We start from the raw sequence: 69,678 nt of genomic DNA, 5'->3' as shown, positions 1-69,678 counted from the left end.
GCACGTGGGGACCAGGGATATAAATGGCAGCGGGAGGCAGCCAGGGCACCCAGCCTGGGGGGGGGCTGCACCCCCCACCCGCCACATCACCCCCAGGACCCCCAGAGCCCAACCCCCCTCTCTGGCCCACCACCAGCCACTCCCTCCGCAGGGAAGGGAGGTGCCAGGCGCAGCTTTGGGGCTCCCCACGTGGATGTGGTTACCAGAAGCCTCTTTGTCTCCTCCCTGGGCAAGCCCCCCGCCCCCACCCCATCCCCATCCCTTCCTTTCTCTTCTTCCTTCCTGCCTTCCTTTCCAGTCCCCACCCGGTTCTGGGGGTACCCCAGCCCCTCTGGGGTCTCTGGAGCATCAGCCTTGACCACTTTCCTTGATGGACAGCTCTCCCCTTTACCCCCCTCCTCTTCTTGGCTGTCCCTCTGGCCTTTCCTTCCTGCCCCCCACACTCTCTTCTGCCCCCACCCCCCTTGCTGGGGGTCCCCGGCCTTTGTCTTCGCCTCTGCGCTCTTTCCCGGCTTCCTCCCAGCTCGCCTGGGTCCCCTGCTCCCTTGGTCGGTTCCCCGTCCCAGCCCGTCGCCTCCCCGACCTCCTGGAAGCCCCGTCACTTGCTCCATCTGAGACCTGTCCCTTCCTGGACCCCCACACTCCTGCCTCCCCACCCCCCCAGTCACGCCGCCCGCGGACCCGTCCCCTTTCGGGCGCCCTCCATCTGCCCTCCCGGCTCCCCGTGCGGGCCGGCCGTGCCCTGCCCACTCGGCCCGCCGTCCCGGGAAAGCAAAGTGCTGAGGCACCGGGCGCCGGGCACGCGGAGTTGCTGAGTCGGCGCTTCCCCAGCCGGCCCGAGTCCGCCGCGTCCCCCGAGCAGGTGGAGCCGGGACGGCGGAACCTGAGCCCCGCGCGCCCCGCTCCGCGCGCGGCCCCCCGCGGTCACGAGTTCCCGGCACCTCTGAGCGGGGCGCCCTGGGGGGCGGGGGCTGGGCCCCTGGCGAGCCGGTGCGCTCCCCCCCCACCCCCCCCCCCCGCACCCCTCCGCGGCCGCACCCTCGCGCCCCCCGGGGGAGGGGTCCCTACCTTGCAGCAGGCGTCGGAGCCAGGGCAGCATCTTGTCTCCACGCTCGGGGGGGTGTGGGGGGTCGTGGTGGGGGAGGGGGCAAGGGCGCTCCCCCGCGCCCCCCGGAGCCCGCGCGACGAGACGGCGGGGACCCCCCGCGGGGCTCCGGGAGAACCCGGGAGTCCCGGGGGCGGCGGCGGGCGGGTCTCGGGGCTCTACCCTGCGCCCCCCGGGCTGCGGGGCTCGGGAGGAGCCATGGGGCCCCCGACGCGACGGGGCGGGACGCGACGGGGCGGGGAGGGCTGGAGCCGGCGGGCGACGCCCCGGGGCCCGCGCCCCCCAACAGCGCGGGCTGCGCGCGGGTCCGTCAGTGCGTTGGTCCGTGCGCCCCGGCTGAGCGCCGAGGGAGAGTGGGGACAGCGAGGAGGCTCTGCCCAGCCACCCCCTCCTTCCCGCACGCGCTGGCTCCTCCCTCGCTTCCTAGCTGGGCGACTTAACCCCTTCCAGGCCACTCGGAGGCGGGATCGGCTCTCTCCCCCCCTCCCCTCACCCCTGCTCCACCCCGGCCCCTCGCGCTCCTCTTGGGGGAGGGTGCGGGGGCTCCCCGAGGACTGGCTTCGATCGCCTTCGCCGCGCACACGCTACTACCGACATCCCTCGCCGCGGGGGTGCGGCCGGGGGAAAGGGAACCCCGCGGACTCGGCCAGCCCCACCCCCCTCCGAACTTTCCGGGCGCCGAGGGGCTCCCCCTCCCGGCTGCGTGCGGGCGCAAAAGTCCTGACCTGCGGTCCCCCCGGAGAGCTCGGAGACTCCGCTTCCCCTTCGGTTCCCAGACCCGAGCCAGGGGCGGCGGCCGCGCGACGCGATCAGTAGATGCGAGAGTTTGTGTGTGCAGGACCCAACTTAGGAGCGTGCACGTGCGCTGGGACGCAGGTGCCAGCGTGAGCGCGCGAGCGCCCCTTTTCTCTCTCTCTTTTTTTGGGGGGAGGGGCATGCTCGACTGTGCTCAGGGTTTATTCCGAGCTCTGCGCTCCGGGGCTCACTCCTAGCGTGTTTTTTTTTTTTGGGGGGGGGAGGAGGGAGGGCGGTGCCCTATGGAGTGCCACGGCTGGAACCCGGGTCGGCCACTCGTGCAAGGCCGGCGCCCTCCCCGCTGTGCGGTGGCTCCAAGGGCCCTGAGCAGTGCGGCGGAGCTGGTGCGGGGCGCCCGCCAGTTGGTGCGTCGGCGCTGGTGCCAAACGCGAAGCTCTGAGAGGCTGGAGGGAGGTGGCGAGGACATCGGTGTCCTGGCGTTGTGTGTGTGTGTGTGTGTGTGTGTGTGTGTGTGTGTGTCCGTTACCCGCGTTTGCAAGTTTGGGTGTGCGCGTGCCGGCGTGTCCTCTACACGTTCCTACGAGTATGTGGTACATTAAAGGCAGTTGATAGCTCGTCTCCAGCAAAAAACGCTGGCGGTGGGAAGGGGAGGTACTCGAAAGTGGGGGGTCGGGGGGGTGCTTACTGCGACCAGGAACTCCTTCCTAAGAGAGGTGCACCCTGCGCCCCTCGCGCCAGGGCTGCTCCTAAGCGTCTCCTTCGTGTGGCCACACTGGTGGGGACAGTCACCGGGGCTACGACCCGGCCCCGTGGCGCTCCGAATCCAGCTCTGGGGAGCGGCCCGGGCGCGGGGTAGGTGCGGGGCTCTCGGTGGGGAGCCCCTACAGGACGGCGGCGGGCTGCGCGGGTGCTCGGGGGCCAGCGGTGCGGGGTGCCCGAGCCCCGCCGGCCGCGCGCGCGCGGGACCAGAGAATCCGCGCCTCCGGCTCCCGCGCCCCAGCCCGGCACACACCGTCGCCTCGTGCCCCCATTCATCCCGGCTGGCTCTTCCCCCGTCGGATTCTCGGATTTTCACCCCCCCCACCCTCTTATTCATATTTTATGCTCTCCTGCTCTCGCTTCCCTCCCTCCCTCTTGTGCTCCCTTTCTTTCTCCTTGTCGGCTCCGTTCTTGCTGCATCTGCCTCGTTTTCTGCCACTATTTTCTGCCGCTCGCGCGGACCCTCCACCGTGTCTTGCGATGCTTGCGGTCCCCCGCCCCCGCCCCTCCCTTGGTCTCCATCTCCCTCTCTCCATCCGCTGTACCCGCCCGCGCCCTTCCCAAGGCCGGCTCAGGCCCCCCGTGCGCCCCCGGCGCTCGGGCGCCCCCTGCTGGTTCCATCTGCTGCCCCAGAGACTCCCAGGCCCGCTCAGCCCTTAACATAATTGGGGGGTGGGGATGGGGTGTAGGGGGTGGGGAGAGCGCACCCTCAGGCGGTGCTCAGGGGACCGTGTGGGATGCTGAGGATGGAACCCGGGTCCACCTGGTGCAAGGCCAGCGCCCGCCCCCGCTGTGCTATCGCTCTGGCCCTCCAGCCCCTACATCCTTACAATTGCAACCACTCGCACCCCACGCTGCTTTACAGATAAGATAGAGAGAGGCTTGGGGGGGTGCGTGTGGGGGGGAGGTGGTCGCTCCGGCCCCCCCCATCCCACATCCCAACTCCTCCCCAGGCAGAAATAAGGCTCTTGAGTGTTTCCCAGACCCACCCCGCGGGGGGTCCCGCGCCCGGATTGGGGGGGGGCTGGGGTGGGGTGGGGCGGGGCGGGGCGGGGCGGGGAGGGCCTGGAGGGGGCGGCGGCGACGAGGGAGTGTTGGGGGTGGCAGGGTGGGATTTGGCGTCCTTCCCCGGAATGAGCCGCGGCACAATCTGTCGCGGAGTTTGTTTGCCGAGCTGCCTCCGGAGCGAGCGCAGTGGGGCTGGCTCCCGGGGAGCGAAATATCACAAGATGCAGAGACAGACGCTCAGGGGCGGGTGGGCGGCCGGCTGACTCAGGTGAAGTCATCGGTCGGCGTTGGAAGAGGGCTGGGAGAGGGGGGACCCCCGGCCCCCAAGGCAGCCGGCCTCGCCTACGAGAAGGGAGCCCCACGTGGGGGAGGGAAGAAGTTGCAGGGAATGGAGTGGTGTCCCTGTTCCCCACCCCCAAATCCTTTTAGACTTGGGCGGTGCAAGGGATACCCCAACTTGGGTGGGTCTCCGTGTGTCCCCACTGGCTCGGTTCCTACCCCATGACACAGGTGTCCCCGTTTCCTAGCTGCTGACTCACCCCCTCTTCCCCCACTCAACAGGAAACTCCTCTCATTCATTCTTGGGTACCCAGCAGGCAATCAATGAAGGCTGGGAGGGATGGCGGGTGGGTGGGGGACGGCTGGTCTCAGTTTACAGGAAATCCCACCGTGCCTTGGTCTTCCCCAAGGTTTCCTCCCCGTGCAGAAAACACCATCCTGGTTTCTTCCCCCTTTCCACCCCCCCCTTTCCATCCCTAGATCCAGACGGGTGTGTGTGTGTGGGGGGGATTGGAACCAGTTTGAAGACCAAGTGGTCTTTTCATCCCCGTGGTCCTCACCAGGTCTCATCTCTGGAGGGAGAAGATGCCATCCTAAGGCTCTAGTCCGCCTGCAGCCTCTGGGTTCCGGGAAAGGGCTTGATAGAATGAGGCATCTCGAGGCCAGGGTGGCTGTCCTTGCGGCCTGGGGACAGGATGGCCGCCTGTAGCCCAATGGACGCAGGGCTAAAGGAGGGTCTGACAGGAGGACAGCTTATGAAGTTAAGAGGTTTGGGGACCCAAGGGAGCAAGCTGATGGCAACGCGCTCAGAGTGGGCTGGATCATAAGGCAGTTTCGGTCCATGCCAGGCCTGACCCCACCCCCCTGGGTCAGGCTCTGGGGTTACCGGTGCTCAGGACCTGGCTGTAGAGCAGACCCGCCCTCTGGTGGCCGTAGGTGGGTCTGCAGTCCCATGGGAATGCGCCCTTTTCCTCGGGTGAGGAGCACTGTGGACTTGGGAAAGGAGGTCATGTAGAAGCAGTTGAGAATCTGAAAAATCAGGGGAAAAAGTCAACTTACTATCACCCCGCCACCTCTCGGTGTGCCATGGCAGGCTACACCTCCCACTGGCAGGTCCCATGGAGTGTGTCTATAGAAGAGCGTCCAGTTCTCTTTGAGACCTGCCCCAGGACCCTTGGCAGGGCACAGGCTTGGCTCTGCTGCTGCGAGTGCTAGGGGAGCTTGGTCAAGGGGCTCACTTAAAAATGAAAAAAATCATTAGGGGCCAGAGCAATAGTACGGTGTGGAGGGTGCTTGCCTTGCATGGGTTTGGTTCCCGGCATCCCATATGGTCCTTAGAGCAGCATCAGGGTGTGATTCCTGAGTGCAGGGCCAGGAGGAACCCCTGGACATCGCCGGGTTGTGACCCAAAAAGCAAAAAAAAAAAGATCAGAGTTTGGCTTAAAGTGGCTACAACCATGCTAAAACATATCGCAGCGTTCGCTTTGCATGCGGTCGACCTGGGTTCGATTCCTCTGCCCCTCTCGGAGAGCCTGGCCAGCTACCGAGAGAATCTTGCCTGCACGGCAGAGCCTGGCAAGCTCCCCGTGGCGTGTTCAATATGCCAAAAACAGTAACAAGCCTCACAATGGAGATGTTACTGGTGCCTGCTCGAGCAAATCGATGAGCAACAGGATGACAGTGACATGACAGTACAAAGTTACTGCAGTCCGCCACTGCCGAAATGCCCGTGACCCTCCCCCACAGTCCCTATGTCCAGATGCTGACCATTTCAGTCCTAATTTTCCTGTTCAGAAAGTTCGGGGGGGGCGGAAATATTAATTTCCAGCTCCCAGGGTGCTTTCAGGATTCAGTGACATAAAACATGAGTGGAGCAGAAGCCTGACTCGGGGACCAAGCAGGAGAGGTTCAAAGGTGTTTGATGAATGGTGCAGCCTTGGGGGGAACAGAATATGACTCAGGGCTCTGAAGAATGTTCATTTGTGTGTTTGTGTGTGCGTGTGCGGGTGTGTGCACATGACATACATGTCTATGTACATGGTTGTGTATGAGTATAGGTATAGCTGCGCACATATGTGTGTACACGTTTGTGTGTATATTATAGATGTGTGTATATTTGTGTATGTATGTGTGTGTGCACAAGTTTATGCATGTTTGTATGTGCATGTCTGTATACATGCTTGTGTATGTGTGCACATGTGTGCATTCTTGTATGGTGTATACATGTCTCCGTGGGTGGGTGTGCATGTGTGTACATGTTTGTATACAGGGATAGTATAGATTTGTGTAGGTGTGCCTATGTGTGTATGTATGCGTATGTGTACATATTTGTGGATGTGAGTGGATATGTGTGTACATGTGTGTAGATGTGTGTGCTTATGCACACCACAGGGGAGAAAAACTTAAGATAGAGTTCCAAGGGCAGGCTGTATAGAATGTATTTTCTCTGGCCTCACGTGGTTTCTAGGGTATCTGTTGTTTCTCCTCCTCCTCCTCCTTTTTCCTCCTCCTCCTCCTCCTCCTCCTCCTCCTCCTCCTCCTCCACCTCCTCCTCCTCCTCTTCCTCCTCCTCCTCTTCCTCCTCCTCCTCCTCCTCCTCCTCCTTCACCTCCTCCTCCTCCTCCTCCTCCTCCTCCTCCTCCTCCTCCTCCTCCTCCTCCTCCTCCCTCCTCCTCCTTCCTTCTTCTTCTTCTTCTTCTTCTTCTTCTTCTTCTTCTTCTTCTTCTTCTTCTTCTTCTTCTTCTTCTTCTTCTTCTTCTTCTTCTTCTTCTTCTTCTCCTTCTCCTTCTTCTTCTCCTTCACCTTCTCCTCCACCTTCTCCTCCTCCTCCTTTTGCTTCTCCTTCTTCTCCTTCTCCTCTTCTTCTCTCCTTTTTTCCTCCTCCTCCTCCTCCTCCTCTATTTTCTTCCTCCTCCTCCTCCTCCTCTACCACCATCACCACCTCCTCCTCCTCTTCCATCACCTCCTCCTCCACCTCCTCTTCCTCATCTTCCTCTCCCCTTCTCCTCATCTGCGTCCTCCTCCTCCTCCTTCTCCTCTTCCTCATCTTCATCCTCCTCTGCCTCTATTTTTGGACTACACCTGATGGTGCTCAGACCTCACTCCCAATTCTGTGCTCAGGGATCACTCCTGGTGGTGCCCAGGGGGCTGTCTGTAGTACTGGGCGATCTATCCTGGGTTGTCCGCATGCCAGGCAGGCACCTTCCTCTTGGTATTCTCACTCCGGCCCCACCCACGGGTCTCTTTCCTTCCAGGCTGTGCCCTCCTAGAGCACCGTGGACCCCGTCGTTGGCAAGGCTGTGGCTGGCGCTCGGCCCTGTTCTCCCTGAGCGTTGTTCTCCTCCTTCCCGGAATGGACAGAGCTGATCCCTTCCCTTCTCCTCAAATTCTGCAGTTCAGGAACCCCCATGATGGGCCACGCCCAGGAGATCGCTGACAGAAATCTCTGTCTCTTGGCCCATTTCCCAAGATGAATCTCAAAACGAATCTTCCCGGTGTAGTTTTGATCTCATGCCGTCATTCTGTTCAGAAATCTCCAAAATCTGGCTGGTAAAGGATGCACATCTATGGGTCCCGGTGTTCCCACTCCTAATTCTTTTCTTTCCTTTCTTTCCCCCCTTTTGGTTTTTTGGGCTACACCCAGTGCTCAGAGCTGACTCCTGGCTCTGTGCTCAGGAACCCCTTCTGGCGAGCTCAGGGGGACCATATGGGGTGCCAGGGATCCACCCCATCTTAGCCGCATGCAAGGCAAGGACCTATCAATTAAACTATCTCTCCGCCCATATTTCTAAGAAAATGCTCAGGACTTTCACGGATAAATAGGAGAAGGAAATGGGAGACTTCTTCACCCAGGAGGACGAGCTGAGAGTGAGCAGACCCTGGGGAAGTAGCCCAACCTGCTAGAGATCAGGAAGATGGAAATGAAGAAGCAGTTTCAGGAAAGCTTTTCATAATCTGCTCACGATTTACACATGCCACTCGGTGTGGACCAGGAGGACCAGAGCCAGTGTGCAAAGCTCTGGAAAACCATCTAGTAAACTAACAAGAGTCTCAGAAATATCATTTCTTTCTGACCTATCCATCTCACTCCTGGGCATTGACCCTTAGAACATCATTCAATAGCACTGTAGCACTGTCGTCCTGTTGCTCATCGATTTGCTCGAGCGGGCACCAGTAACATCTTCATTTCGAAACTTGTTGTTACTGTTTTTGGCATATCGAATACGCCACAGGGAGCTTGCCAGGCTCTCCCGTGCGGGGGGGGGGGGGATACTCTCGGTAACTTGCTGGGCTCTCCAAGAGGGAGAATTGAATAGATGGGAAAAAAAACAAAACAAAGCAAACTCCAAGCATACTTCTGGCATTAACTTTGCAGGTTCCTCCTGGCAGCGAGCTGGTTAAGGAAGCCATGTCTCTGCCAGTATTATGCAGCCAGCAAATGATAATCATCAAGAATATGCAGAAGCATGTTGGCTGTTTATAACATCATGCTCGTTGAGGAAGTGCAGGATGCAAAATCCGTGTGGACACCACGATGGCCAGTAAGGACAGGGAGACTACATGTTGACAGTCTAGAGAAGAGGATGCCCTGGGTAGGTAAGATAGAGAAGAGACCAGTATGACAGTAATAGTTGGAAATGTTCATGCTGGACAAGAACTGAGTGTTAAAAGTAGGTAAAGGGATATACACGACAATCTTTCAGTATCTGTACTGCAAATTACAATGCCCAGAGGGAGGGAAGAGGAGACACACACACACACAGACAGAGAGAGACAGAGAGACAGAGAAACCTATACAGTACGGTTATAGGATGAGCATTTGACACAGAAAGAGAGACAGAGAGAGAGAAGTGTCTGCCATAGATACAGGCTGGGGGGTGGGGGAGGGGTGATGGGGGGGAAACTAGGGACACTGGTGCTGGGAAATGTACATTGGTAGAAGGATGGGTGCTGGAACACCGTATGACTGAAGCCTACTCATGAACAGCTTTGTAAGGTCTATCTCACGGTGAGTCAATTAAAAAAAAAAAGGATGCCCCGGATAAAGGTTGGGAGGACGGTGAGTGCTTTTCCTCTTTGTCTCAGTATCTTCTCTTCTTTTGTTTTGTTTTGTCTTTGAGTCTTACCCAGAGGGGCTCAGGATTTACTCTGCACTCAGGGATAACTCTTGACAGTGCTGAGGGGATCATCTGGGGTGTTGGGGAATTGAACCTGGGCTGGCCGTGTGCAAGGCAAGGGGGATGACTAAGAGGGTTCTTGAGTATTAATGGTGGAGGAAAGCCAACAGCCTGGTGGTGGGTGTGGTGTTGGCACCATGTACGCATGAAAGTGTCATTAACCGTGTGGTAAATCCTAGCACTTCACCAAGAAAGGGGGGAAATCACCCTAAGGCCATCTGGTATACCCTGTTGCATGAAGAGATCCATCAGTCGGTTGGAGGCGCAGAGACAAGACACGCGAGAGGAAGATAGAGAGCACTGAGGGCCAAGGATCAATCTGGCTCGAGGCAAAGAACGACTGCCAGAGTCCTCCTGTTATTCTATTTTTTTTTATCAGTGACATCCTAATGACTTCATCCCAGAGAAAGACTCACTGACGAGAGTATAGTACGGTTATAGGATGAGCATTTGTCAAAAGAACATCAGGGTGTATATGTTGTCATGATTAAAATGTCAGAGGCAGATATAGAGCTGGACACGGAGGCTTTACAGATTCCGTCTCCCACATTCTTGTGGTTGGTTACCCAGAAGGCAAAGAGAAGGCGCAGACGGATACTTGAAGGTCAATCCAGATGAAGGATGTGTAAGAGAGGGGGAATCTGCTGCCGTGTACTGCCAAGATAAGGCATGACCAGGTGGGCATATGAGAGCATGCTGTACTTCTCCAGAGCATCGGGCTCACAAGTTTTAGCTTGCCCACTTAACGTGAAAGCGGGGCCTCTGTTCTGCTTCCTGCTTGCAGGGCAGTGTCCAGAGGCTCGTCCTCGTGTCCTGGCTTAGCACCAACAACCCCTCTTTGGGAAAACCTGAATGACTGATTGGCCCCACATGTTGGGCCTCCCCATTCCAAACTGATTTCCTCTACGCCTACCACACTTTCAAGGCCCATCCTTCCCAGGGCCTGAGCCAGTTCCAGCCAGATTCCCTCTGTAGACACCCCCCGACCCTCTGAGCGGGGGTGCAATCCCCCTGCCCCCACTTACACCTCTCCCTTCCCTATTGAATCCCCCTGCCCCCACTTACACCCCTACCTTCCCTATTGCTTAGCTATTCACCTGGTCTTACCTGAGCCAGATCCAGAACACCACTAATAGAAAAAGAGAACAGACAATTCAGAAACTGCCTCTCTAAAAATTAATTCCTGTGAACTAAGCTCCTACTGTGTGCTGGGTGCTGTGATACCAGAAACCACGTATTAGGTTGAATGGCTATTTTTTTTTTCACACTTGGTGATGCTCAGGGGCTTCTCCTGGCTCTGCACTCAGGAATTACTACTAGTGGTGCTCAGGGGACCTTATGGGATGCCAGGGATCGACTCCAGGTTGGCCGTGTGCAAGGTAACGACTCTACCTACTGTGCCATTGCTCTGGTCCCTTGCATGGCTCTTTTTCAATCTTTTTCCATTTTTTATTTCTTTTTGGGTCACACCTAGCAATGCCCAGGGGTTACTCCTGGCTCTGCACTCAGGAATTACTCCTGGTGGTGCTTGGGGTACCATATGGGATGTGGGAATTGGACCCAGGTTGGCCGCATGCAAGGCAAACACCCTACTTATTGTACTATTGCTCCTGCCCCCCTCCCCCATTTTGTTTTTGGGGCCACAGTTGGCGGTTCTCAGGGCTTACTCCTGGTTTTGTTGCTCAGGGATCCCTCCTGGCAAGGGTTACAGAAGCATTTTGAATGCTGGAGATTGAACCCACATGAAAGGCGAGTGCCTTACCTGCTGTGCTGTACCTCTGGTCCCCTCTTCCTCCTTTTCCATCTCTGGGCCAAATTCTATAAAGCATGTGGGTCATTGTATAGAAAAACAAACTTCTTAAAATGATGGTAAGGACAATTAACTATGGAGCCAGGGTCAACAGATTAGGAAACCTGGGACTAGAACGAGAGTACAGCAGGGAAGGTGTTTGCCTTGCAGGCAACCATCCTGGGTTTGATCCCTGGCATCCCATACAATCCCCAAGTACCACCAGGAGTAATTCCTGAATACTGCTAGGAATAACCCCGGAGCATCACTGGGTATGACTACCACCCAAATCCCTCCCTGCCCCCCCCCCCAAGAAAATAAAGCTATGTTCCAGCAACATCTACTTTCTTTTTTCTTTTTTGGCTTTTTGGGCCACACCTGGTGGTGCTCAGGGGTTTCTCTTGGCTCTGCATTCAGGAATCACTCCTGGCAGGCTTGGGGGGTCTCTGTGAGATGCTGGGAATTGAACTCAGGTGGACCACATGCAAAGCAAGCGCCTTACCTGCTGTACTATCACTCTGGACCCTATGTTTATTTCCTTAACAGGTTTTGTGTGTGTGTGTGTGTGTGAGAGAGAGAGAGAGAGAGAGAGAGAGAGAGAGATAGAGAGAGAGAGAGGCACACCCAGGGGGCTCAAACAAGGCTTACTCCTAGATCTGTGCTTGGGGGTCACTCCTGGAGGGGCTCCGGGGACCATATGGGGTGCCAGGGATCAGACATGACATGGGCCTGCTGCGTACAAGGCAAATACCCTACCTGCTGTACAGGTTTTGGAGAGTCCGATGTAGCGGCTCAGGCTGAAGATCTCTCTAATGCATCCATCTGGTAGAGCTGAAGCTTTAGTATGGGCTTCTTCTAAGGTGACGTGGACGTGATTTAATTTAAGCTAATCTGGAAAGGGTTAAACCAGAACACAGTGGGCTTGGAAGAAAGACCTCTCATCAGATAGAAACCCCCATCCAAGGTGTCCTGCTGGTGCCTGCTTGTCCACCATCAGGAGGAGGAAACGGACCCTTTCTGGCAGGCCGTGGTCATTCTAAGTCTTTTCCTTCTCTCTGGGCTAGTTGAGGTCAAACACAACTTGAGACAAATCACAATCATCTGGCAGATAATATACCCCAAAGATTACCAAACTAAAAGCGACTCAAAATAAATAAATAAATAAATAAATAAATAAATAAAAAAGCCACTCAGTGGCCCTTTGGAAACCAACCTTCTTGTGCCCAGAAGAAGGTTACTACTGGCTCAGTGATTAGGGACCATCAAGTGCTGGGGTTAAAAGCCAAGCCTCGTGCCTGGAAGGCCTGTGCTCCAGCCTATGGACCTATCACTCTGGCCCCTTAGTTTCCTGAAAATTAAAAAGAAAATTTAAAGGAAGATACCATGATTTACAAAGTTGTTCACAGAAGTGTTCTGGGTATGCAATGTCCCAACACCTGCCACCACTATCGAGCCCCCTCCAGTAGGAAATCTTCCTTCTGTAGGTCAACACACAGAAAGTGCTCCCTCAATGCTCCCGGGGCTGTTCGGGAGGGTGGTATGGAGATGCTGATACACAAGGATCTACCAGAGGGGGAGAAAGCAGCTGAGATAGAGAGGGGATCACTAAAGTCGATGATGGCTGGAGGGATTGCTCGGGATGGGAGATGTGTGCTGAAAGGATCAAATATGATGGCCTCTCAGTATCTGCATTGCAAACCATAATGCCCATAAGTAGAGAGAGAGAGAGAGAGAGAGAGAGAGAGAGAGAGAGAGAGAGAGAGAGAGAGTAAGAGGGAAATTGTCTGCCATAGAGGTAGGGAGAGGGGTGGGATCGCAGGGGTGGGGTAGGGATACTGGGGACATTGGTGATGGAAAATACACACTGGTGGAGGGATGGGTGTTCGTTCGGTCATCGTATGACTGAAACTCAAACATGAAAGTCTTGTAACTGTAGCTCACGGTGATTCCATAAAAAATAAAACAAAAATAAATCTATTCGAGTCGGGGGTCCTGAACCATCTCTGGCAGAGAGTGTGAGATGTCCATATGGTCCTTCACCATCCTCAGGGGCGAAGGGTGAGGGGTGCGCGGAGAAACTCCTTCCAGGAGTAGCTGATGGCGGTTCCTTTTCTTGCCCAGTACACACATACTTTATAGCGGGTCTCAGCTTACAGGAAGGTCCAGCCACAGGAAGTTTGGCATTACGGGCCTACCTCCTCTCCAACTCGGCTTTGCCCGATCCAATCCCAATCCAGGCTAGATGCTGTCGTTCGGATGACCGGCGAAGCGTACGTGACCGTTTCTGTGCCTAGGGCTCATGTGACCAGGAGGTGGAGTGAGGCTCAAGGCTGAACAGCTGGGTGCCGGCTGAGCCCCGGTTCTTGCCAACTTTGCCCGGATGCTCCTTGTTGTGAGGCTTTGCTTCCAGGCCGCTTTGCCGGGCCGGGTCTTACCTGCTCCCGTGCCCGTCACCGTGTTCCGCGTCGGACTGCATGGAAATTTGGGCTATTTGCATCCTATCAAGAGCTTCTAGAGGCCAGGAGAGAGCTCAAAGGCTGGAGTGCAGGGGTGAGGGCTTGAGCTTCAGCTCTGGCCCCTCCAGGGGACCTCGTGATTGCCCCTCCCACCCCAGCACCACCCAATCTAGCAGCGCCATGAGACTGGGCTGGAGCCAGGACCCACCCACCCCCACCCCGCCCCCAAATCCAGAGAGCAATGCTCCCCAAACTGGGCAGGAGTTCACCTTGCGGAGAAGGGCTCAGCTTGAGGGGGGCCACATAGGAGCTTGGGGTGCAATTGGGGTGTTTGTGTTCTGGATGCTTAAAAGGAGGTTGATTTCCAGTGGGTAAATTATTTTTCTTTCCTGGGGAGGGGCAGTAGGTCCAATGTTGGGGAGCCTACGTTCTAGAACTTTCCCCAGGAAGGATGTCCCTCCCCTCATGGAGAGAGCCCTCCCAGCCCTGGGTCTGCTCGCATTAGAGAGGTGGGGGTGGGGGTGGGCGCTGGAGCGTCTGGGACCCGGGGAAGTGTGAGGGAAAGAGAGAAGCGCCACTTCCTAGTCGCTCCCAAAGGATTGGGCTGTGAGAGTGGGAAGCCATTTAGCTTCTTGGCATCTTAAAGCCAAGAGCGATTCAACTTCAGGGATTGTTAACACAGCTTTGAAGCCTTGACTGTGCAAAGCAGCTTTGTTTGATTAAGTCTCGTGTGTGGGTCGACATTTTTCTTTTTCTTTCTTTCTTTTTTTTTTTTTATTTAAACAGAAATTTGCTTCCTGGAGCCTCAGGGAAGCAGGATTCAAGCGAGATGTTCTGTCCTTCAAGAAGGGATTCCAGGATGACTGATGACATGGAAATGGGGAGAAAATTCAGGCAGAAATGTGGCCCACAGTGGCGTTTCCCCGGGATTGCTCTCTGAACTTCCAGAGAAGCATCAGCCGCTAGTTATCCTGGTGGGACCCAGAAAATGAAGTTACTTTTACTTTTAACGCCAAAGCATTAAACCCGAAACATCACATATGCAAGGCCAGTGCTCTATGGGCAAATGGCATCCCTGGCTCATACATTTAATTTTTAAATTTCCTTTTTATTTTTGAATTTTCGTGAGTCACTGTGAGATACCATTACAGACTTACAAACTTTCCTGATTGTGTTTCAGTCAAACAATGTTCAAGTACCCATCCCTCCACCAGTGCCCATTCTCCACCACCAATGTTCCCAGTGTCCCTCCCCCCACCCTCCCTGCCCCTGCCTCTGTGGCAGGCACATTCCGTCTTTCTCTCTCCTTTTGGGTGTTATGGTTTGCAACACAGGTACCGAGAGGCCATCATGTTTGGCCCATAGCCTGTGTCAGCGTGAGTCTCCCATCCTGAGCGATCCCTCCAGCCATCATGTACTTAGTGGTCCCTTCTCCTTCCCAGCTGCCTTTTCCCCCAGCACATGAGTTTGGCTTCCAAGCCATGGAGCGATCCTCCTGACCCTTATCTCTGCACTCCTTAAGTGTTGGTCTCCGATTACGTTACTTTATTTAAATTTCCTTTTGAAAAACTTTTGACGACACCCAGTAGTGCTTCAGGGATACTCCCAGCTCTGTGCTCAGGCATCACTCCCTGCGGTGTGGGGGTACCATGGAGTGCTAGAGATGGTCCCGGGGGCCTCCCCCTTTACAAAGCATGCATGCCGCCTACTGAGTGAGCGCTCTTGCCCCAGACTCCTACATTTTAAATGAAGGCATTTCATGCCTACAGCTCAGCACACAAATCTTCTGTGGGTAGCCCGATGAATTGTTGGAGATGAATAGAGCTCTATAATTACCCCCCAGAATCGAGATGTACGACATTTCCAGGCACGCCCAGGCTCCGTCCGACCCCATCCCACTCAGAGGGACGGAGGGAATGAATCACTTCTCTCCCGCCACTGATCAACCTGCGTCTGGATGGCTCATGGCGCCCGTTCTTGAGCTTCCCACAACGAGAGTGATAACATGAGCTGTTCTTTGTGCCTCGCCTGGGTAGCCCGACATCACGTCTCTGAAGCTGATCTCCGCGGCGCTTGCCCACGGCTGCTTGGTTGGAACTGGGCAGCCACAGGCCATGGAGTCAGTCGGGGAACGCTTATTTTCTTTTTTAAAAACTTATTATTATTAATTAATTAATTAATTTTCTTTTTGGGTCACACCCGGCGATGCTCAGGAGTTATTCCTGGTTCTGCACTCAGGAATCACTCCTGGTGGTGCTCGGGGGACCATATGGGATGCCGGGTTTCGAACGCAGGTCGGCCGCGTGCAAGGCAATCGCCCTCTCTGCTGTGCTATCGCTCTGGCCCCGGATATGCTGGTTTTCTTGCGTTTGACCTGATCCAGGTTTCTGGCAGTTGTGAAGAAATCTGCCGAGGCGCTGTTGTGCATGGCCTTTGTCGCATGTTTTAGACTCATTTTTTTCCCCCCTCCAATCTCGATGATAAGATCTCCCCATCACAGGGGGGATGAGGGGGCTTTGGAATGCGCTGGGCTGAAATTCCCTTCTGGAGTGTTTTCTGGTTTGAGACCAGAGGCCCAGAAGGAGATTCTGGAGGAGATTTGGAGGGTGAAGAGAAAGAGCAGCTGTTGGGTCGCTCCCACACATCGGGGCGAATCTGCTGGCTTAGACTGGAGCAATAGCACAGTGGGTAGGGCGTCTGCCTTGCACGCAGCCGACCTCTGTCCCTCTCGGAGAGCCCGGCAAGCTACCGAGAGTATCCCGCCCTCACGGCAGAGCCTGGCAAGCTCCCCGTGGCGTATTCCATATGCCAAACACAGTAACAAGAAGTCTCACCATGGAGACGTTACTGGTGCCCGCTTGAGCAAATCGATGAACAACGGGTGACAGTGCTACAGTGCTACCTTGTTGGCAGCCCCTGGCCTCTCCTTTGATTTCTCCTCCCCATGAGCCAGATGTGTGAGTGTGTGTGTGAGTGTGTGTGTGTGAGTGTGTGTATGTGTGTGTATGTGTGTATGTGTGTGTTGAGCTCCATGGTGAACAATCCTGGCTTTGGCAGAATACAGCCTCGCAGGGTGTCACAAGGGGCACGTGTTATGCCCCAGGAAATGCGCGCATAGGCAGTTTCACTGCTGTGCGACTGTCACAGGATGTGAGCCCAGAGCACACACGCCTGACAGCACACCTTGCCGCAGAGCCAGGCTGGGAACTGGCTGCACGTGTGGCCTGTGGTTGAGTGGGATGGAGTTAAGTAAAGCACGGTTGGCCCCACATCTATGACGGGGCCACAGGAAGTCATGTGAGTCCCGGGGATCCAGCCCACCCTTCTGCGGTTCCAGCGGGAGCATCGGGGGCGGGCGTGGGGCCAGATCTCTCCTGCTCACCCCTCCGTAGGTCCCCTTCTGTTCGCTGCTGCCTTGCCTCTGGAGTCACACTCCAGTCTGAGCTGCAAGGACTTTGCAAGCTCACCCACCTGGCTCCCCCTGGAAGGCCAGGCCCTGTGACACTTGAGGTGTCCTGAACCTGCCTCACACCATGGGTGTCTGTTTACTGAACCTTATTCACGCCCAAAATTGTGTCCTCCCAGACTTTGACTTCCTTCCTTCCTTCCTTCCTTCCTTCCTTCCTTCCTTCCTTCCTTCCTTCCTTCCTTCCTTTCTTCCTTCCTCCCTCCCTCCTTTCCTTCCTTCCTTCCTTCCCTCTCCTCCCTCTCTTCCTTTCTTCTCCTTCCTTCCTTCCTCCCTCCCTTCCTTTCCTCTCCTCCCTCTTCTTCCTTCCTTCCTTCCTTCCTTCCTTCCTTCCTTCCTTCCTTCCTTCCTTCCTTCCTTCCTTCCTTCCTTCCTTCCTTCCTTCCTCCCTCCCTCCCTCCCTCCCTCCCTCCCTCCCTTCCTTCCTTCCTTCCTTCCTTCCTTCCTTCCTTCCTTCCTTCCTTCCTTCCTTCCTTCCTTCCCTCTCCTCCCTCTCTTCCTTCCTTCCTTCCTTCCTTCCCTCTCCTCCCTCTCTTCCTTTCTTCTCCTTCCTTCCTTCCTTCCTCCCTCCCTCCCTCCCTCCCTCCTCCCTCCCTCCCTCCCTCCCTCCCTTCCTTCCTTCCCTCTCCTCCTTCTCTTCCTTTCTTCTCCTTCCTTCCTTCCCTCTCCTCCCTCTCTTCCTTTCTTCTCCTTCCTTCCTTCCTTCCTTCCTTCCTTCCTTCCTTCCTTCCTTCCTTCCTTCCTTCCTTCCTTCCTTCCTTCCTTCCTTCCTTCCTTCCTTCCTTCCTTCCTCTCTCCCTCCCTCCCCCAAGCAATACTCAGGCCAGAGGGTACAGTACTGTTTGGACCTCATTGTGCCAGAACCCCTGGGGCCACATAGGGTTGTGTTCTGTGTGTGTGTGTGTGCGCGCGCGCGCGACGTTGTGGGTCAGAATGCGGGTCCCATGCCCCATGCATGCAGAATACTCGATCCTGATCCTCATGCTCTCTCCCCAGCCCTGACCTTGATATTTCATCCTTAATCTTTTTCCCACTCTGGCGGGTGAGCACGTGCACTCCCAAATCAGCTCTTGGGGATTCTTTGAACAATGAAGGATTAGAAACAGGTCTGGGAAAAGTCCATACCCAGCCCTTGAAGGAAGCATATGTGACTCTGAGTTCTCCCTTCACCACTCACTCACTGTATGATGTTCGTTGACTTTTTTTTTTTAATCTCGCTGGGCTTCAGTTTTTCATCTACAAAATGAATTATTAATCATCGCTAACAAGTATTGAGTGCTTACCAGATGCCAGACACTGTTCTAAGCACTTTATGTGTATTAACTCATTGAATCCTCTCACCGAATGATGAGGCGAGAGCTATTCTTATCACCAATTTAGAGCTGGGGAAACGGGCTTATTGGGTTTCAAACCTGGGCAGTCTGGCTTCCTGGCTTCCACCACGGGCCGCCCCTCCTCTCCTCAGGAGCGTGGGGACGAGAGGGTAACGTGGACGCAGAAGCTCTGAAAAGGGCATTGCAGATCGATCACTCTCCTTCAGAGGGTCTCCACGGGGAGAGCGCCTTTCAATTCTTTCAAATATGCAGAAATTAAACAAACAAGCCTAAGGAAGAAGCCAGGCGCCGTTTGTGAGAAACGCTTGGGCAAAGGCAGGATCTGCTTGGGATCCAGAAAAAAAACAGAACAAAACCAAACCCAAACCCAAACCAGCCCGATCCAGAGCAGAGGACGCCTTGCCTTGGCTATTCTGGTCCCTTGGCAGGTGCAATGCTGGGGAGGGTGTGTCGGACTTCGCCTAAGCGTCAATCCATCAAATTCCTTCCTTCTGACTTTGTACCGAACAAAGAACCTTGTGGTATTGATTTCCTTTCCCAAAAGTCTATCCTTCCTGAAAGAGACTGTGCTGACCAATCAGCCCCAGGATTCCCGTCTGCTGGGGGGTTTCGTTTCTCGGTGTAAATGAGTAAATTGCATTTCGGGTTTATCAATCAGTCTCGCCCGAGTTTGTTTGCTGTAGGTCATTTCCCCCACAGCTAATCACAGCCACGACGTTCCCAGAGCTGGGGAAGACCTGATTTCTGGAGGGTGGAGGCGAGATGTCCTCAGAATGATGTGACAGCTTCGAATCGTTTCAGACGGAACGGACAGAGAGGGGTGGGGTTGCAGGGGTGGGAAGAACTTTTTTATGGAGAAAGGAAACATCACGGAAGGCTTCATGGAGGAGGATGCCATTGGCCCCCTGGAAGAGGAATAATACAGGACAGTGTAAGGCACAAGTCCTGGAGTCTGTTTCTCACCACTGGCTCTGTGCTTATCAGCATTATTTCACCTTCTTGGACTGCAAGTCCTCATTCTAACTTTAATGTATTTCATTACAAATAATTTTTTGGTATTATTTGTTGTGGGGGTGGGTGAGAGCTGGTGGTGTCAGGGGCTGCTCTTGACTGCGTGGGGCTCATTCCTGGTGCCTTTTGGGGCGAACATGTGTTACTAGGACCGACTATCTCTCTGGCTCTATTTTTATTTTATGATTTTATTATTCATCCATTCCTTGATTTGTTCATTTTTAGGGGGGTGGGCACATGTGGCGGTGCTCAGGGCTTCCTCCTGGCTGTGTTCAGGGACCATTCCTGGAGGTACTCGGGGATTGAACCGGAATGGGCTGTGAGCAAGGCAAATGCCTTAACCTCTGTACTACCTCGCTGGCTCTCTTTCTATTTTTTTTCTTTTTTGGGTCACACCCGGCGATGCACAGGGGTTATTCTTGGCTCTGCACTCAGGAATTACTCCTGGTGGTGCTCAGGGAACCATATGGGATGTTGGGACTCGAACCCGGGTCGGCCGCATGCAAGACAAACACCCTACCTGCTGTGCTATTATTCCAGCCCCTTTATTTATATTTTTTATAGGGACCAACTCCAGCAGTGCTCAGGGGACTCAGACGGCCACCCCCACTGGTGTTTGGGGAGGTGGGGCATGTCAGGGATCTAACCTAGAACCTCTTCTGTTTAAACTCTCCCTCCCGACCCTAGGTCTCTCTCTCTCTCTCTCTCTCTCTCTCTCTCTCTCTCTCTCTCTCTCTTTCTCTCTCTCTCTCACTCACGTTCTGTCTCAATAGAAACATTTATTGGGAGGTAGAAAGGAAAGGGAAGGGCAAGTTCCCAATCAGGAGGAACTTAGTATAAGACTACATTTGCTGTTTCTCATTTTTTGGGGGGCTTTTTGGGTCACCCAGCAATGCACAGGGGTTACTCCTGGCTCTGCACTCAGGAATCACTCCTGGAGGTGCTCATATGGGATGCTGGGAATCGAACCCAGGTCAGCTGCATGCAAGGCAAATGCCCTCCCTGCTGTGCTATCGCTCCAGCCCCGTTTCTCATTTTAAAAGTGACCCTAAGACAGTAGTCACACCCGAGAGAGAGGGCACAGAGATGACAGATGGTGCTTGTCTTACACCTGGCATGATCCTTGAGTGCAGAGCCAGGAGTAAGCTCTGAGGACCCCCGGATGTGCAACCCCCCCCCCCCCAAAGCCAAACCCAAACTTCAACAAAACCCAAATCAAAGACAGTAGTCACCAAAGGGGGTGTCTGTGAGGATAAAATGATTCTATACAGGGGTGGGAGGGATGATAATACAGCGGGTAGGGCTTCTGCCTTGCACGCGTCCAACCCAGGTTCCATCCCATGTGGTCCCCTGAGCACCACCAGGAGTAATTCCTGAGTGCAGAGCCAGGAGTAACCCCTGAGCATCGCCGGGTGTGACCCAGAAAGTAAAAAATAAATAAATAAATAAATAAAGATACAAAGATCATATACATAATCACTGCACTGTGCCCTGCCCCCCGGCCACCCTTAGTTCGGAGCCCCAGGGACACTGGCAGCCGTTAGTTCTCCTTCTCTGTAATGAGGCTTTCATTGAGAATTCTAGGAAAGGCACAGCTGAGCCCGGCCGCGTCCCCAGGGGAGCGGCGGGCCGAGTCTGTTTGCCTGAGGACGCGGAGGGCACCGGGCTCTCTGCAGCACGGGCCTCTTTCCTGGACGGCGGGCACAGCCTGTCCTGCGGTTTCGAGCCCGCGGGGAGCTGCTTGTCCGATCTATAAGAACCCATCAGCCTCCAGAACTTCCGTGGTTTCCGAGTCACTGTCAGGCCGTCAGCTTCCAAGCACCACCCCCACCCCCCACCCCTGCAAGGCAGCGCTAGGGCTCCAGTTTCCCCAGTTCCGTGGAGGGAAGAGTGAGGGACAGGCCCCACGCAGCCCCCTCGCCCCCACAGGCTCAGCACTACTCAGCCCCTTCCTAGACTCCGGGTGTCCAGGAAGGTCCGGCTCACCGAGGCAGGAACCAGAGCTCCGAGGAGGAAGTGGATCCACGTGGCCTCACCCGGGCGACCCAGGCCTCTGCCCTGCATCACCCCAGCCTCCTGAGCTTCCGCTGTCAGTGCACAAATGCAGGGTGGAGTCCCGGCTTCCCCTCCCCACCCCATCTTTCCCAGACACATCTGCTTCCAGCACCAGCCACCGGAAACGGTTCCCTTCGCCTCCTCCTAGAGCCCAAGCGTCCCCCTCCACTGGCCGAGGACGCCTTCGGAAAGGGACGCCTGCCCATTTCCTAGTACTGACCTCTGATCGCTGCCTCCCCAATTCCAGAGCACGTGTCCGTTTAAAAATTTTTTTTTTAATTTTTATTATTATTATTATTATTTTTTGCTTTTTTTTTTTGGGTCACACCTGGCGATGCACAGGGGTTACTCCTGGCTCATGCATTCAGGAATAACTCCTGGCGGTGCTCAGGGGACCATATGGGATGCTGGGAATCGAACCTGGGTCGACTGTGTGCAAGGCAAACGCCCTACCCGCTGTGCTATCGCTCCAGCCCCCTAAAATTTTTTTTTAATAAAAAAAAATTTTTTTTTTTTTGCTTTTTGGGTCACACCCTGTGATGCTCAGGGGTTATTCCTGGCTTTGTACTCAGGAATTACTCCTGGCGATGCTTGGGGGACCATATGGGATGCTGGGGATCAAACCCGGGTCAGCTGCGTGCAAGGCAAACGCCCTACCCGCTGTGCTATCGCTCTGGGCCCCTAATAAAAAATATTTTTAATTTAAAATATTTTTTTGCTTTTTGGGTCACTCCTGGCAATGCACAGGGGTCACTCCTGGCTCTGCACTCAGGAATTACTCCTGGCGGTGCTCAGGGAATCATATGGGATGCTGGGAATTGAACCCGGGTCGGCCGCGTGCAAGGCAAATGCCCTACCCACTGTGCTATCACTCCAGCCCCCTCCAGCCCCTCATTTAAAAATTTTATTTCCATAAGGTTGTTCACATTAATTGATTACCTTCAGTATTTCAACACCAATCCCATCACCATGACACCTACCCACCACCATCATTTTGGATTTCTCCACCACCATTCAAGCTGGCCTGCCACAGGCAGATACTAGATAATTAATTTTCTTCTCTCTCTCTCTCTTTTTTTTTTTGCTTTTTGGGTCACACTTAACTATGCACAGGGGTTACTCCCGGCTCATGCACTCAGGAATTACTGATGGCGATGCTCAGGGGACCATATGCTAGGGATCGAACCCGGGTCGGCCTCATGTAAAGCAAACACCCTACCTGCTGTGCTATCGCTCCAGCCCCGGATAATTTATTTTCTATTGCTTATTATGAGTATCGGGATGATGATGATGATGATGATGATGATGATGATGATGATGAGGAGGAGGAGGAGGAGGAGGAGGAGGAGGAGTATCATGAGAGGTCGCACGGCCGTGAAAGCAGCTGCGCGCTCCTGGGATTCTAAAATTGTAAATGACTGAGGTCCAGAGACATTTCTGTGGGGAGCTAATCCATCAGCACTCGGGGGAGCCCCCTGAAGGGAGGGAGAGGGGGGTGCTGGTGAAGAATGCTGGCTGAGGCCAGGCTTCCGACTCCAGTGGCAGAATACATACTGGCTTGTGTGAGGTTCTGAGTTCTATCCCTGCCACCTCAGGGACCCCCCAAGCCCCGATAGGTGTAGCCCTGGTGTCCCCCAGAACTGCTAGGTATACCCCCTAAAAGAGACCCAGCATGGACAGACCATCAGTCCTGCCTCGAACTACTGGGGACATCTTGGCAGAGTTGCTTGGTCCCTGGGACCCCTGTTGGACCACATCATGGATGTTAATGACATACTTATCTCCAGAGAGTGCCCGATATCCAGGGAGTGCTCAGGGATTACTCCTGGATTTAAGAATCACTCCTGGCAGGACGCCAGGGGACCATATGGGGTCAGGTCAGGGATTGTACTCGGGTCAGCCAGGTGCAAGGCAAGAGCCCTGTATACTGTATTATCTCTCTAGCCTTTAATTCAATATATATTTTTTGTTTGTCTTTTGGGTCATACCCAGCGATGGTCAGAGATTATTCCTGGCTCTGCACTCAGGAATTACTCCTGGCAGTGTTTGGGGAACCATATGGGATGCTGGGGATTGAACTCAGGTCGGCTGCATGCAAGGCAAATGCCTTACCTGCTGCACTATCGCTCTGGCCCCTAACCCAGGAATTTTTATCAACAATGACAGCTACCACATTTGTCAGAGCATCACATAGGCCACTTACACAAGAACTTTTTTCCTGAGCTGGAGCCATAGTACAGCAGGGAGGGCTCTTGCCTTGTATGTGGCTGATGTGGATTCAATCCCTGGCATCCCTAAGCACTTCCGGGAGTAATTCCTGAGAAAAGAGCCAAGAGTAACCCCTGCACATTGCTAGGCCTGGTCAAAAAATAGAAAGGAAAAAAAAAGTATCTTTTCTTCTAGCGTTTTCTGCATTCACAGATTCAAACAGCCCCAGAAGAGTTGGCGGACTCCGTGGATGTAGAACCAGGCGAGACAGAATGAAGGATCAAGGACTTACTTGACTCTTACTCTTCAGACTTTGATATGGGGTGTGTGTGTGTGTGTGTGTGTGTGTGTGTGTGTGTGTGTGTGTGTGTGTGTGTGTGTCCTAAACCAATTCCCCACACAGCTAGTAAAAAACAACTATACTTAAGTTTTTGGTGAATCAAATTATATGTGCCTTTGCATTTTCAACTGCAGGGCACTTAGCATCCCTAACTCAGCATTGTCCAAGGGCCAGCTCCGTGTATTAACTGGTTACTAGACTAATTGGGTAACTTCCTTACATTCTCTTTAATTCACACAACAATCCATATCCTGTACGAAGCATGATAGATGAAGGCATGGAAGCTCAGAGGGCCCAGTAAAATCAGTAATTGGCTTGCAATCAGCTGGCTTTTTCTTTCCTTGGTATTCTCTCTCTCTCTCTCTCTCTCTCTCTCTCTCTGTCCCTGTCACACACACACTCTCTTTCACACACACACTATCTTACAGACACTCTCTCACACACACTTTGTCTCTGTCTCTGTCTCTGTCTCTGTCTGTCTGTTTGTCTGTCTGTCTGTCTCTCTCTCACACACACTGAAATAAAAGAGACAATATTTTCATTCCCCCTTTGTTTTCTAGCTCTTCAAACCTCTTTCCAGATCCTAGTTGGGGAGAGCAATAGCACAGTGGGTAGGACATTTGCCTTGCATGTAGCCGACCCTGGTTTGATTCCTCTAGTCCCTCTGGGAGAGCCCGGCCAGCTACCGAGAGTATCCCACCCACATGACAGAGCCTGGCAAGCTACCCGTGGCATATTCGATATGCCAAAAACAGTAACAACAAGTCTCTTAATGGAGGCGTTACTGGTGCCCGCTCGAGCAAATCAATGAACACTGGATGACAGTGCTACAGTGGGGGAGAAGCAAACGTTTGAATAGGGCTGGGCCCAGATTTTGAGAGGACAGAAAAGTTCATTAGGATTAGCAAAAATGAAAATTCACCAAACTGGTGCCTTACATTTTTATCTAAGTAGGGGGTAGGGGGCAAGAAAGAGCCTCACTGGAGAGAGGCCCTGGCGTAGGGGAGGGCCTGGCGTATGTATTTGGAGGAGACCCCAGAGAGATCTGTCCAGAGGCAGGGCTGCCCGGGCAGGTAGCTGGCGGACGGGCAGCCGGTGCTTTGGCCCGGGGGTAGCTCTGCGCAGTCCATCCACGCTACCCTGTCTGGCAAAGCCTTCTTCTGGGTCCTGAAGAAACGAACTCGCCTCCGCAGCCCCTGGCCATCGTCCACCGGGCAGAGCCTGGACATGCAGACCTGCGGGGAAGCAGGAGAAAGAGCCTCTCGGGCACCCGTAGGGGGTCGGGACATCCGAGACCTGATCTCTGCTCATTCTGCTGCCCAAAGCCACGCTGGCCTGTGGCTGGCGTCCCCGGGGATCCGGCCACTAAAGGGTGCTGAGCAGGTAAGTGGTGTCATCCGAGGAGAGCCACGGGGACTCGGCGGGAGCAGTGGTTTGGAAGCGGGAATGTTGGGCGGGAGGTGGCGGGTCTGAAGTCGGCACTAGCCATGACGGGAGAAGAGAGGGATTCAGAGGGGGGATCAATAGGACTTGATTGATTGACACGGGCTCAAGTCCAGCCGCCTTTACTTAGCCGGTCATGGCAGCCTCCGCGCCTCTTCCCTCCGCTTGCGTCTCTCTGCTCTTCGCTGCTTCCAGAATGTTCTTGCTCTGTCAAAGCTCCCTGTCTCTGAATGGCATCTACTTTGATGGGTTGTTCTTGCATTCCAGAGCCCTGTTTGGTGTGTGTGTGTGTGTGTGTGTGTGTGTGTGTGTGTGTGTGTGTGTGTGCGCGTGTGTGTGGCCAATTAGATAGAAAAGGTTCTCCTTAGAGTATTTGAGAAATTGCCTGCCCTAGAGGCAGGGTGAGGATTGGGATGATGTCTGTGTGTGTGTGTGTGTGTGTGTGTGTGTGTGTGTGTGTGTGTGTGTGTGTATTCTGGGGACATGGTGGTGGAAACTGCACTGGAGGGATGGCTGTTCGATCATTGTACGGCTGAATCTCGAGCATGAAAGCTTTGTAACTGTATCTCACGGTGATTCAATTAAAAGAAAGAAAGGAATGGGAAGTTCACGCCCAATTCAAACAGCTTAATCAATGGCTGAATAAATAGCAGTACTCCTACATAAAAAAAAAAAAAGAAAGAAAAGGTTCTCCTTGAAGGAAGCACTGATTCTCTTCTCTATGAACCCTCACACGGAGCATGACTCCAGCTGAACCTGCCACAGTTTTCTCTCTCTCCCCCGCCACACACCATTTATATTTGTGCCCCTACCCCTGACCCAGTCCGAACTCCCTATATCCAAAGACAGAACATTCCTATCACATTTTGGGGTATATTTGGGATATGGGCATGCTCACAGTTTCTTCGTATAAACTAATGGTAATCACTTTCCCAGGAAACCCTCCCTTCCCCCACGCCCTCCCCCACCAAATAATCTACCTAATCATCACTGTATCACTGTCATCCCGTTGCTCATCGATTTGCTCGAGCGGGCACCAGTCACGTCTCCATTGTGAGACTTGTTGTTAGTGTTTTTGGCGAATACGCCATGGGTATCTTGCCAGGCTCTGCGCGGGCGGGATACTCTCGGTAGCTTGCAGGGCTCTCTGAGAGGGACAGAGGAATTGAACCTGGGTCGACCACGTGCAAGGCAAACGCCCTACCCACTGTGCTATCGCTCCAGCCCAATCATATCCAAGCATACCACACAGGAATGTTCTGGAGCAGAAGGAAGGAGCCTCTTTATTTGTTGAAAAACTTAGTTCACACAAAAACGAACAGAAAAACCACATGGGGGTGGGGTGGAAAAGATGTGAAAAGAGAAAGAACGGAGAGACGACGGGACTAGCCGTCGCCCGCCCGTTGGGTCTGACGAGGCGTGCTTCTCCCTGAGGTCGCCCCTTAAGCCTCGCCAGACGAGGCCCCAGAGTGATGCTGGTCGAGTCTGTCCCTGCGAGCTGCTGCAGCTCAAATGGAATGAAAGCGCTCAGTGAATATTCTAACAGCCTGTTCCGCAAGGCGTCCCCTTCCCAGAGCCTTCTGGAGACATGGGTGTGGGTGTCTGGGTACGGGGTGTGTGTGGGGCTGTGGGGGGCACAGAGAGACACAGGAGACAGAGGGCCAGCAAGGTGCGCAGAGCCCTGGGCCAGCTGTCCCCAGAGTGTGCACTTTGGTCCCGCAGGCACAGAGAACCCGGGAACCCAGGCCTTCTGCTCCGGCAGATTTACATTTTTATGTTCTCTCCCCGCCCCCCCCCCCCCACTCTCTCTCTCTCTCTCTCTCTCTCTCTCTCTCTCTCTCTGCTTTGACGTTCTCTGTTCCTCCCTGACTGCCTCCACCTTACTGATCCCCCCAAGTCCTCCAGAGAGCAAAAAAGTAAGCCAGAGCCGGAGAGAGGGCATGAATTAATTTCCATGTCTTTGCATCTTGCAGGAAAATAATGGGCCTTTGAGGCGGCTGTATTTTCTTAGGCTGCCCTCCTGCCACTCAGTCCATCTTTTAAGAAAATGTGGGTTTACTCCAACGTCTAGATCCCCGTTCATGAGATGGGGGGGGGCGGCGGGAGGGGCGGGTGAGGTTGGAGAGTCGGGCAGACAGGGTCACAGAGAGACCCTGGGCGGGTTACTCTCGTCTGCATACCATACCTGGAAACCGGAGAATCCAGTATTATTTGCAATCTGGTTACTGTTTACTGTCACCAGGGTTACTGTCCTCCTCATTCTCCGGGTATGGCATTTGTCTTAGGGTTATGTAATGGATGAGTAGCTTGGGTGTGGACCAGGAATTCCATCCCTCCCCCCCCCCCCCCCCCCCCCGCCATCAGTCACTAGGGGGAGGGGACTTGATTTTTCTTTCTTTCTTTTTTTTTTTTTTCTTTTTGGGTCACACCCGGCAATGCACAGGGGTTACTCCTGGCTCTGCATTCAGGAATTACCCCTGGCGGTGCTCAGGGGACCCTATGGGATGCTGGGATTCGAACCTGAGATGCTGGGATTTGAACCTGGGTTGGCCACGTGCAAGGAAAATGCCCTACCTGCTGTGCTATTGCTCCAGCCCTGGACTTGCTTTTTTTCACTTGATTGTCTTATAGAGTCTTCTTCATTCGGCCTCCCATTGTCCTAACTCTCACTGTTGCATTCTCTCTCTTTTTTTCTTTGCCTCTTGAAGCAGGGTAGGTTTGGAAGATCTCTATCCCTGGGCCCCTGCGGGATAAGGGCCACCGGAAAGGATCCTGGAGGCTCCATCGCACCCAGCTGGGCTTGTGGGGCTATGCGCAGCTCTGTGCTTGAGGTGACCCCTGGAGATGCTCCCGGGACGGATTGAACCAGACTGACTGCTTGTCACGCAAGCGCTTTAGTCTGGGCCCCAACTCTCCAGGCCCCTAGACCTGGCCTGGGGGGGAAATGGCCGGGACGTGGCCCAGGAAGCCTTTAGCTTCCTTACTCCAGGCTGGAGTGAGAGCCACGCAGCTGGTGGGGCTGGCTGTGTCGTGCGGATCCGCGCTGTCAGGCTTGGACGGGGCAATTATCTGTGTCTTTGATTAATAAAAAATGGAGCCATGAATGAATAATCAGCGCAGGCTGGAGCGGGCAGCCTGGCAGGGGTGACGCTTTCAAAACCTGGGCTGGGGGTGAGGCAGGGAGTAATCAAAGGGGTCCAGGGCTAGTGGCTGAGGAGGCGGGCGCCCCTCCCAGGGAACGGGTTTCTGAAGAGTGAGCAGCTTCTCGCTTGGGATTTGCAGTGGCCCCAGGAGCATCTGTGCAGGTGGGGAAAAACGTTCTGTGCAACCCCCCCCCTGCTCTGCAGTCAAGGTAACGTGCAGGCTTTAGGGTGTGTGCATGGGTGTGTGCAGGGGTGTGTGGGTGTGTGGACGCACGCATCTGTTGCATGCTCACGAGCATTCTGTGTTCCTGTGCGTCCATGTGCTGTGCGCGTGTGCACATGCCGTGTGCTTACATGGGTTTTGTGCGTGGACTGTATGCCTTGTGTGCTCGTGCCTGTGTTATGTACGCCTGTGTTCTGTGCACACATGTACGCATGCGCGTTGTGTGTGCATCTATGTTGTGTGCACGTGTTGTGTGCGCGCATGTTGTGTATGCATGCCTGGGTTAAGTGCATGTGTGTTGTGCGTGCGTGCCCTGTGTTGAGTGTGCGTAACTGTGGTATCTATGTTGTGTGCACGCATGTTGTGTGGGCACAGCTGTGTTGAATGCATGCGTGTTGTGTGCGCGCCCGTGTTGTATGCGCACCTAGGTTGAGTGCACGCCTGTTGTGTGTGCGCCTAGCGCCTGTGTTGTGTGTGCACCTAGGTTGAGTGCACGCTTGTTGTGTGTGCACCTAATTGTGTGCGCGTGTTGTGTGCGCACGTGTTGTGTGTGCAGAGTTGTATTGTGTGTGTGCGCGCTTGTGTGGTGTGAGCGCGTGCTGGGTCCCAGCTCGCTCCTGGGCCGGCCGCGGGCACGCCAAGTCGTTTGCAAAGCGAGCGGAGGCGGCGAGCAGCCAAGAGAAGGGCAAAGCGCCGGGCTGGCGCGGGGCGGGCGGGGAGGCGGCGGGGCGCGGGGGGGCGGCGGGGCGGGCCACCCAGAAGGAAGTGATGGGAAGCGGGGTGGAAGCCCTCCCCGGGCGCCGTCCCCGCGCGGGCCCTTCCGGGCAGCGGCGGCACCAACGGCGGCGGCGGCGGCGGCGGCGGCGGCGCGGGCGGGACGCGCGACTCCGGGCGGGCGCCGGGCGTGCAGGCGGCGGGGTAGGCGCGGGGGGCACCCGAGTGGGGCGGCGGGGCGGGGCGGGAGGGGTGCGGCGCCCCCCGGGGAGACGCGGAGGGACGCGGCCGGGGCAGGGGCGCGGGGTGGGGGGGGCGGCGGGCGTGGGAGTCCCCGAGTGGGGTCCCGACCGCCGCGCGCGAGCCGGGGCCTTTGGGCCATTCGCCCTGCCCGCCGGGACTCGCGAGCCCGTGACCTTGCCAGCACCAGATGACTTTCCCTGGAGCTTTTGTTTGCTGTTAGTCAAGGGACCCGAACTCTGCCCGGCCGCTTGCGAGAACCTGTTGAGGGGAGAGACAGAGAGAGAGCGGGAGAGCGGCGCGCCCTGGCCCTTCCCGCCAACCCCCTGCTCGCAGTTAACTGTTTTAGGGGGCAGCCTCCGTCCCCCACGCTCCCGCCTGCACTGCTGTGGCCTCGGAGGCTGTTTATTTTATTTTATTTTATTTTATTTTTTGCTTTTTGGGTCACCCCCGGCGATGCACACGGATTACTCCTGGCTCATGCACTCAGGAATTAATTACCCCTGGTCGTGCTCGGGGGGGACCATATAGGATGCTGGGAGTCGAACCCAGGTCAGCCGTATGCAAGGCAAACGCCCTACCCGCTGTGCTATCGCTCCAGCCCCTCGGAGGTTGTTTTAAAATTAAAAATGAATTTATTAAAAACAATATCTCTCTATATGGCTTTGGGTCATACGAAGAGAGGCTCAGGGGTTACTCCTGGCTCTGCACTCAGGATTACTCAGGATCTTATGGGATGCCGGGGATGGAACTGGGGTCAGCTGTGTGCGAGGCAAACACCCTCCCAGCTGTACTGTTGCTCCAGCCCCCAATTTAAATTTAATTTTTGGGCGACACTTGGTGGTGCTCAGGGCTGGGTCAGCTGTTGTTTTCTAACAGCTAGTTCTTTCATCCATCCACAAAGAACCACCTTTCCCACCTTAGCCCCTCTGTGTTATTAGTTTTGTTTTCCTTTTGGGGGGTGGGGCTCGCCGGGTTATGCTCAGGGCTTAACTCCTGGCTTTGCACTCAGGAGTCACTCCACACCCTGTGGGGATCAAACCTGGGTCGGCTGCATGTGCAAAACAAGCGCCTCCTCCCCTCTCCTCTCTTCCAAGTCCCCTCTGCCTTATTTTTTTTTTTTTACTTTTTGAGTCACACCTGGCTGTGCTTGGGGCTTGAGCTCAATACTCAGTCACTGGTGGGGCTCAGGAAACTAGATGCAATATTGGGGATCAAACGCTTGCTCGGGGGCACGCAAGGCCAGCTCTGTACCCTACCCGCTGTACGATCTCTTGGCACCCCGCCCCCCATCCCACCCCCTCCGCTGCCTTATTTTTTAGGTTCCAGTGATCCTCGGTTTACCCAGCCTGCCTTTTCCCCTTCCCCCAGACTCTGAGCCCGCGGGAGCGCCCTGAGCAGAAGGAACTTCCCAGATTCTCCAGGGTCAGCACTCAGCGTGCCTCCACCCCAGGCCATGCCCGGCCAGGGCCTGCCCCTGCGGGTGGCCACCCTGCTGACCGGGCTGCTCGAGTGCCTGGGCTTCGCGGGCGTCCTCTTCGGCTGGGCCTCGCTGGTGTTCGTCTTCAAGACCGAGCATTACTTCGAGGAGCTCTGTGAATCTGGTGCTCAGCGGGCGGGCAATGCCACGGGCCCGGCTGGTAAGTCGAGGGAGGCTGGCCCTAGGGGAGTCAGGTCTGGTTTCCAGGTGGCAGGGAAGGATAGGAGAGATCCCTGCCTCACACAGGCCCCTCTAGAAGGCCTGCGTAAGGTAAAAGAAAGGGGAGGGGGTGTGTCCGGATGCAAACCCCTCTGTGTTCCTGCAGCCTTGGTCCCAGAGGTGCCAGGGGAGGGGAATACCAGCTTCCCATCATCTCCCTGTGAACTTTCTTTTTTTTTTTTTTTTTTTTCCGCTTTTTGGGTCACACCCAGCGATGCTCAGGAGTTACTCCTGGTTTTGCACTCCGGAATTACTCCTGGCAGTGCTTGGGGGACCATATGGGATGCCGGGGATCGAAAACCCGGGTCGGCTGCAAGGCAAACTCCCTACCCGCTGTGCTATTGCTCCGGCCCCTCCCTGTGAACTTTCCAGAATGGACGAGCCTGCTTTAAAGGGAGCCCAGGGAACACGTGCTCTTAGCAGAAAGAGAGATAGGAGCCGTGTGTGTGTATGTGTGTGTGTGTGTGTGTGTGTGTGTGTGTGTGTGTGTGTGTGTGTGTGGTCCCCGAGATCTCTCCCCTCCTCTCTTCCAGACTGCAAAGCCCAGGATGAGAGGTTCTCGCTCATCTTCACCCTGGCATCCTTCATGAACAACTTCATGACCTTCCCCACCGGCTACATCTTCGACCGTTTCCACACCACGGCTGCCCGCCTTGTAGCCATGTGAGTGACCCCGGGTTCTGGCTGCAGCGGCATCGCTGGGAGGGAGACTCAGGTTAGGGGGCCTGGGAGCTGCCACCCAGCCCTAGGCCTCCCCTCCCCACCCCCATCCATATAGTAGCTGACTTCCCCCTCCCTCTCTATTCTGCTGAGGGCTCTGGTTTTTTTTTTTTCTTTTGGTTTTTGCTTTTTTTTGGGTCACACCCAGTGATGCTCAGGGGTTCCTCCTGGCTCTGCACTCAGGAATTACTCTTGGCGGTGTTGGGGGACCTTATGGGATGCTGGGAATCGAACCCGGATCTGGCGAATGCAAGGCAAACGCCCTACCAGCTGTGCTATAGCTCCAGCCCTGGCTGAGGGCTCTGGGTCGGACCCCTGCTCTCTTTGCTCCCTCTCCTTCCTCTGCTCCATGTGACGGTGGCTTCTCACTGAATTGAGCGGGAATCCGGGCCTCGTTCCCGCGAAGGCGGGGCCTGGAGCCTGTGGTTATGATATGAGCAAAACCCCAAGCTGGTGCTTCGCCTGTTCCCGGCAGGAAATCCTTAATGTCCCGTCAGATCTCATGGCCTGGCCACTCCAGGTTACTCATCCTCTTCTCTACCCTCAGGACAGAGCGGAGCGTAAGCTAGTAAAATCTTCTGGGCAGGTCCCGTGGTAGAATTGGGGTGGGTGCAACTGGGTGGGGTCCTAGACAGATGAGTCAGAGGAGGGTCAGAGACTCGATCTTGCTCACGCAGTCACTGGCATGGCCCCCGTCTCCACGGCCAGGTCCCGTGATAAGCGGCGGTCTGGTGGCGGCCGATAGGGTTTGTTGATGAGGGCTCTGCCAGTGAGGCCGGCCGGAAACAGTCAGAGAGAAAAACCCAGTTCCGTGTTTTGAGTCTTGAGGTGTTTCCTGACTGTGATCCCCACCAGTTCGGTCGCCTGAGCCTTCCTGTCTGTTTGCCCCGCTCCTGTCTCTAGCCTTAGCGTGTTCAGCAAACCTCAGGCTTCCTTCCTGGGCATGCCCACACGTTGCTCCTGGTCCTCTGTTTACCCAATACTTGGTTTCTGCCCTTCTCCCCCCCCAGTTCTGCAGCATTAGTTGCTTGTCCACTCTGCATGGACACTGTCTCCTTGGATACCTGGCCTGCAGGCTAAGGGCCGCACCGAAGACTCCAACCCTTCTTCCGTGACGGGAAATACTTTCAGTTTTCTTTTTTTCTTTTTTCTGCTGCCGGGACGGTACCCAGGGCCTCACCCACGCCGAGCCAGCCACCACTCTCCCGCTTTTCTTTCTCCCCCTTCTCCACATCCCCGCCCCCCCCCCCCTGCTTTTTTTTGGTTTGCGTGTTTGTTTTGATTTATGCTCCACACCCGGAATATTTCAGGATCTTTCTGGCTTACTCCTGGCTCTGTGCTCAGGGGTCACCTCTGGCAGAGCTGGGTGACCCAATGTGATGCTGGGGATTGACCCCCTGGCCAGCTGTGTGCAAGGCGAGCCATTTCCCCACTGGGCCATGTCTTCAGCCCACCCTCACTTTTGTGTGTGGGTGTGGGTGTGGGTGTGAGTGTCCCGTCCCGTGGGACTAGTCAATGTGAGTAACCGGGAGAGGGTGCGTGAGTGGTAGAAAGAGAGAGAGAGAGAAGAATCGGAGCAAGACAAGGCTTTGGTCAAGCAAGCAAGCAAAAGCTCTTTACTTCTCTCAAGCTAGTTTTTTTTTTTTTTTGGGTCACACCTGGCGATGCACAGGGGTTACTCCTGGCTCTGCACTCAGGAATTACCCCTGGCAGTGCCCAGGGGACCCTATGGGATGCTGGGAATCGATCCCTACCCACTGTGCTATCGCTCCAGCTCCCTCAAGCCAGTTTTTTATAATTGATGACATGAGGAGGTAGGCAAAATGGGGAAGTAACAATACCTGCACATTTTCAGTGACACAGGGTGCAGGCCCTAACGGCGGGCGCATGACAGTTAACTCGGGCGTTGCTCAGAAACTTTACACAATGTGTTGTACCGTTTTCCTGAGAAGAGGTTAATTTCTCAATGTAAGGGCATTTTTCCAAAAAAGGGTTGGGTCCTTAATTGCAGGCCAGGCTATACTGACATTTTGGCTCCCGGCATGTGTGTGTGTGGGGGGGGGGCGGGGGAGGGAAGTCACACCTGGCGTTGCTCCGCAGTTCTTTGTGGCTCAGTGCTTGGGGGAACTCGCGCAGTGCTGGGATGGAATCAGGGCCTCCACCATGCCAAGCACGTGCCCCAGATCTTCGAATTGGCCCCTCGAACCCGTTCTTCAGATGCCAGCTGCAAGTCGCCCGTTTCCAGGCAACTGCGGCTCTGCCTGACTTGGCCTCACATCCAAGGTTCTTCCCGCTTGGAGTTGACTGTCAGAAAGACCCTCAGGCTTCAGGGAGAGGCAGTCTGTCACTAACTCCACAGGGCGGCTGTGCTGAGGACCAGCGGCCAAACGAACACGGCGGGGCCTGAGCACCGGGGCTGGAGTCGGGGGTGCCTGGCCCTCCCGGGGCGGGTGGATTCACCCTCCTGGAAACCCCATCATGGTGGGATTTTGGGGAGTCCGCCTTCTGCCCGCACAGTCAATGATTCACTCCATTTCTAGGCCCTCTCCCCTGCCTGGAGAAATGGGGGTGAACACCCCACGCCCCTAACGAAGGCTTTCACCTTCCTGGAGCTGCCCCGAGCTGCCTCACTGGAACAGAAAATACTCCCAGTGCTCTTATCACTTAATATAAGAGATGTGGGTCAGGGACAGGGATATATATCTAAATAAAAATATAAATATAGGGGCTGGAGTGAGAGCACAGTGGGTAGGGCGTTTGCCTTGCATGCAGCTGACCTGGGGTTGAATCCCAGCATCCCATATGGTCCCCTGAGCACTGCCAGGAGTAATTCCTGAGTGCAGAGCCAGGAGTAACCCCTGAGTATCGCCAGGTGTAACCCAAAAAGCAAAAATATATATATATATAAATATAAGCATATAAGTATATTTATATATAAATATAAGCATATACATATATTTATAGATAAATAAATATTAATGTCTATAAAATTTATCTCCATATTTTATTTATCTATGAGCAACGGGACAGTGATAGAACTAAAACATATAAATATAAAATAAATAAAATAGTGGACAAAGTCTATTTTATTTTATGTAAGCATATTTTATACATAAATATAGACTGTATTTATATAAATAAGTAAAATATGTTTGTGACTATTTTATTTATTCCTATTTATATATTCATATAACTATATATTTTATATTTATGCATTTTAAACATGTATAATACATTATATATTTTGTATAAATATGGCCATTTATACAAAATGGCCTGTGTCCTGTAACTTCTTTGGGTTTTTTTTTTTTTTTTTGGGTCACACCTGGCGATGCACAGGGGTTTTCTCCTGGCTCTGCACTCAGGAATTACTCCTGGCGGTGCTCAGGGGACCATATGGGATGCTGGGACTTGAACCCGGGTCAGCCGTGTGCAAGGCAAATGCCCTACCCGCTATGCTATCACTCCAGCCCCTGTGTCCTGTAACTTCTGACCCAGTCACCACCTTACTTCTAAGGAAGGGTTCCCAGCTGACCTTGCACCTAGAGAGAGGTAGGAACACTCATCTCTGAGCTGGGCACTGCTCACTGTGTGTGTAGTTTTTGACACCTATTTCCTTTTTTTTTTCTTTTTGCTTTTTGGGTCACACTCAGTGGTACACAGGGGTTACTCCTGGCTCTGCACTCAGGAATTACCCGTGGCGGTGCTCAGGGGACCGTATGGGATGCTGGGAATCGAACCTGGATCAGCCATGTGCAAGGCAAATGCTCTACCTGCTGTGCTATTGCTCCAGCCCCCTATTTCCTTTTTAAAATTAAAAAAAAATTTTATAAAATAGTTCACAATATTACATTTAATATTCAGACACCAATCCCACCACCATATTTTGGATGTTACCATCCTGAACCCCAATCCCTGGCCTAAAGCAGAACCGAAATAATATATTTTGTATTGTTTGTTATGAAAAACCGCTGAAAATGCTACAAAAAAGTGTCCTTAGAGAAAAGAGTGTGGAGATTGGTGTATTTGATATTGAGGCCATTAAGCTCTTCTATAAAAGATCACTAACATGTTGTTAAAGGTTGAGCATTGTGTACTTTTTATATGTATTACGATCACGAAATCCCATTAATCATCGATTTCTCGAGTGGGCTCAGTAACCTCTCCATTTGTCCTTTCCCTGAGATCTTAGAAGTCTCTCTCAACTTGGCCCTCCTAACGATGTTGCACTGGGGGCTCTTTCAGGGTCAGGGGAATGAGATCCAGCTTGTTACTGGATTTAGCATATGAATACACCATGGGAAGCTTGTAAGGCTGTCCCATGTGGGCAGGAAACTCTCAGAAGCTTGCCAGTTTCTCCCAGAGGGAGAAGTAGGCTACAAGATATCGCTTCTGGGAGCTCGCTTTTAAGTCACTGGATATTGGCCATTGATGGGATTACACACACCTGGGTTCCTCTACCTTCTTGCATGAGGCCTGTCTGAACGTGTGGAGAGGGGCCTCTAGCATGGCTGTGGCTAAATTCCGGTGGTCTTCGGCTGCCGGGAGCTCTGCTTGGGGTGGGGAGGGAAGCTGGAGCCCATTCCCTCCGAGGGGCCCTGGGGAAAACAGCCAGGCGTGTAAGCAGTTATATGTATAGCTGTAAAAAAAATGTCTATTTCCCTCTAAGATTGGTTGCCTCCTACTTTGGCCCTGTCAGATGTGGCGTGGCAATCTTGGAGTATGGGTAGGGTGTGTGGTTTGAAGTACCACAAGGGAGAGAGAAGGGAGAGAAGGACGTGCGGATCTGGATGGTGGCCGATGACTAGATTATCTGGCACCAGCCAGAGGGTGACACCTATTTCTTTTATTTTGGTGGGGGGGGCCGCCAGGCATTGGGCCAGACTAGGTGGTACCCAGGGGTTACTCCTGGCTCTGCACTCTCACTCCGGGCGATGCTAAGGGGGCCATATGGGAAGCCAGGGATCGAACCCACATCAACCACCTGCAAGGCAAGTGCCCTCCCTGGCCTGCTTTACTTTCTCTCCACCTCCCCCCCAACACTTGTTTCAGATGGGGCGCTGCCCTTTGAACTCCCAGACTGAGATTGTGTGTGCTCAGGTACCAGTCACTTGGTTTTCAGAACTGTTTTGCACTCCTGCCCCAGACTTCTCTCTCTCTCTCTCTCTCTCTCTCTCTCTCTCTCTCTCTCTCTCTCTCTCTCTCTCTCTCTTTGCTTTTTGGGTCACACCCGGCAATGCACAGGGGTCGCTCCTGTCTCTACACTCAGGAATTAACCCTGGCGGTGCTCAGGGAACCATATGGGATGCTGGGATTTGAACCTGGGCCGGCCACGCTAGCAAGGCAAATGCCCTCCCCGCTGTGCTATCGCTCCAGCCCCAGATTTCTCTTTTCTTGACCTCCATCTCCCTCCCCGTTTCGTTTTTCAGATTGCTCTACACGAGCGCCACACTCACCATAGCCTTCACCTCTGCAGGTGAGTACTGGCTGGTGGGTGGGAAGGAGCCAGGGGCAGGGCTGGGGCGGTGGGCAAGGGGCGGGTCTCTCACCCCTGCAGTCAGGCAGTCACAGATTTGGAATTTGAAAGGATCCTCGTGTGATCACTGGGAGTAGACGGGTCTCTGGAGACAGATGAGGATTCGGGGCTGCGAGGGGGATGATGCTGTGCTTCGAAGAGGCATATTTGTTCAAAAGATGCCATCCTTCCTCTTCCATGGACTCAAATGGTTTGAGTCCATGCTCTTTTTCAAAACAACAATTTGAGCGACAGTCATTCTTGAAAATATCCTTATTTAGCAGGGGAGACGTTGACAGCCACTTGTAGCGAAAGTTTTCTTGCCTGATTTCACTGGTCTATAAATAATGTCAGGTCCCCTGAGCCTGGAGATTCCAGTCTAGTTCTTCTCTCTCTTTCTCCATTTTGTAAATGGGCCACAGTGAGATTCTCTCTCTCTCTCTCTCTCTCTCTCTCTCTCTCTCTCTCTCTCTGCTCTTTGGATCACACTCGGCGATGCTCAGGGGTTCCTTCTGACTCTGCACTCAGGAATTACTCCTGGCAGTGCTGGGGGACCATATGGGATGCTGGGAATCAAACCTGGGTCGGCCACATGCAAGGCAAACGCCCTACCCGCTGTGCTATCGCTCCAGCCCCGAGATTCTCATCAAACACCCACCTACAGCCACAGAGCAGGTTCATGGGAAGTTCCAAGGAGCCCCCTTTTGGGGGTCATCCTCAGCACTGCTCAGGGAAATAAGTGGTATCTGGGACTGAACCCAGGGCCCCCCTCCCTGCCTCTCCCCCCGCCCCCCGCCGCCAGCCTGTGCTCCAGCCCTTGAACCATCTCCCTGGCTTCTGACTCTGCTCTTGCCAGCTTCTCAGTTACTCTGGCTTAGAGATAACGTCTCAAATTCCACCCCAGAGTAAGATCACATGGCTCCATATGCGTGCGTGCATGTGTGTGTGTGTGTGTGTTAGGAAGTCAAAGGACATGTTTCCTGAGGCACCAGGCTGCCGCTGGATGTCAGTCAACCTGGGGTCATGTCCGTTTTGCTCTGTAAATACTGTCTTGGTTCACAGTGTTCTCGAGCCAGTTATTAAAAACCATTCTCCTCATCAGATTGACTTTATCTGGACTAAAAGCTTGTAAATGATTTTCCAGTGGTTTGGATTCACATTTGTGATTCACTGGGGCAATTTCCACCCCCCACCATCTGGGGCTTTTTGGATTTGAGAAAGCGTTGAACCCCATGTGACCTATTGTGAAATAAATCTCTTGAGTGCATTAACAGATGTTTTTTTTTTTAAAGAATCTTAAAAACTAGTACTGTGTATTAAAGATAGGGATGGAATGAGCTAAAATACTCGATGATTAGCTCTTTAGAGTAGTGGTCCTTAGTTGCTGGTCCAAAGACCAGTGAGGGTCTGCGGGCGTAGAAAGATTGAGGACAGCTGGTCTACCACAGTGGTTAGAACTGCTGGTCCATGGATCCGATGCACAAAGGTGCTGTTCTTGAGGTGTAACTGTGTCGAAGAACTCTGATAGTACTTCTCAATTTTAGAGCGTTAGTTAAGGCCTGAGACTTGTTGTTACTGTTTTGGGAATATCAAATACACCATGGATAGCTTGCCAGGCTCTGCCGTGCGGGCGAGATACTCTTGGCAGCATGCCAGGCTCTCTGAGAGGGGCAGAGGAATCCAACTCGGGTCAGACGCGTGTAAGGCGAACACCCTACCTGCTGCACTAATCGCTCCACAACAAGTCTTACAATGGAGATGTCACTGGTGCCTGCTCGAGCAAAATCGATGAGCAACGGTATGACAGTGACAGTGACAGTGACAGTTAAGGCTTGTGTACAGATGCTCTCAACAAGCATGGGACCCGCCTGGTGGGAAAATCGTTCCCTTCTAATTTCCCTCTCGGCCTTCTGATTTCATGAGTCCAGATCTTGTTTTCTCCCCCTGACCCCGCTGTTTTAATACAATTTTATTGTGGTTGGTTTGGGGGCCACACCTGGTGGTGCTTAGGGGTTACTCCTGGCTTTACACTCAGGAATTAGCTCCAAGGTGGAGCTTGGAGGACCTTATGAGATGCTGGGGATTGAATCCAGGTTGGCCACATGCAAGGCCAATGCTCTAACCATTACACTACCTTTCTGGCCCCAGACCTTGCTCCCCTTCCATTTTAATTGAGGCACCATGCTTTACGATACCATTAGCGAAACTTTTGTACGTATATCATCCCAACTTACCACTAAGCAGATTGCCTTCTTCCCTCCACCAGTGTCCCAAGGACCTGCTAGTCCCCCTCGTCTGTAAACTTGTTTTCTTATATCTTAAGAAAAGATATTTCTTATATCTTATAGAAATATATCTTATAGAATATATCTTATATCTTATAGAAATCTATTGATTTCTATAATTACCTTCTTTTTTTTTCTTTTTGGGTCACACCCGGCAATGCACAGGGGTTACTCCTGGCTTTGCACTCAGGAATTACCCCTGGCGGTGCTCAGGGGACCGTATGGGGTGCTGGGACTCGAACTCAGGTCGGCCACTTGCAAGGCAAACGCCCTACCCACTGTGCTATTGCTCCAGCCCCATAATTACCTTCTTTTTGTGACTAGCAACCACCCTGGAAAGGGGTACAAAGTTTCCATTGAAAAGAATTATTTCTGTTGGATCAAAGGAAGTTAACTTAATTCATTGAAAAACACTCTTGGCTTATGGCCAGACTCATTCATGGACATGAGCCAAAGGCCCAAGTCTGTGTTTTGGGAAAGATTCACTTTTTTTCTTTTCTTTTTTTTTTTTGCTTTTTGGGTCACACCCGGCGATGCACAGGGGTTATTCCTGGCTCTGCACTCAGGAATCACCCCTGGCAGTGCTCAGGGGACCATATGGGATGCTGGGAATTGAACCCGGGTCGGCTGCGTGCAAGGCAAACGCCCTACCCGCTGTGCTATCGCTCCAGCCCCAAGATTCACTTTTTTAAGGGCTGCCCTCTCTTTCACTTTTGGGAAAGGATTTAGTGCCACAGCTTCAGTGCTGGGGCTACCCCTGGCTCTGTTACGGGTAAAGACCATGCGGTGCCAGGGGTCAAACCCTGGCCCCTCTTTTCTCCTCTACCCCTCCCCCACTCCCCACCCCCATCCATCTCTCCAGTTCCCTCTTTGGCACTTTCAGTTGTGGTGATATCCGTTACCTTTGTCCAGCCAGACTATCATGCCTTGTTTGCGTGGGAGGAGTCTTTGCAGGGACAGGAAGTACGCTTTCCTCTTTCTGACCTCCAGTGCCAAGTGGGGGCCTGGAGGAAGCGTTTTCAGTTTCATGAACCCGTTTAGTGCTTGTAAGTACCTGGCCATCTTCTCACTCCGCCCACCCTGCGGCCAGTGGCACAGGAGAGCAGGGACCACTGGGGCCATTGCACGGATGGGTGGGTGGGTGGATGGGGGGTGTGTGAATCACCTCTCAGAACAGTGGAGCGATTCTGACCGGGGCCTGGGGGCTGAGCTGGGGGCTGAGCTGGGGGCTGAGCTGGGGGCTGCGTCCAGGCTGCTCTCCCTGCAGGGGCGCTGCTGAGCCGGGAAGGGGTGTGTGTGGTTGAGTGAGGCGCCATTGAGCCACGGCTTTGCGCCTTCAGTCTGGCTTCTCCCTCTGGCCGCCCCAGCCTGCCAAGAGGGAACGGTCGGTTGGTCGCTGGCCCAGATCTCTGCAGGAGCTTTGGGTGGGGTTGGGGTGGGGGGTGGGGTGGGGGCAGCCTGCACAGGAAGCTCAAGGCTGGGCAGAGTCGGAGCCTTCCGCTTAGGACTGTAGGGAGTCTGAGCACGTGAACACTCTGTGCTGGCCATCCTGGGATGCTCCCCCGCCCCCCCCCCCCCCGACCCCCGACCCGTCCCCAACCTCTGCCTCTGTTTCCAGAATCGGCCGTGCTGCTCTTCCTGGCCATGCCCATGCTCACCGTCGGGGGAATCCTATTCCTGCTCACCAACCTGCAGGTGCCGCTCACCCGAATCCAAATCCTCACCCCTGCAGGAAGCTGGGGGTGCCGAGGAGGAGGGTGTGGAGGGAGGCCTGGAAAATGGAGGGAGGGGGAGAGAGGGTGGAGGGAAGGAGGGGAGAGGGAGGAAGGGGGCGAGGAGGGAGGGAGAAGCGGTCTTCTTTAACTGGCCTGAGCCGGGGTGGATATCCCCGGGTTCCAGGTGGATTTGGGAGTCAGGAGGGCCTGGCCTGTGCTCGAGGCTCAGGGTGTTTCCTTCAGGAGTAAACGAAGGACTCAGGCCCGGCACATGCTTTGCAGGTCGGGAACCTCTTTGGCAAACACCGCTCGACCATCATCACCCTCTACAACGGAGCCTTCGACTCCTCCTCCGCCGTCTTCCTTATCGTCAAGGTGAACAATAGCGATGGCTGATGTTTGTCGGGCACTGACGTTTGTTGCGCGATTTCTCTCCGCCAACCCTCTGAACCAGTTACTATTTTATCCTCATTTTACACGAAGCATCCGTGTCTTAGGGAAATTGAGGTGACTGGGGAGGGTTTTGCACTTCATAAGCAGCAGTTGATTATGAGTGAATAAGATTTTTTTTTTTTCGGGAACTAGAGCTGCCCGTGCTCAGGGCTTACTCCTGGCTCTGTGCTCAGATTATTCCTGGCAATGCTCAGGGGATCATATATGGTGCCTGGGATCAAGCTTGCGTCAGCCTTATGTAAGGCAGATGCTTTAACCATTGTACTTTCTTTCTGGCCCCTGAAGCGAAAGAGCTTTTTGAACTTGAACCCAGGTCAGCCTGCTTCTGAAACCTGAGCTTATAATAATTAACCCCATTGTTGCATGAATGTAGGATTTGGGGACTGAGGCTAGTGGACGGCTTGCTTGGGTGTTCGGAAAGGGATATTTGTGACTGAGCTTCTGGCATGGAACCAAGGTGGGAGGTAGCTGACGGACAGTAGGACCAGACAGATGCTGCTGCATCTCTCCTGGAGGCTGATGTTGGGGAGCAGTGGGGTGGGGGTTGCCTTGTTGAACCTGACCTTGCTATCAGATCCACCCAACAGCCCTTCCACCTTCTTGGCTGTTTTGTTTTTGGGTAACACCCGGCTCTGGTTCCAAGGATGGAACCTGGACCTTCCACCACATGTACAGCATGTACCCAGCCCACAGAACCAGCACTCTGGGGACTGCACCTTCTTTTTCTTTCTTTTTGGGTCACACCCGGCGATGCACAGGGGTTACTCCTGGCTCTGCACTCAGGAATTACTCCTGGTGGTGCTCAGGGGACCATATGGGATGCTGGGGATCGAACTCGGGTCGGCCGCGTGCAAAGCAAATGCCCTACCTGCTGTGCTATCGCTCCAGCCCCGGGACTGCACCTTCTTAATGCAAACAGTATCATCTGGGCTGTGGTGAGTCCTGCCCAGGAGAGGAGTCTTGATTCATCCAAGCTCACTGTGCCCATATTTTTCCCCAGTAAGTGTTAGGTGGGCACCTTCCCCAGCACTTTTTTTTTTTTTTGCTTTTTGGGTCACACCTGGCGATGCACAGGGGTCATTCCTGGCTCTGCACTCATGCACTCAGGAATTACCCGTGGCAGTGCTCAGGTGACCATATGGGATTCTGGGAATCGAACCCGGGTCAGCCGCTGCAAGGCAAACGCCCTACCTGCTGTGCTATGGCTCCAGCGCCGCCCTTGGGCCCCCCACCCCCACCCCTGCACTTGTTAATGAGGTGAAAACTGGAGGAGTTGAGAGGGCCATTTTCCTCCTCCAGGGAAGGTGAGAACAGAGTATAAAGCCTTTCTCCTTCCGAGAGAAAGTTCTGGGACGATGGACAGCGTGCAGGCTGTGCATGCAGGAAGCCTGCGTTTGATCCCTGAGTTCTGCCTGGAGTCATCTGCAAGCACAGAGCTGGAGATGTCCCTCAGCACTGCTGAGTGTGGTGCAAAAGGGAAAGAAAGGAATTAAGAAAGAAACTTTCTTCCTTGGTTTCTTCCCTCCCACTCTTCCTCTTTGAAGTGATGGGGGCATATGATTGCTGGAGTTACAGCAGCCCTTTTGTGATATTGAGGTAGAAACCTGGAGGATAAGCTTGCTACCTCAATATCACACTAAGGATGGCTGAGTTTAAGGAATGAGGGGAGTTCTTGACACCCCTAACCGCCTAGCTTGGGTCTTTCCTCTGAAAGTCACCCAAGGCCTCAGCTCAGCAAGTCTTTCTCCGAGAGACACAACTACAGAAACTACAGAATCACTCTGTAGAGTCTTTCTCCTTTCCCTGGACACTCTTCCCTTTCTCTCCTGCCACTTAGACTCAGATGCAGAAGAGCCCAGAGAAATAGCTCGGGGGCTTAGGATTAAATGCAAGAGAGGGCTCAGGTAAGGGCTGGCTTTTCTTTTAAAGACATATTTCAGCCCTGTGCCCTAGAGGCAGATGAAAGACATTTCCTGCACCCAGAGCCTCATGCCAAGACCCAGCCACCAATTGGGGCACTCAGGTGCTCAAAGGCGTTTGCCTTGGACGTGCTGGCCCAGGTTCAATTCCCAGCATCTCATATGGTCTCCCCAAGCACCGCCAGGAGTGATTCCTGAGTGCAGAGCCAGGAATAACCACTGAGCATCACTGGGTGTGACCCAAAAAAGCCCCAAATAAGTAAATAAATCACTGTATCACTGTCATCCCGTTGTTCATCGATTTGCTCTAGTGGACATCAGTAACGTCTCCATTGTGAGACTTGTTGTAACTGTTTTTGGTATATAGAATACACCAGGCTGGTAGCTTGCCAGGGTCTGCTGTGCGGGCGAGATAGTCTCAGTAGCTTGCTGGGCTCTCTGAGAGGGGCAGAGGAATCGAACCCGAGTCAGGCCACACGCAAGACAAACGTCCTACCACTGGTGCTATCACTCCAGCCCAAATAAATAAGTAAATAAATAAATAAATAAAAATGAACCTCAAACAAACCCCATTGTGGTCCAGAGAGATAGGTCAGGGGTTAACCAGCTTGTCTTGCCCACAGCTGATTCTGGTTCAATTCCCAGCACCACATAAGGTCCCCTGAACACTGCCAGGTGGCTCCATACCCCCAAACCCTCCCCCAACCCTCTGAGCTCCCCATTCTCCCCAGCACGCAGTCCTTGGCAATCATCCTTATGCCCCCGTCTCTGTGGATCTGGGGACACTGGGGTCTCAGGGCTATAAACTCCTAAGAATACTTAAGAGTGTTGACCCTGGGCTGGAGCCATAGCACAGCGGGTAGGGCGTTTGCCTTGCATGCAGCCGACCGGGGTTCAATTCCCAGCATCCCATATGGTCTCCTGAGCACTGCCAGGGGTAATTCCTGAGTGCAGAGCCAGGGGTAACCCTGAGCATCGCCAGATGTGACCTAAAAAGAAAAAAAGAAAAGAGTGTTGGCCCTGGCGACACTCCCTGTACTAAGGTCTCCAGGGTTCAGCCATGCCCACGCCAGCGCGCCCACTTCCTTGGGGGGGATGCGGTGCCTTCTCCTCTGTGCGGAGACCCCAGTTGTGCTTCCCCAGTTACCCATGGGGAAGCCCTTGGTCCCCTGCTGTGTGTTGGGAGCGAAGCTACTGTGGGGAGGGTGTCACAGTGACCTTGCCCCCTCCTTCCTCTGCAGCTCCTGTACGAACAGGGCATCAGTCTTCGGGCCTCCTTCATCTTCCTCTCCATCTGCAGTACCTGGCACGTGGTGCGGACGTTTCTCCTGATGCCGAGGGGCCACATTCCCTACCCGCTGCCCCCCGACTACCGCTATGGGTAAGGGCTGTGACCTGATGATTGGAGGTCAGCGCCCCTCTGAAGACTTGGGGGCAGGACGGATGTGGTCGCTGGAGGACAGAGGACACCTGGCACCGTGGAGGGGCAGAGGTGGCTGTGAGCCTCAATGGGCTAGCAGGGGGCTAGCTCTTCCGGTTGGCCTTGCTCACGGGGAGTGGGTCTGGGGGTCCCTTGGGATGACTGGGATCTCTGGGTGCCAGGACAGTCTTAGCCTCATGTCCCCTGAGAGAGATCGCAAAAATGCACGCATGATACGTGTTCTTTTTTCCCCCCTTCTTCTTGGGTCAACACTCGGTGATGCTCAGGGGTCATGCCTGGCTCTGTGCTCAGGAATCACTCCTGGTGGTGCTTGGGGGACCATATGGGATGCAGGGGATTGAACCTGGGTCGACCACGTGCAAGGCAAATGCCCTCTCCACTGGACTGTCATTCCACCCTACCCCCACCCCGCCCAGCATTTTGCCTGTTCTTGAGGGTTGGGAACTGAGGCACACCACCTTTGGGGCTTTCTCTTGGCTGGGCAAGTTCATAGGCCAGACCAGTTCTAGAAGGCAGTGGGATTAGCGTCTCAAAGGGCAGAGCAGAGGGGTGAAGAAACGGGACCTTTTTCCGTTTTATTTTTTTCTTTTTGTTTGGGGTCTACAGCAGCTTACACATCTCTGAATTTTTCATCTCAGGAAATTTCAGAGACCCTCAGTCTGCATTTTGCCAGTGAGAGCCAGCAGGCCCACTCTGAAGGGGAAACCTGAGGCCCAGCAATGAAGAGCAATGAAGCTGGGGTTTGAACCCTGACCTGTCCTGCTCCGAGCCTGCTGCCTGGGCATCCCACCCTCAGGGGCTTAGCTGAATCGCTTCATTCTCTTTATTTTTATCTTTATTTGTTTTGTTTTGGGTTTTTGCCTTACCTGGCAGTGCACAGGGCTGGCTCCTGGCTCTATGCTCAGGGATCCCTCCTGGCGGGGTGCAGGTGACCATACCAGGTGCTGCAGATGGACCCTGGGTCAACCTCATGCAGAGCAAACGCCTTCCCCACTGCACCAGCACTCCAGCCCCTGACTTGGGCACCTTTAGAAAGTGTGGCAGTGTTGTTTGTAGACAGTGTGACTTTTTAAAAAACTTTTTTATTGAATCACTGTGTGAACAGTTACAAAGCTTTCCAGTTTAAGTCTCAGTTATACAATGATCAAACACCCATCCCTTCACCAGTGCACATGTTCCACCACCAAGAACCCTAGTATACCCCCATCCCACCCCTCCCCCTGCCTGTGTGGCAGAAGATTTCCACTTTACTCTCTCTCCACTTTGATGACATTCAATATCTCGACAGAAGACCCACCATTATTATTTGGAATTTCCCCCAAGAATCAGATCTGCCGAAAAGGCACCATTAGATAATTTGTTTTCTATTGCTGGTTATGAAGAGCATATGATGTTGCGCAGCCGCAAAGCGGCCGCATGATTTCGGATTTCTGATATTTTAGTAATAAGTCTGGAGGGATTTCTGCCCAAAGCCTCTGGGTTCTGAGATTAGTTTGTGTACCTCTGGGATCATGGTCGTTCAGGAGCCAGAGGAGCCGTTCGTGGGCGGCGACTTGGGGCCTCGTTGGGGCGGGGAGAGGGGCTGGTTCCACCCCCATCCCATGAGGCCTCAGTCTCGTCACTGCAGTCTCATACTTGGCTGTCTGATAGGTTCTGAAAAGGTGGCGGCCACCGTGCTGCCAGGGAGAAAAGGCGGAAAGGACAAACACTTTTCCCCACCCATGGTGGCGTGGTGCTGTAGTTTAATGCTCAGTCCAGATTCATTTCTGCCAAAAGCCGCTGGGTTCTGAGATTGGTTTGTGTGCCTCTGGGATCATGGTCGTTCCACGTGACTTTTGGGGGAGGGCACACCAACCTTGCTGGAGGCTGTTACTGGCCCTGTGCTCAGAAGTGACCCCTGGGGAGACTGTGCCAGGGATGGAAGCTGGGTCGGCTGCATGTGAGGCAAGAGTCTCCTGGACTTGGGCGGGAGCGATAGTCCAGCAGAGAGGGTGTTTGCCTTGCACGCGGCCAACCCTAGTTCAATCCTCGGCATCCCATATGGGCCCCTGAGCACTGCCAGGAGTAATACCTGAGTGCAGAGCCAGGAGTAACCCCTGAGCATCGCTGGGTGTGGCCAAAAAAGAACAAAGAAGAGTCTCTGGGATTCTCTCTCTCTCTGGCCCTCAGATAGTCAGAATTGGTCAAAGGGGATTCCTGTGTGCATTGAAATTTGAGATACACACACACACACACACACACACACACACAGAGCACTCCCGCTTCTGCCCAGCTCATAGTCCTTTGGATGGGGTGGGCTGGGGGTTTCTGTCTCTATAGCCTGTGTTCCGGGAAGCGCGACAGAGAGGGTAGCCAAGAGGGCAAGAAGTCGTCGTCCAAAGAGCTGATGACACCAACAGAGGGTGAGTGGTCCTTTCCACCTCGCTTGGGTCCTGAGGATCAAACCCGGGGCCTCGTGTGTGTGTGTGTGTGTGTGTGTGTGTGTGTATGTGTGTGTGTGTGTGTGTGTGTATGAGGGTCCGTCGCCGAGGCCTGCTGCTAGCCCCCTTTCTCCCGAGCACGCCCTTTCCCTGCAGCCGGCCTGGTCTCTCACTCCCAGGACTTCCCGAGGGACCCAGAGTCAGAAAGGGCTGAACATCTTTTGGACCCCTCCTCTAGAGGGGCCTCAGGGAGAAGCATGTTTTTTGTCCCATCTGTCTGTCCTATTCCTCTTCCCCTCTTTCTCATCTTCTCATAACCCTACCCCCAAAGTCGATTTCCCCTCCACTGCTTGCCCTTACCCCCTAAGCCTGTCTCGATGGGCCCCCACTTCTGCAGGTCTCCTGAGCCTGCCCCCGTCATCCCTCTGTCTCCATTCCTACCCGTTCGCTCTCTTTTAGCTCTTGGGGTCCTTGCTGGCTAAGGTGGAAGCAAGAACAACGTTCTGGGAAGGGTACTGAGTCAGTAAAGAGGGGAAGGAACTTTCCAGGCTCCAGGGAGAGAGCAAGCAGCCGCGTCCAGGGCCTTGACGTGGATGAGGGTCTGAGCCTCCAGGCCCACCTGACGGTGCAGGGCAGAGAGAGGCAGAGCTCCCAGCAGCACCAGGCCTCGGGGGCCACAGCTGAACGCCACAGCTGTCCACACAATCCCTCTCCCTCCCTTTCCCTCCCCGCTATTCCCCTCTCGTTCCCCCCTTTTCTCCCCTTCTCTCCTCTCCTCTTCCCCTCTCCTCCCCACTCTCCCATTCCTTTCCCTCTCCTCCCTTCACCTCTTGTCTTTCTTCTGTCCTTCCTTTCCCTCCCTCTCCCCCTCTTCTCTCTCTTTCTTTCATGTTTTCCTTCCTTCATTTCTTCCTTTCTCTCTCCCTTATTTTTTTTGGGGGCCCATACCTGGTGATGTTCAGGGGTTGCCCCTGGCAGTGCTTGGGGAACCATGTGGGATTCTGGGAATTAAACCTGGGTTGGCCACATGAAAGGCAAAAACCCTACCAGCTGTACTATCAGTCTGCATCCTCCTTTTTCTCTGCCCTCCCTCCCTCCCTCCCTCCCTCCCTCCCTCCCTCCCTCCCTCCCTCCCTCCCTCCCTCCCTCCCTCCCTTCCTTCCTTCCTTCCTTCCTTCCTTCCTTCCTTCCTTCCTTCCTTCCTTCCTTCCTTCCTTCCTTCCTTCCTTCCTTCCTTCCTCCCTTCCTCTCTCCCTTCCTTCCTCTTCCTCTCCTTTCTAACCTCAGCAGCGCTCTGGTGGCCTGGAGCGCCTTCTGCTGGTTCTCGGCCAGCCTGGCCAGCGGGTCAGGACTGTGTGGTGCCAGGTATTGAACCAGTGTTGGCCGCATGAAGTGCTGTACTTTCCCCTCTGCGACATCTCCCCAGCTCATCTGTCTTATGTGTTCCTTCGCCACTGGCTGAGAGCATTCAGGAAGGCATTCGTGCGAGCAGGGCGTCCACGCTGGGAAAGCGATTTCAGCAGACAGAGAGCACAGGGCAGACCCAGCCGGGAGGGGCTGGCCCTCGGGGAGGCGGGCGGAGACCATCCAGTGAGTCCTGGGGGACAGACCGAGCAGGTTGGTTGGCCTCTGACTGTCTCCTTCCTGCTTCTGCACTCTTGTCTGACCCCCCAACACACCTTTCTCATACTTCCTGCCCACCCTGTCCTCCCTACCAGAGGCCACGGGACCCGGGCAGAAGCCGGAGGTGCATTCCTTCTTGAGGTACGCCTTCTCCTGCCGCTTTGCCTGGCACCTGGTGTGGCTGTCGGTGATCCAGCTGTGGCACTACCTCTTCATCGGCACCCTCAACTCACTGCTCACCAACTTGGCCGGCGGGGACAGGGCCCTGGGTATGTGCATTGGCTGGCGTCCTGCGTGTCCAACCGGGCACTGGGTGCTCAGCCCGAGAGAGACGGTCCGAGCAGGGGTGGAGGTGGTGAGGGCAGGCACGGCTGGGCACAGAGGCCAAGTCTTTGCTTTTCGACGTGGTCCCGGAAGTGTCTTATCACCCCTTCCCTGTCTGCCCCTGTAGTCAGCACCTACACAAATGCCTTTGCCATCACCCAGTTCTTTGGGGTGCTGTGTGCCCCCTGGAATGGGCTGCTCATGGACTGGCTGAAGCAGAAGTACCAGAAGGAGGCGAGAAAGACAGGTGAGACCTGGAGAGAGGCGGGCAGAGGGAGGAGGGCTTCTCATTCTACTCCGGGTCCTTCTTTGCGTTGGTTCTCTCTCTCTCTCTCTCTCTCTCTCTCTCTCTCTCTCTCTCTCTCTCTCTCCCTCCCTCCCTCTTTGCTTTTTGGGTCACACCCGGCGATGCACAGGGGTCACTCCTAGCTCTGCACTCAGGAATTACTCCTGGCGTTGCTCAGGGGGACCATATGGGATGCTGGGAATCGAACCCGGGTTGGCCGCGTGCAAGGCAAACGCCCTCCCCCCATGCTATCGCTCCAGCCCCTCGAGCTTTCTGTAATGCTTTGATTCTCCTTCCGTTTGTTGTCATCCTGCCGCAGTGTGTGGCGCTGTGCTCGTGCTGGCCGCGGGCACACTTGGCTGTGGTGCTCACACACTTGGTTGTGGTGAATGGCAGGTCATGCTCACTCATCTCGTAGCTGGCAGCAGCAGCAGCGCCGTGTGGACACTGTGTCGGGCTGGGCCGTGGACAGTGTGGAGGGCTGAGGCTCTCACTCGTGGCCTCACATGTGCAAAGTGGCATTCTATCACAGAGCACCAGTCTTTGACCCCCCCCCACTTTTTGTCTCTTAATCTTTTTTTTGTTTGCATATTTTCTCGTCCATCCATTCATGTCTTCCCACCCCCACCCCACTTTCTCTGCGTCCCTGCACTGCTTTACCCAATGCTGTTGCAATATGTCGAAGAAACCTCCGGCATCTCATTACTCCATCTGTTGAGGACTCAGGGTGCATCTCGAACAAAGGAGTCCTCTTGTGCTGGAGCATCGTCGTACTCTCCCATGATCAGTGCTCCCAACTCCCGCAGTCGCCTCGGAGTCTCCTCTGACGTGCGCTTCTGCACCGACTTCTCTGCCCCAAGCCCGGTCTGCCCAGTTGCCCGGTGCAGGCGAGGACTCAGAGTCTGCGCAGTGTGCTGGCTTGATGGGCCTCGTCTGTCTCTCTTAGTCTGTGAGGGTTCCCCACCCTTCTGTCCTTGTTTACTTGAAGCACTGGATTATTTGTCCCACGTTTTCCCATGTTTGGGATTTGGCATTCTTTCAGTGTCACTTAAAAATGCGCCCTTGATGGGGTGTTTCCTGCAAAGAGGCAGATGAGGGCTCAGGGAGACTCAATTGAGTATATATATATATATTTTTTATATATATATTTTTTTGGTGAGAAACACTCAGTGGATGGGCTGAGCCCTTCCCTGGCTCCCAGCAGTGGGCTCTGGGACACTGTCTGACCCTCCCCACCACCCCGGGGTTCAGATTGATGAGCCGGTTCCACCACTGTCGCGTGACCCACTCATGAGGAAGTTTCCCATCCTTCTCGGCTTGATCGATTGCAGCAGCCATTGATGAGCGGTGCCTAGTTTCATTATTTTATTGGCATAGCAAGACGTTGCTTTTTCTGTTTCTCTCCCTCCTTCTGCTCAAGATAGCTAGAATTTCTCTAGAAAGAAAACTCTTGACTTTGTTAACTATTCTGTTACCCTGGCACGTGTGCTTCTCTTCACCCTCTTTTTTTCCTTTTTCAGAATATTGAACTGGGTCCAGCAATAGAGCTCCAAATGCAAGGCACTTGCTTCATTTGTTCGCATATGTCAGACCCTGGGTTCAATCTCTACCCCGGGTGTAATCCCTGGCATTGTGACCCCCAAACCCCAGTGAAATAAGATAATAGTATTTTTTGTTTTGTTTTTTGTTTTTGGCTTTTGGGGATCACACCCAGAAGTGCTAAGGGGTTACTCCTGGCTCTGTTCTCAGGAATTACTCCTGGCACTACTTAGGGGACTATATGGGATGCTAGGGATTGAGCTGGGGTTGGCTGGCCGTGTGCAAGGCAAACACCCTGCCCTGAAGTAGGACAATAATGAATTGGTGCTTTATCAGCCTCCAGGGTGAAATACCTTTGTGTGTGTGTGTGTGCGCATGCATGCTTGTGTATGTTTGTGTGTATGTGTGTGTGTCTGTGTATGTGGGTGTATGTGTGTTTGTGTGTGTATGTGTATGTGTGTGTGCATTGGTGCGTGTATGTGTTTGTGTGTGTGTGTGTGCGCGCGCGCGCGTGCATGCACATCTGGCAGTGCTTGTGGAACCAAGTGATCTAGGTGATGGAACCCCAGGCTCCTGCATGCAAAACATGTGCTTTAACCTTCAGGCTGTCTCTCCAGTTCCAGCTCAGTTCTTTTGCACAGTGTCATTTTAAATACCTCTGGCTCTGTTTCAGTGCTTCGATGCCTTTCTGTCATGATTCTTCTTGATGCTCAAACTCTCCCATCTTTCGCCATTGGGAATCTTACCAATTGAGCATGTGAGTTCTTTAGATATTATCATACTACTTTTAGAAGTTGTCTTTCTTTTCTGACACAGGATATGCTTGGATCTGTTTCACTGGGCATATTTGCTGTGCCGTTTCTTTCAGTGGAAAATATAGGGGCTGGAGTCTGGGGGCCAGGGGGTGGCTCACAGGGCTGGAGTGCAGGCTTTGCGTGCCAGAATCCCAGGCTCAGTCCCTGCCCCACATGGTCCCCGACTTCTGTCAGGAGTAGCCCTGAGCATTTTGCTGGGAGTGGTCCCTGGGTAGCACTGAGTATGCCCTCCCACTCCATTTTTTTTCTTTTTGGGTCACACCTGGTGATGCACAGGGGTTACTCCTGGCTTTGCACTCAGGAATTACTCCTGGCGGTGCTCGGGGGACCATATGGGATGCCGGGGATCGAACCTGGGTCGGCCCCGTGCAAGGCAAATGCCCTACCCGCTGTGCTATTGCTCCAGCCCCCCACTCCATTTTTTGAAAAGAGTATAATCTAGGGCCAGAGTAATAGTACAGTGGGCAGGACATTTGCCTTGCATTCATTCCCCAGCATCCAGGGGAACAACCAGCAAGGAATAACCCTTGAACATCGCTAGGGGTGACCCAAAAAGTAAAAAAACAAACAAAAAAACCAGAACATAAAGGTTTTTGTGGCCACACTCAGGGACTTACTCCTGGCTCTGCACACTCAGGAATTACTCCTGATGGAGTTCAGGGTGGTGGTGGGGGACCCTCTGGGATGCCGGGGATGGAGCCCAGGTTGGCTGTGTGGAAGGCTAGACTACTTGCTCTGCTCTCTCTCTGGCCCCCTTATCCCTCTGTGTTTTAAGTGTCACTTACTCAACATAGAGGAATGCTCACTAGGGTTGTCTTGATTCTGATTTGGGGGGAATTGCTTCTCTTGCTTTCTTTGTTTTCCCTCAATTAAATTTATATGTGAGTCATTTATACACGTGTCAGAAATGTGAAACAAGATCTAGCCAAAGACGTTCTGTCTCCCTCTCCCTGTCCTCTGCCCCCTCCCTCCCTCTGTCTTTCCGTAGTTATTTTCCATAAATGCAGACGTGCTCCTGTCAGTAGATGTAGGGCTGCACCGAGGGCTGCCGTTGGCTCTCCGGAGGCTCTGTCCCGGGTCTGCACCCAGCAGGGACTCTCTCTCCTTGTCCCTTTCTCTGCGGCAGCATGGTAGGGGGGGCTGGCCCTGGGGATCAGGTCCCATCTGCGCCCTTACCAGTGGAGCTCCACAGAGCACCTGAATGTGGGTCGAAGGGGCCAGAGCGGAGTGCAGCGGCTGTGGTGGGGTCTGTAGGAAGCCCACTGCCACCATCTCTGCGTTTGTTCACCTTTCCATTGTTCCCTTTTTCTGGGCATTCACACTTGGTGGCACCAGAGACTCAAACAGCAGTGGTGTTGGTGATAGCATTTAGCAGTGTGTGTGTGTGTGTGTGTGTGTGTGTGTGTGTGTGTGTGTGTAGGGCAATGTTGGGGATCAAGTGAGGGAGTTGGAGGCTGGTGGGAGAAAAGTCGTGTGCTTGGGCCTTTCTATCTGTTCTCTCTGCCTCTGAGGTCTCCCAGGTGAACTCCTATTCACCCTCCAAGGCCCCACCTTGGTCCCCACACCTAGAGAAGCAAGCAATAGCAAGACAGCGCCTTCCCTTCTTTGTGCCCTGGATTCTCTGTTCTTTGGCATATCCAGTACGCATGGGTAGCTTGCCAGGCTCTGCCGCGCGGGCTCGATACTCTCGGTAGCTTGCCAGGCTCTCCGAGAGGGGCGGAGGTATCGAACTCGGGTCAGCCGCGTGAAAGACGAATGCCCAACCGCTGTGCTAAAAACAGTAACAATAAGTCTCTCAATGAGAGATGTTACTGGTGCCCGCTCGAACAAAATTGAAGAGCAACGGGATGACAGTGACAGTGACCAAGAATTCTCTATTCTTGCCTCTTCGAGAGTGGTAGACATGTAGACAAGACAGGGAGGCACATCCTAGAGCTGCACCCCGGGCTCTAGGAGTGCATACATTTGTGTGATATTTTGGGGGTGAATTAGCAGCATTTATTGATGGGATGAAGGTAAAGTAGGAGAAAGAGGAGCATTCAAGGATGAGCCCTGGATTTCTGCGGGAGGGGTGGGTGGAGGGTGGCTGCTCCCCTCGCCCCATCTTTGTATCCCCTCCCCGCCCTCCATGTGGTCTATCCTCTTGTCTCCGAATCAGGGGCGTCGGCCTCCATGGTGGCCCTCTGCTCTACGGTGCCGTCGCTGGCCCTGACGTCGCTGCTGTGCCTGGGCTTCGCCATCTGCGCCTCCGTGCCCGTGCTCCCGCTGCAGTACGCCACCTTCGTCCTGCAAGTGATCAGCCGCTCCTTCCTCTACGGAGGCAACGCCGCCTTCCTCACCCTCGCGTGAGTGGGTTTGGGGCGCAGGAAGTGAGGGTGGGCCTGGGGGCTAGTCAAGTGAGGGAGGCAGGGTCTTTGAGGAGGTGGAGGCTGGTGGGAGGGACAGAACAGTCGGTGTGCTTGGGCCTTTCCGCCTGTTCTCTCTGTCTCTGAGGTCTACCTGGCGAACTCCTATTCACCCTCCAAGGCCCCACTTTGGTGTCCCACACCTAGGGAAGCGTTAGAAAGACAGCACCTTCCCTTCTTTGTGCACTGGACGCTCTGTCTTGCTTCATCGAGAGTGGTAGATGTCACCTGGCATCTGGAAATCCATGTCAGTCTTTTCCTTGACATCATCCCTGGACTCTGTCTTTTCTAGGCTCGATGGGTTGAGGGCAGGAGCAAGGGGGAAGGGGAAGGGCTGTGTAGGGTTGGGGCGTGGAGCAGGCCTATAGGGCAGGGGAGTCAGGATCCAGAGGCTGATAAAGTCCTGTCAAGACCAGGCCGTTTCTGGGGGTGGGGGGGAAGAAGATCCTTGAAGCTCACTGAACACTTTTGCCTCTCTCCCCAGGTTCCCATCGGAGCACTTTGGGAAGCTCTTTGGGCTAGTGATGGCCTTGTCGGCCATCGTGTCTCTGCTCCAGTTCCCCCTCTTCACCCTCGTCAAAGGCCCCCTCCAGGATGACCCCTTCTTCGTGAGTATTGGGGGTGTCACTGCCTGGCTTTCCTGAGTGGGGTGATTCCAGTGGGCTCCAGCAGGGGGCGCTTCCAACCGGGCGGAGGTGGTGTGTCCCTGCAGGAACATTTCTGCACAGCAGCTTCCCCTGGGTCTAGGTTTCTCCAATGGAGTGTGTGTGTGCGTGTGCGTGCGTGTGCGTGTGTGTGCGTGTGCGTGTGTGTGTGTGTGTGTATTTGCTTGTGAGAGCACAGAACAAAGCTGGCCTGGGTTCTAGGTCTTCAGCACACATTTGGGTTAATCTGTGGTACCGAGGGGCAGAAGTTCTGTGACCTCAGTCACCCCGGGGCCCCAGCACCCCTGCACCAGGAGATGCCAAAAGAGCCATGGCCCCTGATCTTTTGCAAGTAGGGAAACTGAGGCTCAGACATTTGGGTTGTTGGGGGGGGGGCGAGAGAGATAGTCCAGTGGGCAAGGCTCTTGTCTTGCCTGTGGCACACCCAAGTTCGATTCCCAACACCCTAGATGGCACCCTGCCCCAACTCCTCAAGCCTGCCAGGAGGGGTCCCTGAGCACAGAGACTGGAGTAAACCCTGAGCATCCCTGTGTGTGACCCCAAGCCCTCTCCCCACCAAACAAGTGATTGAGGGGCTGGAGCGATAGCACAGCGGGTAGGGCGTTTGCCTTGGATGTGGCCAACCTGGGTTCGATTCCCAGCATCCCATATGGTCCCTTGAGCACTGCCAGGAGTAATTCCTGAGTGCATGAACCAGGAGTAACCCCTGTGCATCACCGGGTGTGACCCAAAACCCCCCCCAAAAAAAAGTGATTGATTTCGGATGCGTGATTTGGGGATGGAGGAGCACAGACTCTCCTTACGCCCCGTGTCCTGAGCTCAGCTCTGTTGGTTATGTAATTATTATAAAAAGTAAAAATATATTGGGCCGGAGAAATAGCCCAGCAGGCAGAGTGCTGATCTTGCACTTGACTGACCTAGGTTTGATCCCTGGCATCCTCTAAGGTTCCCTCTGCCACCCCAGACCTCCGGGAGTGATCCCTGAGCCCGTGCAGAGCTGGGAGTAAACCCTGAGCACCACAGGCTGTGACCCAAACACCAAAACAAAACAAAAAGAGCACAAACACCCAATCAGCCTAATCAATGGCTGAATAAATAGCGGCACTCCTACATTAAAAAAAAAAAAAGGTCTGTAACTGCATCTCACAGTGATTCACTGTCACTGTCACTGTCATCCCGTTGTTCATTGATTTGTTCGAGCGGGCACCAGTAACATCTCTCAATGTGAGACTTATTGTTACTGTTTTTGGCATATCCAATACGCCACGGGTAGCTTGCCAGGCTCTGCCGTGCGGGCACGATACTCTCGGTAGCTTGCCGGGCTCTCTGAGAGAGGCGGAGGAATCGAACACAGGTCGGCTGCGTGAAAGGCGAACGCCCTACCGCTGTGCTATCGCTCCAGCCCCGCAGTGATTCATTAAAATAAAATAAAAAAAAAAGTACAAACACCTCTGAACCCCACACAGCAGTGGCTCTGTGCTGAGGAGTGATTCCAGGAGGGGGTGATCCAGAGACCCTGTGTGCCGGGGTGCCAGAGATTGGACTGGGGTCGTCTGCATGCAAGGCCAGGCCCTCCACAAACCCGTGCCCTGCGTCTCTGGCCCCTCTTACCATCCTTGGATGAGGAGCGGGGGCCGGGGAGGTGGCAGGGCTCAGCCGAGAGCGCCTGCCTCCCCGGATGAGGCCCTGCACGCAGTCCCAGCACTGCGCAGAATGAAATCACAAGCAGGATCAGAGCACGGTGGTCCTGGAGCGCACCTGGGGGCTGTGACCATCTGAGACTGGCTGGGCCGTGGAGGCAGGTGACCCTCACGGACTTCGGAAAACACAGGGTCCAGACGGGCGCTGCCCGTGAAGGTTTATTCTGTGCTCTTTGCCTGGCAGCTCTCCCCTCACCCCCGCCCCACCCCATTCTTCCCATTCTCCATCTGGGCAGAGTGGGGCAGGGCCCAGCCCTTCCCGGGGCCCACACGGAGCGGACAGTGATGGGGACACTCATTGGATTTCTCACTGTGCATGGGCATCGCCCGACTTTTTCTTTTCTTTTTTTTTTTCTTTTTGGGTCACACCTGGCGATGCACCGGGGTTACTCCTGGCTCTGCACTCAGGAATTACCCCTGGCGGTGCTCAGGGGACCATATGGGATGCTGGGATTCGAACCCGAGTTGGCCGCGTGCAAGGCAGATGCCCTACCCGCTGTGCTATCGCTCCAGCCCCTCTTTTTTTTTTTGGATCACACCCTGTGAGGCTCAGGGATTCCTCCTGGCTCTGCACTCAGGAATCACTCCTGGTGGTGCTCGGGGAACCATGTGGGATGCTGGGGATCGAACCTGGGTCGGCCGTGTGCAAGGCTAATGCGCTCCCCGCTGTGCTATCGCTTGGGCCCCCTCGTCTGACTTTTTCCCTGGTCTCCTCTGTCTCCTCTCCAGGTGAACGTGGGGCTGGTGCTGGTCACTCTGCTCACCTTGGTCCACCCCGTCCTGGTGTACCGCGAGTGTCAGAGCAAGTAGAGGCAAGACGGTCGCACTCTCCGGCCCCGAGGAAGCTTCTGCCACTGTCACACGCCCTGTGCACACGGACGCCACAGCCCGGGGGGGCCCCTTGTGTATCGAATAACCGTTCTCTCCTGAAATGCGAGTCTCTCTCTGCCGTCTGCTGCTTGCCATCAGCGTCACTGTCTCGGCGGCCAGGCGGACAGATGTCTGTCTTCAAGACCCCGGCCAAGGCCTGCTTTCATTTCAGAGCAGGAAGCACTTATTTTTGTTTGTTCGTTTGGTTTGGGGGTCACCCATGGCGGTGCTCGGGACTTACTCTTGGCCCGGCGCTCAGGGATCACTTCTGGGGGACCATGTGTTGGTGCTGGGGGACTGCACCCAGACCAGTAGCGTGCGAGGCGAGTGCCCTCCCCACTGTGCTCTCGCTCAGGCCCCTGGGCGCCTGAAGCCAGAGAGTGGAAGGTGGCGCCACCTGCTGACTTCCTGGTGACGGGTGACTTGTCCTGGCCTTAGACCGCCTGGCATTTGGGTGGCACGGGGCTCTCCTGCAGGGACACAGCCTGGGCAGGGACTGGGCCCCTCCCCCCAAGGCAAAGGAGCCATGGGTGGGAGTGGGGGTTCCCAGGCCCAAGTCCCAGCTCTGCCTCTGATGCTGGGTGACCTTGGGTGACCCCGTCCCCCTCCCAAGCCTCAGTTTCCCTTCTGTAAAATGAGGGTGTGTGGGAGTTGAAGGTTCTCTCCAGCAAGCCCTGGCAGGTTTTGAGGACAGGGTTAGCAAGTCACCCCAAGGGGCTTGGGAAATGGCTGACCCGCTGGGCTGAAGGATTTCTGACACGGCCTTTGGGGGCTGTCATTTCCCTGTGAGGGAGGAATGTTTACTTCGGGCGTTGTGTAAAGAATCTCTCTGGGGAACCGTTTCACAGAAAAATAAAACCTCACTGCCATAGTCAGCACTGTTCATATCTCTGTATGTGTGTGCCTTTGCCGGTGAGTGCACGCGAGTACACATGTGTATATGTGCACACATGTGTCTGTATGGGTGTGTGCGCGCACATATGCTTGTGTTAGCACATGTACAGTGGCTGTGTGCATATGTGTACCCATGTGTTCATGGTGCATCGTGTGCATATGTGTACTTGCATGTGTATAGGCACTTGTACATATGGGCTCCTACGGGTATGTGCATGATTAGGTGCGTGTGTGCATGTGCAAGCATATTCATGTGTGAGGCGTGCATGTTTGTGTTCATGCACATGTGCTCACGTGTGTTTGCATAATGTGTGTTGTCATGCACATGTTTCTGGGGAATGTGCCAGTTTCAGGAGGTGGGGGATGCTGAAATACAAGAGCAGTGAAATTGGGCTGCAGCGTCCTAGTATGTCTGAGGGACCCACACAAGATGCCACCCACCGAGTCCTGGGGCATGGACTGAGGACCCCGGAATCCCTGGAAGCCCTGCTTCCATGCAGGACCTCTCCCCCCAGGCACTCAGAAGGTGGGGGGGGGGATGTCTCCATGAGCAGCGGCATTGGCAGTGACTCACAATTTCCTCACCTGCAAGTGCAGTTAATCATTTCTCTCCCGGAGGGCAGGGCGATTGTGAGAAATTGAAAGTCTCTGCTAGTGCCTGGCACGTGTTAGGAGCATGTGAGCGGCTCTTATTTACTTGTGACCAGAGAAAGAGGGGATCGAGGATGGAGAGGGCGCGGGGCTGCAAGGAGAGAGGGGAGTGAGTCTGGAGCATGGTAGGTCTTTTATTCTACTTAGCTTGAGAGGGAGGCACTGGGGGAGGAGGGGAGGGAAGGGCTGACAGCAGGACCCTCCCTCTTCCTTCCTCCCTCCTCCCTCCCCTCCTCCTCCCCCTTCGCCTCCCTCCCTCCTTCCTTATTTCCCCCTCCCTTCCTGCTCTTTTCCTTCCTCCTCTCTCCTTTCCCCTCTCACTCCTTCCCTCCTTCCCTAATTTAGCGTAAGTTAACCTACAACCAGGCAGGTGCTGGGATTTCGTGCTGCATGAGTGTTGAAGCTTAAACTTTTCTATGAACATCAGGGGTGATTTGTGGGGTCCAGGGACCTGGCACTAAAGCCCCCCACCAGAACACTCTGCATGTCCCCATGTTATTTTGGTTAAAACTTTTCAGTAGCCTCCCGCTCCCCAGACGGCAAAGCCCAGACTGGTTTGGTCTTCAAGGCTGGCGGCAATGTGATTCCAACCTGTCAATCACCCGCCATTGGTCCTCTGGCATCTAAGAGGGGGAAGCTCATCCCCGGGAGCCAGATTCCCGATCAGCTAGCTCTCTTTCCCTTGTGCTAGGGACGAACCCCGTCTTTACTTGGCAGGGGAATCTCTGGGTCTCTGGGGTTTTGGTCAAAGTGTCATCTCTAAAATTTTTTTTATTTTGATTTGGGGCTGGGGTCAGGATCACACACCTGACAATGCTCAGGGGTGACCTCTGGCTCCGCACTCGGGAATTACTGCTGGTGGTGCTTGGGTACCATACGAGATGCCAAGGATTGAACCCAAGTCGACTGCAGGGCAGGCAAGCGCCCTACCTGCTGTGCCATCACTCTGGCTCCCTTTGAAAATTCTTCCCGTGGGCTTCTGGCAGCTCTTGCGTCCACCTTCCTGACTGATGCTGGCCTTCTCCAGGTCTGTTCACCTGGACAGCGAGTCCCAGGAGGCCGCGCCTGGCTCTCAGCTGGCCCCAGGTGTGGGTGTGCCATTTCCGGGGGTCCCTGGCAGGCTTGCTGAGAGGATGATTGTGGGAGAAATGCCTCTTTCTCGTTGCAGCCTCCGACCTCATTGGAAAGGGAGAGCAGAGAGTTGAGGGCATGACTGGGGCAGTGTGGGGCAGTGGGCAGAGCTTGGACTGCGCGCGGGGGGGGGGGAAGTGGGGGGACGTCCAGTCAACCTTGTTTCCATCCCGGCTCTGTCATGGGTGTTGCCTGGGACCACCCCCGCTTCCCTCAGGCTCCTTCCAGCATCCTGGTAGAAGCGCCTGCCCCGGTCCCCAGCACATTGGCTGGAAACCAGGTCCTCGTGGCCGGCGCCCCGGAGGCGCTTAGAGATCACAGCGGTTCATAGGGGGAACTTCAAAGAGGACGTCCATCAGCTGGGGAATAGATGAATCAGTTAAACTGCGAGGAAATATTGATCCGGCGATGAGAAAGCAGGAAGGACGACCGTGTGCGAGGACGTGGAGGAACCTTGAAAACATTCCGCTAAGGGAAAGAGGCCAGACAGGAGCGAGCGCATCCCCAGCACGGTCCTGCTCAGAGAGGGGGTGTGCAAACAGGCAGGAAGTCAGTCGGCTGGCGCTGGGCTGCGGCGGGAGGAGCAGGAGCCTGGCGAGTTTCTCATCAGAATGGTACGAAGCTTCTCCAGTGCACTGTGGCATTGGCAGAGCACCTGGATATACGGAAAACCTTGGCTGGGCTCACCTCGAGGGAGGAGGAAAAGGAGGAAGGGGAGGAGGGGGAAGAGAAGGAGGAGGAGGAAGAAGAGGAGGAGGGAGGAGGAGGAGGAGGAGGAAGGGGAGGAGTCGGAGGAGCAGGAAGGGGAAGAGAAAGAAGAGGAGGAGGAGGAGAAGGGGAAGGATGAGGAAGGGGAGAAGGAGGAGGAGAAGGAAGGGAAGGAGGAGGAAGGGGAGGAGGAGGAGGAGGAGGAGGAGGAGTTACCAGCTGCCATTCAGAAGCCTGGTGCACCCGTGTCTCTTTCCAGATGAGGCAAGTGAGGCTTTCGATGGTAAGCTCTGTTCCAGGTGTGGCGCTCTGGGACTGTCAGCCCCCCAAGGTCAAATTCATTTTAGATGTGACCATTGCTTTACATTGATTCTTATGTAATAAACATCAGGTTATTATTGTAAGAAATCAGAAAACAAGAGGAATCAGAAAACAAGAAGTGCACAAGGAAGAAATAGCCCTGGTTATGAGGCTGGCCTGTCTTTCCAGTCATGGGACTGTGTGCCTGTGACCACTGGCCTTTTACTTCACCAAACTGTTTCCAAAAGAGGAATTGTTGGGGTTGGAGAGATAGTATGGCAGGGAAAGCCCTGGCCTGGGCTGATTCCCCAGCATCACGTGTGATCCCATGAGTCCTATCAGCAGTGAGCCCCGAGAACAGAGCCAGGACGAAGCCCTGGACTCGGCCAGATGCGTCCCTGAGACAAAGCAAAACAGAACAAAACACAAAACAAAGAGCAAAAGCAAAACCCAAGCCAACAAGCCAACCATCACAATCCACAGAATTGTGAAAGGCAGCTTACAACCTGGCGTCCTGGTCCTATCACAAGGTATCTCTCCCCCACCCACCTGGGGGCTCCCTTACACGCGCATGTCAGGCTACCAGACCCCTCCTCCAAGGCAGACCCCCCCTCCGCAGCCCAGGCAGGGGCCCTGATGACAATGAGCCATGAGAGCAGCCTTGGTCAGCAGATTGGTGAGTATAAATCATGAAAGAATTCTGAGGTGGGGGCAGCTGTTAGCGAAAGAGCTGCCTTGGGAGTTTCTGGGGAATGACATCACACCCATTAATCATTGTCCCTGACTCCCAGGCTCACTGTTTTGTAGTCCAAGGTGTTGTCTGCTGACTTCCCCGTGGCTGTTGGTTCTCGGGTTTAAAGCTAGGAGCCATGAGCCCAGTGGTAATTCCTGGAACTTTCCCCCCTTCCAGCCTGGCACAGGACAGGTGATTCCCCAAAGACCGCCTGTGGCTCTGGGGCACAGTCTTTGTTTTGTTTTCTATTTCTTCGTATTTTTTCTATTATAACGGAGTGATTTACCATGTTGTTCGTGATACAGCTGTTTCAGGCTTTAAATGCTCCAACGCCCTATATTACAGCGGGTAGGGTGTTTGTCGTGCACGTGACTGACCCGGGTTTGATTCCCAGTATTCCATATGGTCCCCCGAGCAGCACCAGAAGTAATTCCTGAGTGCAGAGCCAAGAGTAACCCCTGTGCATCGCTGGGTGTGATCCAAAAAGAAAAAAAAATACTCCAACACCAATCCCACCACCAGTGTGATCTTTCCTACTCCAATTTCCCGAGTTTCCCTCCCAATGCCTCAGCCTGCCCCCCCCCCCCCGCAGCCGCAATTTTACTTCATATCATTTGCGACAACACAGAGGCAAACGGAATCATCAAAACTTAGATCAAGAAAAGTCAATTTGTGATCATTGTTATCTGTCACAATGGTGGTACTGAAGTCCTTGTTTCAGGATTTGCCAGCTGAGCCTTCTGTGTTATTTCTTAGGCTCATGGATCTTGGTAGCTTATGCAACTTTCCCATCAGATTGGCTGTGATCTCACTGGACAGACAGTACTACGAAATCTGGAGGTGTTGCATGGCCGCATATGTGACTGCGTAGTCCAGAAGCTACATATACATATATCTATATCTATATATCTCTATCTATCTATCTATCTATCTATCTATCTATCTATCTATCTATCTATCTAGTGCTGGATTGATTTCAAGCTTGGCAATTTGAAGAGTTCAGTCGTGGAGCTGTGCTGTTCCTATGTTGGAGGGGGTTGGGTGTGGTTGTGGGCTGCTGGGCCTTCTGGCAAAAAGAGGAACTGTGGTTCAGTCTTTGAAGGGACATTCCCACCTGCCTACAAGCACAGGCTCTGACCCTTTGATGGCAAGGGGCCCCTGAGTGGACATGTTCTGATCAGCCCTGGCATACACAGCCATGTCCCTTTCCACACTAGGGATTATTTATTTATTTATTTAGGTCACAACTGGCAGTGCTCAGGGCTTACTCTTGGCTCAGCATTCAGGATTTACTCCTAGTGGACTTGGGAGTGCTGGGACTACACCCAGGTTTATTGCATGCAAAGCAAGTGCCTTACCTGCTGTACCATCTCTCTGGCCAAGGATTGAATGTTTTCATCTCTGATCTGCTCCAAGGCTTTTTCTTTCTTTCTTTCTTTCTTTCTTTCTTTCTTTCTTTCTTTCTTTCTTTCTTTCTTTCTTTCTTTCTTTCTTTCTTTCTTTCTTTCTTTCTTTCTTTCTTTCTTTCTTTCTTTCTTTCTTTCTTTCTTTCTTTCTTTCTTTCTTTCTTTCTTTCTTTCTTTCTTTCTTTCTCTTCCTCTCTTTCTTCCTCTCTTTCTTTCTTTTTTTGGCTTTTGGGGTCACACCCAGTGAGTCTCAGGAGTTACTCTTGGTTCTGCACTCAGGAATTACTCCTGGCAGTGCTCAGGGACAATATAGGATGCTGAAACTTGAACCCGGGTGAGCCACATGCCAGGCAAACACCCTCCCTGCTGCACTATTGCTCCAGTCCCAAAGCTTTGTGTTTCTTGGGTTCAATGTCAAGATGAAACTGAGCAGCAGTTTGAAGGGGAAAGACAGCAGAATCTCCTGACCCCACGCCAGGCTGTCTTCACTGAGGCCCCCTTGGAGGGGGGCAGGTTGAGTTTCCCTCCCGTCCCCAAGAAGAACCCCGTCAGCCAAAAACTTCCAGAACCCAGTCGCAGTCATGCTCAAGCCATGCTTGGTTAAGCCTCACGCATGAAAGAACCGGCAGAGGAACTTGGAGAGGTATGCGGGACCCATGTCTGAGATCTCCAAGCCTGCTTGGATTGGGACTCGGCCCTCTCCACCCAGATCCCCAGTTTTTCAGTAGCTTGGCAGTCACACCCACAAACTGCCCCAAGCGCCATGTAATCTCATCAACGGCCAAGATCCAGAGACTATAAAATAGAGCTCCCCGAAGAGAGCCATGTAGTATTTCCTGGGGTGCGTGGCCACATTTGCGGCCATGCGACCTCTTTCTTACACTCCAGCCCACTGATGTACCTAAAGTAGCACACATTTGTTTGATTTTAACATACTTGCCTGTATTCTCTTATATACAGGCTAAAAATGTCCCCAGAACGAAACACAACAACCTTCACACACTTCCCTCTTATTATGGTGGGAAGATGCTTGCTTGTGGGGTGGGTGTTTAAATATTATCTGTAATGAACTATTGTGAACTACTTTATGAAAACAAAATGTATAAAATCGCAAAAAAAAGGCGGGAAAATTTAGGGGCCGGAGCAATAGTACAGCGCAGAGGACGTTTGCCTTGCACGTGGCCAATCCAGATTCAATCCCTGGCATCTCATAGGGTTCCCTGAGCAGCGCTAGGAGTAATTCCTGAGTGCAGAGCCAGGAGTAACCCCTGAGCATCGCCGGGTGTGACCCCAAAAGCAAAGTAAATAGATTAATAAATAAAGGGGGAAAGGTAGGGTCAGGAAGAGGGATCAGAGGCCCTATAGCACATGCTTTCCATGGAGGAGGGCTGGACTCGATTGTTAGCCCAGCATGTTCCCCTGAGCACTGCTGTAAGCGACTCCCCTTCTGTCCTGAGGCTGGGAGTAGCCTTTGAGGTGTCCTGCAACAAACAGATCAATGGGAAAGGCTCTGGGTACCAGACCCTATAGAGCTGTGTGGTCTTGAAGAAATGCTTATTCCTGTGGAGCCTCAGTTTCTACACCTCTCACGGAGGCCCCATGAGCTACTGGGCCTGGGTGGGGTTCTGGAGAGGAAGAGGCAATAGGAGCTTGCAGCTGGGTGGCGTAAAGTTCTTGGGCTCTGGGCTGGAGCAATTGAGGAACACGCAGTGATAACGATCGAGGCCAGCTCTCCGACTTGGAAAGCATGTGCTCCAGCCCTCTGAGTTTCTCCCTGGCCCTACCTTTCCCCTTTAAACTGCTACTCACATTCGCCTTGACACTAAACCCAAGAGACACAAAGCCAGAAGCCTTGGAGCAGGTCAGAGATGAAAACGTGTGGCTGACCTGGGTTTGATCTTCAGCATTTCCTATGGTCCCTGAGCCCACCAGTGTAAAGTCAGGATCAAGCTCTGAGTATCTCTGGGTGTGGACCCTCCGCAAAGACCCTGCTGCTTCTCATGCTTCAGGACTTAGATTCATAGAGCCCCCATTTCCTCAACTGTAAAGTGGAGATCACACAAGGACCACATCAGGTGGGTGTGTGGAGGAGGTGAATTTATAAACCTAAGGAGATTCCAACAGGACAGATCTATAAACCACCCAACAGGCAATAGGAGGGTAGTGGTGGGTGCAAATATTGAGGCAACAGCCATGATTCCCAGGGGGGAGGGCGTGGGACATGTGTCCCTGTATCATGCCAGGTGGAGTGTGTAGTGTCACCTCTAGAGTTCAAGATGAACACCCGCTTCCAGCCCACCCCCACCCAGTGCTTGCTCAAGCTTGCATCTACCTGACAAAACAATGAGTTTCTCCTGTCATTTAAGATAAAAGCACATCAAGGGCAAAACCCAAAACGAAACACAAAGAACAAACACCCCCAGCTTTCTAATTACTCAGGACCTTAAGTCATTCGCAGTAGAAGTTATCTTCATATTCAATTCAATTCCATGCTCCTGTTTCTCCAGTAATCACTGCGTAATTGCAAGTGTGCGGAAATATCAACCCCCAGGAGTGGGCTGTGGGGTGTCCTTGTTGGTGACAGATGGGAACCTCAGGACGAGTTTGGACCAACAGCCTTGAGTCTTGAAGACTCAAGGTGCAAGTCCTTGAACAAGTTGAGTTGTAGACATATTGTGCTTTTGCTTCCTCCACAAAATGGGGCTCTCAGTAGTGACCCAAGAGGAAGATGAGGATGGGAAAGACCTGGCACATAAGTTCCTGTGGTTCCTGTTGATCAATAACGTTATTTTTTGTCACTAATGCAAAATTCTGCTACAAGTCTACTTAAACGTGATCTGGTTTGAGGGCCAGAGTGGTTGTACAGTGGGTAGGGTGTTTGCCTTTCACACAGCTGACCTGGATTAGATCGCCAGCACCCTCTATGGTCCCAAGCCCTACCAGGAGTGATCTCGAGGACAGAGCTTGGAGTGAGCTCTGAGCACCTCCAGGTGTAACCCTAAACCCCAAACCAAACCAAACCAAAAACAAACAAAAGAAGTGAACTGGTTTAGGCTCCTTCTTCGGAAGTGGGAAGAAATGCCATCTTTCATGGCATATGGTATCCCAGGACTTTGCATTTTCTGCAGTGTAAAGGATTGAGAAATATTGAAAAATGAGGGGAGATAGATCATAAAAGAGAAAGAGTGGAATATAGAGAGTATGAGGGGCCAGAGAGCTAGTACAGTGAGTAGGGTGTTTGCCTTGTTAATGGCTAGCCCAGCCCAGGTTTGATCCCCGGAACTGCATATGGACCCTGAGCCCTGTCAGGAGTGATCCCTGAGTGCAGAGCCAGGAGTAAGCCCTGAGCACAGTTGGAGGTGGACTGACCCTCCCCCACACCACTAAAATAAAGAAAGAAGAGGGGCTGGAGCGATAGCACAGCGGGTAGGGCGTTTGCCTTGCACGCGGCCGACCCGGGTTCAAATCCCAGCATCCCATGTGGTCCCCTGAGCACGGCCAGGGGTAATTCCTGAGTGCAGAGCCAGGAGTGACCCCTGTGCATCACCAGGTGTGACCCAAAAAGAAAAAAAAAAAAGAAAGAAGAAAGTGTTTCCTAAATTAGAGATGCTGCTATTGTTGTTATGAAAACACCTGCCCAAGATTCCAGGAGCCTCTGCCCTCTCAGTCTGTGGGCAGATTTGCTTTCTTTCTTTTTTTAAAAAAATCATTCTTTTAACTATTCAGCAAGTATGAATTGAACCTCTTTCATGTTTCCAGGACTTAGCAATCACCAAGATATATAAGCGAGAAGGTAAGACTTGCAATATATAAGAGAGACAAGAAGGAAACAAGAAGACAGCTACTAAAAGGGGTAAAGGGACTGGAATAGAGAAAATCCATAGTATACTCTCTTTCTATTTCTCTCTCTCTATCTCTGAAAGAATGAAGTCAGGTTTCACTTAAGAATTGGCTGATTGGGCTGGAGCAATAGCATAGCGGGTAGGGTGTTTGCCTTGCACATGGCCGACCCCGGTTCAATTCCCAGCATCCCATATGGTTCCCCAAGCACCGCCAGGAGTTATTTCTGAGTTCAAAGCCAGGAGTAACCCCTGAGCATCGTCCAGTGTGACACAAAAAGAGAAAAAAAAAAAGAATTGGCTGAGAAGAGATCGTCATACATAGTGGTTAGGGAAGAAAAGGCATTCTGGACAAATAAAATGGCATGTACAAAAATGTGTAGGTCTAAGACACACTCAGGGAAAGATGGGGTGTTGAATGGGGTGGTATTTCAGTGTGTGATGTGTGTGTGTGTGCATGTGCGCGTGTGCGAGCGTGTGGTAAGTTCAATACAAATTGAGTTTGTGATTCTCATGGACTATTCAAGTGGACAAAGGTACTGGATAGCCACATATATGCATTTATAACACATCTAACTAAGTTTGGAGATGAAACTTTTTGGTCTTTGTTAATAGCTTGAGGTAGGTAGAGGATATATGAGATAAAGCATGGTGCAAATATAGTTAGGAAAGACAGCCATAGAGTACCAAATGATTGCCAAAATGTTTTCTTTTTATGGTTTCTGCTGTTTTCATTTTTAAATTAAATTAACTTTTTAATTTAATCACAGTGAAATATAGTTACAAAGTTTTTCATGATTGGGTTTCAGTCACATAAAGTTCCAACACCTATCCCTTCACCAATGCCCCCCGTTTCCCTTCCCCCCGCCTGCCTCTATGGTAGGCACTTTTCTTCTCTTCCTCCTCCTCCTTCTCCTTCTCCTCCTCCTCTTCCTCCTCCTCCTCCCCCCTCCTCCTCCACTCTTCCTCCTCTCTCCTTTTGGACATTATGGTTTGTAATCTCTTTACCTACATTCAACATTCACTTCTTGTCCAGAGTGATCATTTCTTTTTTTTTTTTTTTTGCTTTTTGGGTCACACCTGGCGATGCACAGGGGTCACTCCTGGCTCATGCACTCAGGAATCACCCCTGACGGTGCTCAGGGGACCATATGGGATGCTGGGATTCGAACCCGGGTTGGCCGCGTGCAAGGCAAACGCCCTACCCGCTGTACTATTGCTCCAGCCCAGAGAGTGATCATTTCTAACTATTATTGTCCTACTGGTTCCTTCTCTATCCTAACCAAATTTTTATTTTTTCCTGTAAAACGAAGAATATCTCACTAGCAGAAATGGGGAAGGAATGGCTAGTTACTAAAATCTAAAGTCTAAGAAGGAGGAAGTGAAGAGATGTTACACACTACAGAGTTTCGGATAAGAACTGAACAGAGTCTGTTGGGTTTGGCAATTGGTTGGTCAGAGGGATCTTGGCAAGAGTAGTTTCCATAGAACAATGAGTGGGCAGAAACCAGGTTGCTTTAGTGTGGGGGGTTAAGGGAGGGATGAGAAACTGACTATCCCATCTACACTGCTCATGGCAGCTTGGCTTTGGTGCAAGGCAGAGAATTCATCTTATTCTTGACTTAGCCTTAAGGAAACATAAAATCAACCTTATCCTGGCTCAAATTCCACTCAAAATTGGGACACGGTTCAACCCCGAGATGTACCTGCCTCTATTTTCTCTTCTATATCTGCTGTCCTGATGGTCTCTCAGAGTTCAGTCTACATAACATCTCTTTAAGGAATTCCTTTCAGCTAGCATTGACCCTAATGTGATGGGTTGCATTGAGAGTTTGTGTCTTTCAGCTTGTATACTTTCTTTTTTTCCTTTTTTATTTTTTAAAAATAGTTTATTTATTTTTTCAATTGAGTCACCGTGAGAACAGTTACAGGGCTTTTATAATCAAGTCTCAGTCATACTATGATCAAACACCTGTCCCTTTACCAGTGCACATGTTCCACTACCAAGAACCCCTGCATAGCCCCCCTCCTACTCCCCCTCTGCCTGTGTGGCAGGTGATTTTCATTTTACTCTCTCTTTACTTTGACTACATTCAATTTTCGACAGAAAACTCAC

The 69,678-nt window shown here is 53.5% G+C and overlaps 2 protein-coding genes across 2 annotated transcripts in view; one reads left to right on the top strand and one right to left on the bottom strand.

Moving 5' to 3' along the window:
* The window catches only part of RTN4RL2 (reticulon 4 receptor like 2), a 19,198-nt gene extending 17,703 nt beyond the window's left edge, over nucleotides 1-1,495 (bottom strand). Inside the window, 1 exon segment of the mRNA XM_004620391.2 lies at nucleotides 1,069-1,495. Coding sequence (XP_004620448.1) covers nucleotides 1,069-1,099 — 31 coding nt within the window. The 5' untranslated portion in view covers nucleotides 1,100-1,495.
* A 27,844-nt stretch (nucleotides 1,496-29,339) lies between these two features.
* On the top strand, nucleotides 29,340-58,771 carry SLC43A3 (solute carrier family 43 member 3). The gene is made up of 13 exons (XM_055142014.1): nucleotides 29,340-29,470; nucleotides 30,878-31,146; nucleotides 31,739-31,868; nucleotides 37,355-37,401; nucleotides 41,344-41,420; nucleotides 41,723-41,815; nucleotides 45,054-45,193; nucleotides 47,573-47,655; nucleotides 49,392-49,565; nucleotides 49,748-49,867; nucleotides 54,419-54,605; nucleotides 55,150-55,273; nucleotides 57,760-58,771. The coding sequence occupies exons 2-13, from the start codon at nucleotides 30,963-30,965 to the stop codon at nucleotides 57,838-57,840; spliced, it is 1,440 nt and encodes a 479-aa protein (XP_054997989.1). The 5' UTR covers nucleotides 29,340-29,470; nucleotides 30,878-30,962; the 3' UTR covers nucleotides 57,841-58,771.
* The last annotated feature ends 10,907 nt before the right edge of the window (nucleotides 58,772-69,678 follow it).

Source organism: Sorex araneus, chromosome 6 (genome assembly GCF_027595985.1).
Source record: "Sorex araneus isolate mSorAra2 chromosome 6, mSorAra2.pri, whole genome shotgun sequence".
Lineage (NCBI taxonomy): Eukaryota > Metazoa > Chordata > Mammalia > Eulipotyphla > Soricidae > Sorex > Sorex araneus.
This window is presented reverse-complemented; position numbering and strand designations above follow the sequence as displayed.

Bases quoted from the DNA above. Each gene is read 5' to 3' on its own strand.
- SLC43A3 (XM_055142014.1), top strand. From the start codon at position 30,963: ATGCCCGGCCAGGGCCTGCCCCTGCGGGTGGCCACCCTGCTGACCGGG. The intron at 41,421-41,722 runs GTGCCGCTCACC...CATGCTTTGCAG, and splicing joins TCCTGCTCACCAACCTGCAG to GTCGGGAACCTCTTTGGCAA. The intron at 49,566-49,747 runs GTATGTGCATTG...CTGCCCCTGTAG, and splicing joins CGGCGGGGACAGGGCCCTGG to TCAGCACCTACACAAATGCC.